The sequence below is a fragment of the Myxocyprinus asiaticus genome, chromosome 45 (assembly GCF_019703515.2).
Source record: "Myxocyprinus asiaticus isolate MX2 ecotype Aquarium Trade chromosome 45, UBuf_Myxa_2, whole genome shotgun sequence".
Classification (NCBI taxonomy): Eukaryota; Metazoa; Chordata; class Actinopteri; order Cypriniformes; family Catostomidae; genus Myxocyprinus; species Myxocyprinus asiaticus.
This window is the reverse complement of record NC_059388.1, coordinates 30915127-30987215: the sequence shown is the minus strand read 5'-3', so window position 1 is coordinate 30987215 and position 72089 is coordinate 30915127. Positions and strand designations below refer to the sequence as shown.

The 72089-nt window shown below is 38.5% G+C and overlaps 1 protein-coding gene across 1 annotated transcript; it reads left to right on the top strand.

The window, feature by feature from the left end:
- The first annotated feature begins 48826 nt into the window (after positions 1 to 48826).
- Positions 48827 to 69924, top strand: LOC127435227 (myotrophin). Its single transcript, XM_051688513.1, has 5 exons — positions 48827 to 48980; positions 49197 to 49273; positions 56302 to 56415; positions 60218 to 60301; positions 68927 to 69924. The coding sequence occupies exons 2-5, from the start codon at positions 49202 to 49204 to the stop codon at positions 69011 to 69013; spliced, it is 357 nt and encodes a 118-aa protein (XP_051544473.1). The 5' UTR covers positions 48827 to 48980; positions 49197 to 49201; the 3' UTR covers positions 69014 to 69924.
- Positions 69925 to 72089: the final 2165 nt, after the last annotated feature.

Here is a 72089-nt window from a genome sequence, read left to right as displayed (position 1 = left end):
ATTTTTTTTACTATTGTACATTTCCAAAAAACAATAAACATGGTATTACCAATGTACATGACCAAAAACATGATATTACTATGGTAATGTCCAAAAAAACAACAACATATTATTATGGTACTGAATAATCACTATATTCATTACCATGGTATTTAAATATTTTAGTACATGTCCAAAAAAAAAAAAAGAACATGCCAATACATGCCCAAAATAAACATGACTACTATGGTAATGTCCAAATACCAAATAAAAACATGGTAATGCCATGAATAATCTCTATATTCATATATATATATATACATATATATATATATATATATATATACATATATATATAATGCTACATTATTGCCATGGCACACATCCCAAAAACATATTACTATGGTACTTTACATTTATGCATTTGGCAGACACTTTTATCCAAAGTGACTTACAGTGCACTTATTACAGGGACAGTCCCCCTGGAGCAACCTGGAGTTAAGTGCCTTGCTCAAGGACACAATGGTGGTGGCTGTGGGGATCAAACTGGCAGCCTTCTGATTACCAGTTATGTGCTTTAGTCCACTACGCCACCACCACGCCTGGTACTATGTCCAAAAACCAAAAAAACTGGGAATACCATGTTACACGGACATACACTGACATTATATAACTTGGTGGTACTATGTCCAAAATCATAGTAGTATCACAATACTGAATTATTACCATATTCATATAGCATGGTGTTCACATGATACTCTAAGGTATTTCAAAGAATACCAAGGTATTACCATGGCACATGTACAAAATCATGGTATCATTATGGTTCAAAATCTATGATAATACCTTGGTACTTTTTGTACCTTACAGTACCATATAAATACAGTGGTACATGAATATGGTAATCATTCAGTATAGTACCATGGTATATATCAGTGGTTCTCAACCAGGGGGTCAGGACCCACTAGGGGGCCTCAGCACACTTCCAGGGGGGCCTCAAGTTCTCGTAAAATTATTTAAAATATGATAGATTGTTATAATTTTTATATAATTATGATAATTCAACTTGCTGAAAATGCTAAACATTTTATAACTCCCTTCAGCAGCTTGCTTTTTATGAAGAATATACAATTCTAGACATTTCTGGAAGCACAAGTCTTATAATAGATATATCTTATAATATAAAAATCTAATAGCCTACATGAGGGAGCCTTCGAATATTTTCTCTGACAATGGGGGCCTTGGAGTCAAAAAGGTTGAGAACCACTGGTATATATAAAACTACAATGTGATTCCATCAACCATGGAATAACCACCGCATTTTTAGGTGTGTGTTGTGTGTTCTGTGTATGTATTTAAGTGTTTTTCAAGCATGAGCACAGAAATATGTATTGTAGAGCATTTCAGGATCTGAAGATTATACTGACATCTACTGACATAAACACTCTGCCATTCTCTTTCTGTGTGTGAGGAACCAAAGGATATATACAGTTGTGCTCAAAAGTTTGCATACCCTTGGAGAATTGGTAATATATGTACCATTTTTAAAGCAAACATGAGTGAGCAGGCAAAACACATTTCTTTTATTTCTTATGGGATTCATATTCAACTGTAGGTTATAACAGAATGGCACAATCATTAAACAAAACATGGCAACAAAGAAAAAATGAAATGACCCCTGTTCAAAAGTCTGCATACTCTTAGTTCTTAATACTGTGTATTGCCCCCTTTAGCATCAATGACAGCATGCAGTCTTTTGTAATAGTTGTCTAGGAGGCCCCAAATTCTTGCAGGTGGTATAGCTGCCCATTCGTCTTGGCAAAAAGCCTCCAGGTCATGCAAAATCTTTGGTCGTATTGCATGAACCGCACATTTGAGATCTCTCCAGAGTGGCTTGATGATATTAAGGTCAGGAGACTGTGATGGCCACTCCAGAACCTTCACCTTTTTCTGCTGTAACCACTGGAGGGTCAACTTGGCCTTGTGCTTAGGGTCATTGTCATGCTGGAAAGTCCAAGTGCGTCCCATGCGCAGCTTTCGTGCAGAAGAATGCAAATTGTCTGCCAGTATTTTATGATAACATGCTGCATTCATCTTGCCATCAATTTTCACAAGATTCCCCATGCCTTTAGAGCTCACACACCCCCAAAACATCAGTGAGCCACCACCATGCTACACAGTGGGGATGGTATTCTTTTCACTATAGGCCTTGTTGACCCCTCTCCAAACATAGCACTTATGGTTGTGACCATAAAGCTCTATTTTGGTCTCGTCACTCCAAATTACAGTGTGCCAGAAGCTTTGAGGCATGTCAAGGTGTTGTCAGGCATATTGTAACCGGGCTTTTTTGTGTCATTGGTGCAGTAAAGGCTTCATTCTGGCAACTCGACCATGCAGCTCAATTTTGTTCAAGTATTGTTGTATTGTGCTCCTTGAAACAACTACACCGTCTTTTTCCAGAGCCACCTGTATTTCTCCTGAGGTTACCTGTGGGTTTTTCTTTGTATCCCGAACAATTCTTCTGGCAGTTGTGGCTATAATCTTTCTTGGTCTGCCTGACCTTGTCTTGGTATCAAGAGATCCCCGAATTTTCCACTTCTTAATAAGTGATTGAACAGTACTGACTGGCATTTTCAAGGCTTTGGGTATCTTTTTATATCCTTTTCAATCTTTGTAAAGTTCCATTACCTTGTTACGCAGGTCTTTTGACAGTTCTTTTCTGCTCCTCATGGCTCAGTATCAAGCCTGCTCAGTGCATCCACGTGAGAGCTAACAAACTCATTGACTATTTATACACAGACACTAACTGCAATTTAAAAAGCCACAGGTGTGGGAAATTAACCTTTAATTGTCATTTAAACCTGTTTGTGTCACCTTGTGTGTCTGTAACAAGGCCAAACATTCAAGGGTATGTAAACTTTTGATCAGGGCCATTTGGGTGATTTCTGTTATCATTATGACTTTAAAAGGAGCCAAACAACTATGTGATGATAAATGGCTTCATATGATCACTATCCTTAAAATTTCTGCCAGGGTATGCAAACTTTTGAGCACAACCATATATATATATATATATATATATATATATATATATATATATATATATATATATATATATTTTTTTTTTTTTTTTTTTTTTTTTTTTTTTTTTTTTTCATTATCCCTTTTCTCCCCAATTTGGAATGCCCAATTCCCACTACTTAGTAGGTCCTTGTGGTGGCTTGGTTACTCACCTCAATCCGGGTGGTAGAGGACAAGTCTCAGTTGCCTCTGCTTCTGAGACAGCCAATCAGTGCATCTTATCACATGGCTCATTGTGCATGACACCGCGGAGACTCCCAGCATGTGGAGACTCATGCTACTCTCTGCAACCACACACAATTTACCAACCACCACATTGAGAGTGAGAACCACTAATCGCGATGACGAGGAGGTTTCCTCATGTGACTGTACCCTCCCTAGCAACCGGGCCAATTTCGTTGCTTAGGAGACCTGGCTTGAGTCATTCAGCACACCCTGGATTTGAACTCACAACTCCAGGGGTGGTAGACAGCGTCAATGCTCACTGAGCTACCCAGGCCCACCTTTTGATTGTTTATTATCCATTGTTGTCCTCTTGGATTCACCCTTCATTCTCAACATATCAATAACATCTCTGTGTTTTAGCACATAGATTGTCTTTTAAATGCAGCACATGTTCACACATGCACAGTGTAGAACAGTGTAGAGGGACACAGGCTATGCACACCCTACCAACAGCACAGAACACTCTAGCAACCGCATAGCAAAAGCCCTAACAACCACCCAGGACACCCTAGCAACCATACAGCAATGGCCAAACAAGCACCTAGAACACCATAGTGACGGCATAGCAACGATATAGCAATGCACTAAATACCACTTAGAACACCTTAGCAACCACATAGCAATGCCCCACTAACCACCAAAACACCCTAGCAACTACATAGCAGTGCCCTAGCAATCACCCAGAACACTCTAGCAACTGCATAGCAATGCCCTAACAACCACCCAGCATACCCTAGCAACCATATAGCAATGCCGAACAACCACCCAGAACTCCATAGCAATGGCATAGCAATGTACTAAATACCACATAGAACACCATAGCAGCCACATAGTAACACCCCAGCAACCACCCAGAACATTCTAACAACCATATAGCAATGCCCTAACAACCACCTCGGACAACTTAGCAACCATACAGTATAGCAAAGCCTAAACAACCACCCAGAACACCATAGCAACGGCATAGCAACTGTATAGCAAGGCACTAAATACCACTTAGAACACCATAGCAACACCCCAGCAACTACCCAGAGCACCCCAGCAACTACATAGCAATGCCCTAGCAACCACCCAGAATACCATAGAAACCCCACAGCAAATCCCTAACAACCACAAGCAACTGCACAGCAATTCCCTAACAACCACCCAGAACACCATAGCAACTGCACAGCAAGTCCCTAACAACCACCCAGAACACCAGAGCAATGGCACAGCAATTCACTAACAACCACCCAGATCACCATAGCAACCGCACAGCAATTCCCTAAAAACCACCTAGAACGCCATAGCAACCACACAGTAATTCCCTAACAACCATCCAGAACACTATAGCAACAGCACAGCAATTCCCTTACAACCACCCAGAACACCATAGCAACGGCATAGCAACTGTATAGCAAGGCACTAAATACCACTTAGAACACCATAGCAACACCCCAGCAACTACCCAGAGCACCCCAGCAACTACATAGCAATGCCCTAGAACCACCCAGAATACCATAGAAACCCCACAGCAAATCCCTAACAACCACAAGCAACTGCACAGCAATTCCCTAACAACCACCCAGAACACCATAGCAACGGCACAGCAAATCCCTAACAACCACCCAGAACACCAGAGCAATGGCACAGCAATTCACTAACAACCACCCAGATCACCATAGCAACCGCACAGCAATTCCCTAAAAACCACCTAGAACGCCATAGCAACCACACAGTAATTCCCTAACAACCATCCAGAACACCATAGCAACAGCACAGCAATTCCCTTACAACCACCCAGAACACCATAGCAACCGCACAGCAATTCCTTAACAACCACCTAGAACACCAGAGCAACTGCACAGCAATGCTTTAGCAACCACCCAGAACATCATAGCAACTGCATAGCAATTACTTAACAACCACTCAGTACACCATAGCAACTGCATAGCAATTACATAACAACCATCCAGAACACTGTAGCAACCACATAGCAATTACCTAACAACCAGAACACCATAGCAATCACATAGCAATTACCTAACAACCACCCAGAACACCATAGCAACTGCACAGCAATTACCTAACAACCACCCAGAACACCACAGCAACCGCATAGCAATTACCTAACAACCACCCAGAACACTGTAGCAACAGCATCGCAATTACCTAACAACCAGAACACCATAGCAACTGCATAATAATTACCTAACAACCAGAACACTGTAGTAACCACATAGCAATTACCTAACAACCACCCAGAATACCATAGCAACCGCACAGCAATTCTCTAACAACCACCCTTAGCAACCCAATTGCAATTATCTAACAACCAGAACACTGTAGCAACAGCATCGCAATTACCTAGCAACCAGAACACTGTAGTAACCACATAACAATTACCTAACAACCACACAGAACACCATAGCAACCACACAGCAATTCCCTAACAACCACCCAGAACACCATAGCAACCACTTAGCAATTACCTAACAACCAGAACACCATAGTAGCCACATAGTAATTACATAACAACCAGAAAACCATAGTAACCACATAGAAATTACCTAACAACCACCCAGAACACCATAGCAACCCCACAGCAATTCCCTAACAACCAACCAGAACACCATAAAAACTGCATAGCAATTACCTAAAAACCAGAATACCATAGTAACCACATAGTGATTACATAACAACCACCGAGAACACCATAGCAACCGCACAGCAATTCCCTAACAACCACCCAGAACACCATAGCAACTGCAACATTGCTCAGACTTAATGAAAATTCTGTTGTCACTACCTGATCTTTTCAGGAGTGAATTTGGTTGTAGAATTAGTTTGTCACTACCGTAAATAACAAACTCTGTGTATACAGAATAGGATTGAGCTCTCAGAAGAGGAATGACAACAGTATTTAGTTTCAGTGTGTACATACAGTAGCAAATATTACTCAAATATTACTTTCCATTAGAAACCTCCTTAACGATCTTGTGTTGTATTTGTTTAATGAGAGAGGAAAGCAAGTACTTGAGAGTATGATTAGTATGAGACAATGCTGATAGTTTGATGTCTGTGTTTAATTAGCGTCTGTGCGCTGTATATCTGCATTATTTCACACACCAGTTTATCCCATGCTGTCGAGCCTAACGTCGTCTGTTTGGAAAATATGTACATCTATACCACCACAGTCCCATCGAAGGGCTTTAATTGACAGCTGCTATTAGAAGAGTGCACATTTCTGCAGCCAAACACTCTCGCAGCTCTCATCTAGTAAATGAAGCAGCACACAATACCACCGTGCAATCAGCACAGCAGCACTCGATGCGATAGCTTTGTCTACCCCGCGAGAAAAGAGAAATATGGAGTGAAGGGATGGGAGACAGGGAGGGAGAGAAAGAGAGAGACAGGCAGTGTGATTGTGTAATTGTCTCAGTTTAAATGAACTGTCTATCAGCCGCCTGTCATTCTCAGTGGGGTCTAAGGGACCAGCCAGAGATCAGGACAAATAGAAATCAATGAGAGGAATTTGGGAACTGTTATGACACACGTGCTGGTGTGCTATTTTGTTTCATTCTGTTAAATGCAGGACAATCTTGCAAAATACACAGCTCTGTGACAATAGGTATTTTTGCGCTTTAAACCACTCAAAAACCCTAACAACCACAGAGCAATGCCCTGGTGATCACTTAAAACATCCTAACAACCATATAGCAGTGGGCTAAAAACTACTTTGAACACCCTAGCAAACTCATAGCAATGCCCTAACAACTACCTAAAACACCCTAGTAATCGCATATTAACGCACTTAAAAACACTTAGAACACCCTAGCAACCACATAAAAATGCCCGAACAACCACCCAATATACCCTACAACTGCTTAGTAGTTCTCTATAAAACACTCAGAACACTCTAGTAACCACATAGCAATACCCTAAACACCAACAAGAACACCATTTTAACCGCACAACAATGCCCTGGCAACCACTTGAAACACCCTAACAACCGTATAGCAGTGGGCTAAAACCCACTCAGAACACTATAGCAACTGCATAGTAATGAGTTAAAAACACTCAGCATACCCTATAGCAACCACTTAGCAATATCCTAACAAGCACTCAGAACACCATAGTAACCGTATTGTGATGCCCTGGCAGAACACCTGACAGCCACCTGGAACACCCTAGCAACACCATAGCAACCTCCCAGAACACCCTAGTAAGAACACCTTAACAGCTGCATAACAAAACCCTAGCAACAATCACAACACCCTAGCAACTGTATAGCAATGTGTTTAAAACCATTCAGAACACTCTAGTGACTGCATAGCAATGGCCTAACAGCTACCTACAACACCATAGCAACTGCATAGCAATGCTCTTGCAGAACACCTGGCAGCCACCCAGAACAACCTATCAACATCATAGCCAGCTCCCAGAACACATAAACAACTGTATAAAAAAACCCTGGCAACCACACCCTAACAACTGAAAAGCAATGCGCTAAAATGCTCAGAACTCCCTAGCAACCACCTAGCAATGCTCTAACAACCACCCAGAACACCATAGCAACCACATAGCAATGCCCTGGCAAACACCCACCCAGAATACCATAGCAACGTCCCAGAATATCTTAAGAACTGCGTAACAAAACCATGGCATCCATTCACAAGACCCTAGCAAACATATAGCAATGAGCTAAAAAATGCTAACAACATCCTAGCAACCACATAGCAATGCCCTAGCAACCAACCAGAATTCCATAGCAACCTCCCAGAATACCTAAACAACTGTATAACAAAACCCTGGCAACCATCCACAACACCCTAACAACTGAATAGCAATGCGCTAAAATGCTCAGAACACCCTAGCAACCACCTAGCAAAGTCCTAGCAACCAACTCGAACACCATAGCAACATCCCAGAACACCTAAACAACTGCATAACAAAACCCTGGCAACCTAGTTTATTACAGTGTTTATTATATAAATATATGTTTGATAATATTTACTGCTTTCTCGCTCTGTGTGTGTGTGTGTGTGTGTGTGTGTGTGTGTGTGCGCGCGTGCGTGTAGTGTGTGTGCGTGTGTGTGTGTGTGTTAGGTCTTATGAGTTGGCTGCTTACAGTATTGTCTTTCATACACTCACTAATGTCTCTCTCTGTGTGTGAACGGACCCCTGAAGAGAAGACGTGCAAACTGTGGACAATCCGTTCGGTCCATCAATGTGTCACTGGAGACATGTTCAAGTGCAGGTTAAATCCTGTATTTTAGCATCAGTAAACAGTGCTGTGGATTAGAGGACAGACATTGATCTGTGCACTATAAGAGAGAGGATGTGTCAATACACACACACACACACATTCACTGAGAGAGACAGAGACTCTGGCTAAACTGCTTTGAAATCCTCCATTTAGACGTTATAACAAACCTCACTTTCAAATGTGTCCAAACACAAGCACCTGTTCACATTCCTCCAAATCTCTTCATCCACTTTGTGTTTGACTGAAAAATTAACAACATCAGGTTTGAAACAATATGAGGATGAGTAAATAAGCAAGTCCACATTCAATATCTGTTATATGTGTAAATGTATGTAAAAGGTGAATTCGATTTATTAAACTTTATTAAATTTTGTCTGAGACACTGTGGATGAATTTTTTGATGACACACACAGAAGGGCAGTGTGTCATTGCTCTACTTTTCGCTGTCAAGTGATTCTACTCTTCATAACCTCCAGCGGTGTGTCCATTTGTTAGGTGACTGCTGAATAATGTCAGTGTTATAATGCGTATGTGTGTTTTATTATGACACAGGCCTCCAGCTTGTCTCTGACCTACAATCCTCTGGGTGTCACAGTGATAATATGCAAATGAGGAAACGCTGGAACACAGAAATCAGACGAGAGAGAAACAGAAATTTCAGAACTTTCAAAATGCCTTTTTAAAATATGTGACTCTTTCATGAGACTCGTGACCGAGTCGACCGTTGGCGATGGCCTGCACTGCGATCTGAGACTTCTAGTCGCAGACTCAAAACATCAGTGGCAATGAGTCGTGTAGTGTGCACTAGGCTTTAACACAGGAGTGGACTGGGAAGAGAAATCGCCCCTGGATTTTACATAGAAACTGGTCTAAAAGTTATTGAGCGTGGGTAGGGAGGTGTCTCTGTCCTTTTCTGCATATCACGGCCCGCTTCGGCATATCGCGGTGCAGTTTTGTGGCCCTCTTCAGCCTGTCAAGTTATTTTTCTTTGTATAGTGCTTTCCACAACACACATCGTTTCAAAGCAGCTTCACAGAAAATCATGCATTAACAAAAACAAAAAATGAAACTGTAATATCTATAAAGTCCTACAGTGATCATTGTGTAGTTTGATTAAATATGGTTGTAAAATGTGTATAGAAATAAAATAATAAAATAATAATTGTATTTAGAACCCCTGTGAGCAAGCTGAAGGCGACTGTCGCGGCTCATTTCAGCTTATCGCGGCCCGTTCGGGAAAAAGTCCCGGTTCTCCCTATGGCCAGTCTGCCCCTGCTTTAACAGCACAGTAATGTTAACACGTTAAACGCCGTTTCATTTCCGTCTAAACTTTATGATTGGACTTCTTACGTTAGGGCATCCTGACCTCATACATACTCAAACCGTTAATCTTAACCTTGTGTAACCCTGCATACACATGCATGGATGTTATATTTTGGCTTCACTATAGGATATGCATAATTTCATTTTCATTTAAACCGACTGATCTCAGTTCAGGAGACTCTGGGCTGTCAGTAAAGGGTTAAACTTTTGATGCATCGAGTCATGTGACAAAACAACATGGCGCTGACCACAGCGGAGTTTGTCTTTGGGAGAAACGTCAACATAACTACATCTGGTACAAAACCTAATTAAGTTTTTACATTGAAACCTGTTTGAGTCAAAAGATTAGAGTCTCTAGATTCATCCGATATGCCATTTTTAAAATTTCATAGATTTATCGCGAAACAGCATGCTGTTAAACACAATGACCACATATGTGGACTATAGGCTAATTTTATTTAAAATATCCTATATTCAATGTGCATTATCACACCACATCCAAAAGCTGAAAAATTTTGCTTTCAGAGTCTTTATATGGAGTTAGGATGAAAATAAATTGCATTTCGAACTGTTCTGAGACCAGTGCAGACAGACAGCACACTGGAGGTTAAGTCATTCACTAAATAGGAAGCAAGGGAGTATCCTATAGCTCTCTATGCAGTTAAGTGCATTCACTCCTAAAATCTGATCAAAAGTTCAGTTTCAGGCTGCAGATGATGTTTGGATCACTCAACATGTTTGACAGACATGAGACAATGATAATCAGTACATAGATTCAGAATTTATAATGTATCATTTTATTTTAACATGGTTGGCAGTGATTGGATGATGCTGGACATTACTTTAAATCTGAATTATTTATGCAAATTTCTGATTAACATCTCAAAATCATGAATAACCAACACTCCTGGAAACATAATAAACAATTTGATGAAAAAAATTTCTATAGCTTGGTATTATTTAAAATTTCACAACTTAGTCCCGCTGTCCACATATATGGACATCAATTTTTAGGAAAACTACTTGGTCTAAAAATATTTTTTGTCTGTGTGCTTGTTTATTAGGTGCTACTTGTTACAAATCAAAAAGGGGAATGAAAATGCACACAGCAGTCACGCTCGGGTCTCAGGAGGTTCAAGCTTGGTTCACACATACACTTTGGCAAATACTTTTCTTATTGTTAGAGTTTTGTCTTGTTTTCCAGTAAACATATCGAGACATTCTTAAAACAAGATAAATTTACTTGAGAAGCAGAATGACATGACATAAGCTTTGTCTTGTTTGGTAAAATTTATGTTAAAAAAAAAAAAAAAAAAAAAAAACTTGATTCAAAGGGAAACATCATGGTTATTTTCGTAACCTCTGTTCCCTGATGGAGGGAACGAGACGTTGTGTCAATGTAGTGACACTAGGGGTCACTCTTGGGAGCCCCAAACACCTCCGATCTTTTTTTAAAAGGCCAATGAGAATTGGCGGGTGGAATTTGCATGCCACTCCCCCGGACATACGGGTATAAAAGGAGCTGGTATGCAACCACTCATTCAGATTTTTTGCTGAGGAGCCGAGATAAGGTCCCGGCCATTTCAGCAGGTAGTTCAGCATTGTGGCAAGAGATACACAACGTCTCGTTCCCTCCATCAGGGAACGGAGGTTACGAAAGTAATCATGAGTTTCCCTGTCTGTCACACACTCGACATTGTGTTGATGTAGTGACACTAGGGGTCCCTATACAAAACGCCACAACTAACTGAACTGTGTTACGTGAAGTGGTGGTGTGTGACGGACAGACTGCTGTGTGCCTCGTAGCCAGCGCACGAGGCCGTCGCATAACCTCCCCCAACGTTCTTTATGAGCGTCGAGCAGTCCTTCAGGAACGAGTCGACTGCCCAACAAATAGGTGGACAGGCTAGCCCAGCCGAGGCCTCTTTTCTCCCCAAAAAGAGTGGAATTTGTTAACTGACTGGGAGCCGTAAGTGTCTACGTCGGGGGGGATGTCACTCCCAAAGGGAAGACACCACAGAGATCACAGCCGCCCCCGAGCCCAGGAACCAATCAACGAGCCACGAGGGTTCTGGGGAGAGTGGAGGGTTCCACTCTAGCCCGACACTCGCGGTCGCTTAGGAAAGGATGTCCGTCATTTCCGCGTCAGCCTGGGACTGGGCGACCATTCCCAAAGGAGGAAGCCCAGTCGAAGCCTCTGCGTCTGACTGGACGAGCCCGCTCTCCAATGCTGCGCTCGATAACTCATCCTCTTCCCGGGCTCTGAACGAGGGGTCGAACTCGCCCTGAAACGAGCCGGCGATCTCATCCGAGCGCGCAACCGGGGCAAGCGAGCGTGCTGGGGAATGGGAGGTCCGTGGGGGGATACCCGGCGGAGGTGGTCCCATTGAGGTCCCCAAATCGCCCCCAGTGCTAACCGGCACGGTCTCATACCCGTGGGTAGAAGGACCGAGGCGGGGAGCCGCTGAGGTGGCTTGCTTTCTTACGAATGCAAGCCATGACCGCAACATTGCCAAGGTCATGTTCTCACAATGAGGACATGATCCATCCATGAACGATGTCTCCACGTGGGCAGTGCCCAGACACGTAAGACAGTGATTGTGGCCGTCGGAAGTGGAGAGATAACGACCGCAACCAGGAATAACACACAAACAGAAAGGCATCTTTAAAAAGACGTTCCGTGTGTGCTGCTCTTTCAGAAATAAAATATACTCTTTTAGAATATACTCTTTTAAATGTTCTGCCAAAGCACCCAGGGGCATTTTCTGCAAACCACAGATGCAGAGGGGGAGAATCCACTGAAATGCACCGTAAGATCCAGCAGAGAGAGGTGAATGAACTTGGCGGATGAATTCAGCTCAATGAATAGAACTACTCGGCTCCGAAGAGAAAATCTGAATGAGTGGTTGCATACCAGCTCCTTTTATACCCGTATGTCTGGGGGAGTGGCATGCAAATTCCACTCGCCAATTCTCATTGGCCTTTTAAAAAAAAAGATCAGAGGTGTTTGAGGCAAGTTTTGAGTCAAAAACGAAACACCACAACTAGCTGAACCGTGTTACGTGGACTGCTGGTGCAGGTGCAAACAAGCTGCTGCGTGCGTCGGTCTGCACGTAGCCTCCCCCAACGCCCCAAAAAACGTTGTATAGTTCCCCAAATGGGGGGGGGGGGGGGAGAGACGTATCTAGTATGGAAGCAGGCTGCGCCAGCTGCGGCCTTTTCTCTCTATGTTTTCTGGGGCCATTTTAACGCTCAATGTATGCACCGGGGAAGGTGTTCTTTTCCTATCCTATTCTTTCAGGGGGAAAAGACCCCGCGGAGACCACATCCTGTCCGGAGGGGAGGTAACATGTGGCAAGCACGTCATGTGGGCTCAGAGCCGCACATGGAAGAGGTGCGGTGGTAGGTCCTGCCTGAAATGTGAGGAGCTCTACAAACATGACGACCGGGACAGAGAGGGAAACAAAATTAATTGTTGCCACAAATACTGTTGATTGAGTTTAACTTGTATTGAACCCAGAACATTCCTTTAAGTCTTGTTTCATTCTGCTTCTCAAGGAATTTTATTTATCTTGTTTTATGGATGTTTAGATATTTTACCGCAAAATAAGACAATAATACTCTTCTGGTCTCTAAAGAAAAAAAATCTCTTCAAAAAAAAATAAATCTAATTGAGTATTTTTTGTCTTATCTTACAATTAAAATGTTTAAATATCCTTAAAACAAGAACACATTTAAATAAAAGAAATTACTGTACATTTAAAAAAGAAAAAAGGGTGAATATAATTTACAAATCATTCCTTTTTGTTTTTATTAGCATTTTTCATACTGTCCCAACTTTTTTGGAGTTGGGATTATATTTTTCATCCACTTCTTACCATCAAATCAGTTTCCCAGGAATAAAATCAAATCCCACCCAAAAACAAGTTTCTCGTTCAGATCCTGTTTCACTCAAAAAATCAAATGGGTGGCGAATGCCATTTCATGTTGACATTAACTAGTGAATAATGACTTAATGACTGGAATCAATTATTATATGATTGATTAATCTGAGATTTGGTTGGCAAGGTTTTTCAATCACACTGTGATTTCAGTGACCATTACTTAAAAATGTTTCTGCTCAAATTGGTCTATGCCACTGCAAAAAATCATTTTCCTGCTGAGTATTTTTGTCATATTATTTGTTAAAAATATCTAAACGTCCGTAAAACAAGAAAACAAATTTTTTTTGGGAAGCAGAATGACAAGATAATAAAGGATTAGTTCACCCAAAAATGAAAATTCAGTCATTGTTTACTCACCCCTGTGTTGTTATAACTCTATATGACTTTCTTTCTTTTTCTGAACACAAAGGGAGAAATTGTGAATAAATGTTGTGCTCAGTGATGTCATACAATGGCAGTTTATGGTGACCACCTCTTCAAGCTTCAAAAGAACACAAAAGTATAATTCAGAAGTCTAATAAATTATTCCATGAGACTCATGATTGTTATGAAAGCATACGATAAGATTTGATGAGAAATAAACTGAAATCTAATGTATTATTTAGTGAAAATGTTCACTGACCGTTGATCTCCTGTGTGTGTTCATGATAGGGCATGAGAGCAAAATAAGGCTGGGCACAGAAATGCATCAATTCTTCAACTACAAACTCTTCAGACATGTTTAGTAAGTTCTGTTCTCTGTTTTGTGTGCATCTGTGTTGTGTTCTGTTTCTCCACTATTGCTGTGAAGGACCTGTTTTTAGATAAACAAAATGAGTTTTCGCTTGAACGCCCCAATGTCACGAGGGGGCTGCGTGAACTGTTGCTCTCGTACCCTAACATGAATTTCCATTTTTGGGTGAACTATCCCTGTAAGTCTTGTTTTCAGAGAAATCTAACAAAATTATGTGAGGTTTATGCTTAAAACAGGAAACGACTCTTTTTACCCCTTTTAATCAAATTTAATTCCTCTTACCCCTAAACCTAAAAGTTCCTACATTTTGTGAGATTTTTCTGAAAGCTAGACAAAGTATCTATGTCATTCTGCTTCTCAAGTAAATGTATGTTGTTTAAGAATCTTTATGTAATTTTACTGGAAAACAAGATAAATATACTCCGTCATAAAATTATTTTTTGCTTTAAGAAATTCGAATCAGTGCCTCCAGTGGATGAAGCTGGAAGTGTTGTTGAACGTATGGGTGAAATGTCCACAGGGGGGCGCCAAAAGCAAGTTGTTGTTTTATTGTTGTAAATGCACATTTTATTAACCATACCGCCAAACCCAAAACTCAGCCCTAAACCTAACCGTCAGTGGAGTAGAAATATAATCTGAAAGTGAAAATGCAACCTCCGAATCAAGCTATCCATTGTTTATGTGAATGCAGGAAAATGTTCACGCTTGAATTGATGCAAAAATGTCTGATGGGACCTGCTGTTTGTCATTTGGCAGAATGGGGTTGATTTCAGGGTACATGAACTTTCAGAAACAATATATCGATTTCCTGTGTGATCATGTGTGTGTGTGTGTGTGTGTGTGTGTGTGTGTGTTATGAGCTGTTTATCCTGAAGCTAGATAGCAAGAGGTGAGTCTTTAGTTACACACTTGTCTCTTAACATAAATCTTTTTCTCTACACATAAACACACACCGCAGCGGCTCATGTTTGCCCTTCTGCAGGGCAGGGTTGCTCATTTTTCACTCACTAATTTCTCATGTTTAACTGCAGTTAGAGATGACAGGTGAGACATATTCAGGGTCCAAACAGCACTGTGTGTGTATGTGTGTGAGTGTAAAGTGCCCTTTGTTTCAGTCCCTCTCATGTTCCATTAGTGTAGTCATTGTTTCTGATACATGAAAGCTGTTCATACATCAGGGACACACACACACACACACACACACACACACACACACACACACTGGTCTTGTATTGTTAAAGGGATAGTTCACCCAAAAATAAAAATTCTCTCATCATTTACTCACCCTCAGGCCATCACAGATGTGACTTTTTTTTTCTTTTTTTCTGTTGAACACAAACAAAGATTTTTAGTAGAAGATTTCAGCTCTGTAGGTCCTAATGCAAGTGAATGGTGACCAGAACTTTGAAGATCCAAAAAGCAGATAAAAGTAATCCATAAGAATCCAGTGGTTAAATCCAAATCTTCAAAAGTGATATGATAGGTGTGGGTTGAGAAAAAGATCAATATTTAAGTCCTTTTTTACTATAAATCTCCACTTTTACTATTACATCTGAAAGTGAAAGTGAAAGGAGTGAAAGTGGAGATTTATGGTAAAAATGGACTTAAATATTGATCTGTTTTTCACCCACACTTATCATATTGCTTCTGAAGATATAGATTTAACCACTGGAGTCTTATGGATTACTTTTATGATTACTTTATGTGATTGTTGGAGCTTCAAAGTTCTGGTCACCATTCACTTGCATTTTATGGACCTACAGAGCTGAGATTTTCTTCTAAAAATCTTTGTTTGTGTTCAGCAGAAGAAAGAAAGTCATACACATCTGGGATGGCATGAGGGTGAGTAAATGATGAGAGAATTTACATTTTTGGGTGAACTATCCCCTTAAATTATGTCATCATTTACTCACCCACAAGTGGTTCTAAACCTGTATGACTTGCTTTTGCAGAACACAGAAGGAGATGTGAGGCTGACTGTTAGTCTCAGACACCAGTCTTTTTCATTGTATTTTATCAGATTGTGTATTCCCTGTTATTGGCTTCATGCTGTACAAATTCACCAGACGAGGCCATGAAAATCACCTGTGTTAAAATTGTCGTAATACTGCAAACGTGAGAGGTGGTTCCTTTCTTTTTAAGAGAAGCACTAAAATAAGCACACTGTATATACCTCACTACAGTATGTGTTGAAAAATGTATATTTAGTATAAAATTAATTTAAAGCTCTTTTAAAAGTGTACAAATGAATTATGCAACAACTAGGTTATGTTCGTTGATTAAAATGAGATAGATCTTGTATAGAGCGCAATAGTGCCCGCCCACTTTTTTAACCTTCTTGGTTCCAGAAGTATTTTTCCATTAGGATTTCCTAAAATCCTTAATAAAAGAGTTGTAAGCCATGAACCAAACCTACCAGCTCTGAGGTGAATCACAACATTACAAACTTTGATTTGAAGCAAAAAAAAGGATTTGAAAATCGGACATAAAAACGTCTTTAACCCTCCTATTGCATTTGGGTCATTTTTGACCTGGGAGAGGTAGATAATAATTATTAAATACCATATTGTTTTTCGTACAGGAATCAAACTTTGGGACTTTGTCAAGACTATCAAAATACACATAATATATTTTTTTCAGATTTTTTAATAAATTAGTTTAAGAGATTTAACCATTTAAACAAATTGTCACATCTTTTGCGTTCCCGGGTCAACTGTGACCCGGGCTTTAATTGTGGCTTTACACATGCTATAATGTTGATTTTTTTGTACATCTATGAATTTGATTTTTACTTATAAACACTTCACTTACATTTTTCCTCTTTCCCAAACTCTCTCACACACTTTTTGTCTCTTACTGGGACTGCACACACACATACACATACAGTAACAAACAGACACACACACACACACATTCCTGTACAAAACAGACATGACAAATGTAACAAACATAACAAATAAACTAAATCACAGAGAGCAAAAGTTCATGCACACATTAGTCTAAATAGTGCATGAAAGAGGAAATTGTTCACATATGCTTACAGCAAACTCACACATCAATATTCAACACTTCATGAGAGTAAATAAAATAGATTTATCTTAAAAACATAGTGAAGAAGTATTAATGTTGTACACTTGAGTTGTAAACTTGTTTTGATGAAGTTTAGTTGAAAAAGAATACGTTGCTTTCATCACTTTTGACCACCAAGTTGTTTCAAATTCATTTTAAATTTATTCAAATTACTATTAATTCTCATATTAGATGTTAATATAAATTGTATATTATGTTATATTTAGATCAAATTACACAGAAATGTTGATAAAAAAGATGTCTTCACATGTATCACACTGGTTTTGCTGTAAAGTAAATTCTAAAATGTCAAAGAATTTCTACATTTTATTATTTAAAAAAATGGCATATTAATTAATACAGTAACTTTTATATTTGGTCAGTTAACATGCCAAAAATATCAATCTTTTTACTTGTATGAACAGTTAAGAACTTATTAATGACTTACAATATAGTTTTAAATGAAAGCCATCAGGTTATGAATGATTTATAAGCTTGAATTCCACCGGGTCAAAATTGACCCATGAATGCAAAAGGTGTCTGCAGATTCTGAATGCATTAGGAGAGTTAATGAGGGAATGAACTACAATCCCATGATACATTGCACATGACGTAATCAAAATTATTGATTCAAAGTATATAAGCAATGCATTTACAGTACAAAAATATAGATTGCGTCATTCACAGCACGTCACAGGAGTAGGCGGAGCTGCAGAGCTCTTTTGGCGCACTTTGTTTGCCGTGACTGTCTGATTGGTGGATCTTTCTCTTCAGGAATATGGGTAGTGTAGTTCTTGACCAGGAACTGAACACAATTTTTAAACAAAGAAGTTGAAATGACGCAGTTTGATGGCTTCAAGGCTACAAGTTACAAATAAACATGTATTACTCTCTTAAAGTCGTATGGAGTTTTATTTGGGCTATTATGATGTTTGTTTGTTTTTCCTCATTTTGTGTTCAATGGAAAAAGCAACTGCATATGGGTTTGGAACAACATGAGGGTGAGTAAATGATGACTTAATTTTCATTTTGTGGTGAACTGTTCCTTTCAAAGAAACATAACTAAGTACTCCATTAAGTCTCCTGAGCTATGACAGAATAAGATCGTTTTCCATGGCACAAGAAGCACAATTTCAGCTCCTGCAAAAGTTTTCACTCGACACTCAGTAATAGGAACTTGTTTAAACTCTTATTTAAGCTGACAGACCAGAAAGAGAGAGAGAGAGAGAGAGAGAGAGAGAGAGAGAGAGAGAGAGAGAAGCAGAACTTGTTACATTATTGTCTCAATGACGTGTTCATTGGTTAATTAAAGTCTAGAAACATTTCACTGAATTGTAGCCCAGCAGAGTCGACTGTGTGTGTGTGTTATTGTTAAGATTAGCTGTCAGAAATCAGTGAAGCCAGGAATCTTCATCTAACCTCCATACATGCACATCTTAATTAACTGAACAAACGTCTCCTGAATATGTCAAGATTTGTGATTCTACACTCGTTAAATTAATTACTTTCTCATTTATCTGGCGCCCTCCCTCTGGAGTAACCTGGGGTTAAATGTCTTCGCTTCAAATCTGCCGTCTTCTCTTGTTAATATTGTAAAGCTTGCACTGATCACGATAGCTTAACCAAACCCAGTGAGCTGCCCATTTTAAGGCTACATAGGTGACACTTTTTTTTACAAAAACTAGGCAGAAACTGCCATGCTAGCGACATGTTACCATAAAACTCTGTTGGAATCAGTTCTGAGTTGAGTGTCCTGCCCTCATTTGAATTTTGTTTTTATTTGTTTATTTATTTATTTTGTACAGCCTGACTGCAGTTCACAACCCTCTGCTTAATTAGACAATATTTTACCAGCTACATGTAGACAAACAATGACAATTACTGGGGCCTGGGTATCTCAGCGAGTATTGACGCTGACTACCACCCCTGGAGTCTCGAGTTTGAATCCAGGGTGTGCTGAGTGACTCCAGCCAGGTCTCCAAAGCAACCAAATTGAGTCACATGGGGTAATCTCCTCGTGGTCGCAATTAGTGGTTCTCGCTCTCAATGGGGCGCGTGGTAAGTTGTGTGTGGATCACGGAGAGTAGCATGAGTCTCCACATGCTGTGAGTCTCCGCGGTGTCATGCACAACGAGTCACGTGATAAGATGCACGGATTGATGGTCTCAGAAACGCAGGCAACTGAGACTTGTCCTCCGCCACCCAGACTGAGGTGAATAACCGCACCACCATGAGGACCTACTAAGCAGTGGGAATTGGGCATTCCAAATTGGGAGAAAAGGGGATAAAAAAACAAAACAAAAAAAACAATGACAATTTCTGCTAATCCTGCATTATACATTCAAATTCAGTTTTTTGACAAATGTCTTTGCTCTAGTAGAGAGGAAAGGAAATGAAACAACAGGAAAGAAGGGAAGGAGAGGAAATAAATAGGTGCACTGTGCTCTTGGGAACCTTCAATGCAGCCAAAAAATGTTTGTAGCCTTCCCCAGATCTGTGTCTCGACACAATCCTGTCTCTGAGCTCTGCAGGCAGTTCCTTTGACCTCATGGCTTGGATTTTGCTCTGATATGCATTTTCAGCTGTGAGACCTTATATAGACAGGTGTGTGCCTTTCCAAATCAATTGAATTTGCCACAGGTGGATTCCAGTCAAAGTGTAGAAACATCTCAAAGATGATCCAGAGAAACAGGATGCACCTGAACTGAATATCAAGTGTCATAGCAAAGGGTCTGAATACTTATGTCAATGTGATATTTCAGTTTTTTCATTTTAATAAATTCACAGAGTTATAAAAAAATCAGTTTTTTGCTTTGTCATTATGGGGTATGGAGTGTAGATTGATGTGAAAAAATAAATAATTTAAAGCATTTTAGCATAAGGCTGCAACATAACAAAATGTGAAAAAAATGAAGGACTCTGAATACTTTCTGAATAAACTGTATATGAAATGAGGACAGGAAAGAAGGATAGTAAATGAAAGAAAATGAAAGGAAACAAGAGTAAAAGGAAACAAAAAAATGAGAGTATGAAAGAAATTAAGGGAAGTAAAGGAAATAAAATGAGGAAAGGAAAGGAGAGAAGGAAAGAAAGAAAGAAAAAACTAAATGAAATGATGAAAGGAAAGGAAAGGAAAGGAAAGGAAAGGAAATGAGTTTGGTGTGATGGACATTAGAAAACTGAAAATTATTCCTGTGCGGATGCTGCAGTCTAAGAGACAGACTCATCAGAGAGCAGAGCTGATCTCCACGGGAGCCAATCACAGCTCGGACGTGTGTGTGTGTGTGTGTGTGTGTGTGTGTGTGTGTGTGTTTGTGTGTTTGAGCGGTCCCAGCCTGAATCTCCTCCTGTCCATGTTTGAGAGTTCAGATGTGAACTCATGTAAGGTTGCATGATAATGAATAGAACTCAGTGCAGCTCTGGTGATTCATGCATCTATGAGCGCCTCTTAATTGCAGCATATATCAGCAATTCAGAAAGATGACATTAGGCATCAGGTTTTACAGCTAAAGGAAAATTAGGGTCTGTTATTAACATGAGCGTGGGAAGCTGCGGTAACTGTGTCTTACATTTACACCGCCTGAAGGTAAAGCTGCTTCAGCAATCACCCTCTCTCTCTCCCTCTCTCTCTCTCTCTCTCTCTCTCTCTCTCTCTCTCTGTCTGTCTCTTGGGGTTATAGTAAGTGGTTTCTTTTAAATGGTAGTTGCAGGTGAAATTTAATCCTTCATGAAAATTCAACCTTGAGAAAAAATGTCAAACTGAGCTTATGTTACCCAGCATACTGAGTAGATTACCTGCTGGTCTCGTTTGAAAGACTTTTGACTACCAGCATGAAGTCTGGTCCACATTGCAGACGTATGTGATCAAAAGATGGCAAACATACAATTTTGAATGATACCTGCTAAGAAAAGATGAATCGAGATCATTTTTTTGAAAGTTTTTGGACCGTTCACAGTGGACGGAGTTACCCGCACAATGCCGAAAATAGAAAACAAGCGATTGATAGAATGTACTGTCGCTCGTCACTGCTGGTTAGGACAAAAACTCTGATTACCATAGAAAATATACCTTTTATCTCATATCGTTTGCCATCAGGTTAGGACACGGTGTGACTTTGGCGTCCTGTATCCTCCTCTATGTTTCTGTTTTATTTCCGTGTACTCCGTTAAAAAAATAAAAAAATAAGGCTGGGCATAGAAATGCATCAATTCTTCAACTACAAACTCTTAAGACATGTTTAGTAAGTTCTGTTCTCTGTTTTGTGTGCACCTGTGTTGTGTTCACTGTGGAGGACCTGTTTTTAGATAAACTAGTTTTCACTTGAACGCCCCAATGTCGCGAAGGCGCTGCATGAACTGTTGCTCTCATGACCTATCATGAACGCGCACAGGTAAAAAAAAAAAGATTGGTAAAATCACATGAAGTGACCAAGCATTATAACCCTTAAGAGAAGCATTTCTTGGTTTCTTGGCTTTAGACTTGAACACAATGCTCCAGAAATGTCTTTAAACACTGAAAGACATCAGGACGAGGTGACATCAGTAAAACTGTGTGAGAATCTTGTTATCTTGTAAGCTCTTCCCAGATCTCACACACGGATAACACACACATTCAGATTCATAAGAGAAAACTGGTGTTCCGTACAGAGTGTGAATTGTAAATCAGATGCGAATGGCTTGTTGCTCTTTTGTGTGTTAATGCATTTGTGTCTCTCTTGTGATCATGTGATCAGCGCTGTCCTCCTGCTCTCTGGAGCTCTCCTGTCTCTCTCTCTCTCTCTCTCTGTCTGTCTGTCTCTCCTCCTGAGTGCTTTTTAAATAACATCAGCTCAATTATGGCACACAGACGGGCCACTCTAAAAGCCTTGAGACCCAGTCAATCACTGCACACACACACACACACACACACACACACACACACATGATTCCTGTTATTAAAATATACAACACTTTGTACACTAGTCTCGTCACAGAGCCTTTAGCTCTCTCTGTCTGTCTGTCTCTGCTAGACACAGTTCCAAATGAATCAACATGTGAATGTGAGAGAATGACACAAATTTGTGTATCAATGCCTGAATTCAGTCAGTTCAAGAATCAATAACCAATCAAGCGTGACTGTGTAATCAATAAACTGTGTAACAGTCTCAGTTTGTGTCTCCTGCATCTTTCCTATTTATGTTTTCTTTCCTAATAACTGATGTATGGTTAGACGTGACTAACTAGCTGATTATAAGATCATAATCATTAGCATGTGGTAATGTGAGTGCTTCAGATATCTCCTGCGATGTGTATAGATGGTGTGCTGGGAAGTGAATTGTTTTGTGTCGGTTTGTGTTGTAGTGAACGCTACTCAGTCGGCACATTGATTGGTCAGTGTTTTACGACACCAGCAGTCAATTCAGTTTTAATTTGTGTGCTTTATTGGCATGTCTGCAACTGTGCATCTGTAAAAGCCATACAAAATGAGTAAAAGTAAAATAACAACAGGTTGAATAGAGTAAACAAGAAATATTTATAATAGTATGTCATATTTTTAATACTGTAGCATACTACTCTTTGAACTGTTTATAATGTGCACTGTTTCATATAACTTTTTTTAATGCACACACACATACAGACAAATATATATATTAAAGCTGCCTAAATTAACGTGTTAACGCATGCGATTAATTAAAAATGTTTAACACGTTTAATGTTAATTTTTCTTAATTGAGATTAATGCATTTACCATTAATACAGCATAAACCAGTATAAACACCTGTTGGAAGGGCAGAACCTTTGTAATGTGTCCATTTTAATTACCACAAAAGCACGTCATATCTTAACTATCACCAAAATGCAGAATAAGACGTTTTTGTCTTCAAGCGCTTTTCATGTGGAGTTCAAAGCGGCGCTAAACCCCTGACGCAAATCATGAACGCGGCTTCATGACTGCTGTAACAAAGTGGATAGCCACAGTCTACCGGCAGATTAATATTTTGGCAGATGAGAGTTTGAGGGATTTAATGCCCAATGCAATGATAAATACGCAACCTATGTGGGGACTAGTTCTTAGTCAAACTCCCACTTAGAGTTTGGGAAACGTTTAATGTTACTTGAATTGGTGCTATTTTAGTGTATTTCCATCTTTATACTGCAGAAGGCTTTGTTTGGAAAATATTAATAAAGCATTATATTGTTACACATTGTTTTGTTTTGTTTCCTAAGATGGAAATAAATGCATTTTCATCAGGACTGTTTTAATGACAAAAAATTATGCAATTAAAAAATGATTTAAAAAATGTATCGACTTACAGCACTAATATATATATAGACCACTATTACGAATATTGGGGGGACATGTCCCCCTCAATGTCTATGTTGGTTATGGCCCTGTGTCTTATTAATTATTCAAAAATACATTACAAATGCAATTTACACATTACAGTTTCTTAAATACACCTCTTCTATGATGAACATGTTTTCAGTTACTTAGTTCAAAGTCATTTTGATATTTTTTTCTGGGGATTAAAATAAATAGTCATGTCGTGCAACAAAAAAAATTAAAGTCTCATTAAAAGCTGAAATTCTTGAAAAAATTAATGTTGACACAAGTAGTGCAGAATAATGTATTATTATTAGTTCTTTAAAAAATGAGCAGTAAACAATTTTATTTTAAAGATGACTAGTACTTCTGTAACTGCTGATCTCCTGGGATTTTCACACAAAACAGTCTCTAGAATTTACGAATGGTGCCAAGAATGGTGCCAAAAACAAGAAACAACCAGTGAGCATCAGTTCTGCGGATGGAAATGCCTTGTTGATGAGAGAGGTCATATCTTCTCTGTGTGTGTGTGTGTGTGTGTGTGTGTGTGTGTGTGTGTGTGTGTGTGTGTGTGTGTGTGATTTTATCGTAGGAGAGTGTGGAGCCAGAAAACAAAGCTTGACATTAATTTAAAATACTTCAGAATAATATATTTCTACCCCCAATAGAGGGGTTTCGTCTGTGTGAGATAAAAGCCCAGAGATTATTCACACACACACACACACACACACACACACATTGGAGTCATTTATCACAAGTCAAGCAGCAGCAGTGCGATTCAGTCCAGAGCGACTGTGAGTGTGTCCTAGCGAGGGAATATCAGCGATTGAAGACGCTTCCTTCATCCACATGAATTTCCTTTATCTGTTCCAAACAGAGTGAGAGTCGTAGCTGGAATAAAGTGTGTGAGAGACGAGCTGAAGCATTTGGAATCACAACAGCACTGTGAGGATTTAACCCACTTAAAAACAATATCTAGAAATGTAGAAAAATCCATGAAATAGGCAAAGCTCTCAGAGCTGAAAACATGAACTCAGCAGTATTTGTGCGTAAAGTGTAGTTCTAGTCAGGGCCGTATAATTTGAAAATTAGTGAGTGGCAAGAATTGTACCAAAATTACAGTTGTGTTTTTACCAATGATGTTGTGAAATTTAGCTACTAAAATGAATGAAATAGCATGCCTTCTTCATGGCCAGTGTTCACATATTTCATACTGTAATCTGGTGTACTAGTGTAGTTTGTTACTGTTTTTGAACATTTAAGATAATGTCCTGAGGATCATCAGTGCTGGACCTCTGGACAGTAATTTATAGCTGATTAATGATATTAAAACTTTTTGAATAAATATTGAATTAAAGATTCTATTGGCCGCACTTTTTCGTGAACTTGTCAGATATGGACTGACCTAAGGCAATTAAAAAATAGGAGTCGCTTGTTGTTCAGTTGTATTGCTTCAAATTTAATTTTTTAATATAACAAATTTACCACAGTGACCTCATAGCTGGTTACGGCCATGGTTCTAGCACACATACAGGTGCATCTCAATAAATTAGAATGTCGTGGAAAAGTTCATTTATTTCAGTAATTCAACTCAAATTGTGAAACTCGTGTATTAAATAAATTCAATGCATACAGACTGAAGTAGTTTAAGTCTTTGGTTCTTTTAATTGTCATGATTTTGCTCACATTTAACAAAAACCCACCAATTCACTCTCTCAAAAAATTAGAATACATCATAAGACCAATAAAAAAAAAAACATTTTTAGTGAATTGTTGGCCTTCTGGAAAGTATGTTCATTTACTGTATATGTACTCAATACTTGGTAGGGGCTCCTTTTGCTTTAATTACTGCCTCAGTTCGGCGTGGCATGGAGGTGATCAGTTTGTGGCACTGCTGAGGTGGTATGGAAGCCCAGGTTTCTTTGACAGTGGCCTTCAGCTCATCTGCATTTTTTGGTCTCTTGTTTCTCATTTTCCTCTTGACAATACCCCATAGATTCTCTATGGGGTTCAGGTCTGGTGAGTTTGCTGGCCAGTCAAGCACACCAACACCATGGTCATTTAACCAACTTTTGGTGCTTTTGGCAGTGTGGGCAGGTGCCAAATCCTGCTGGAAAATGAAATCAGCATCTTTAAAAAGCTGGTCAGCAGAAGGAAGCATGAAGTGCTCCAAAATTTCTTGGTAAATGGTTGCAGTAACTTTGGTTTTCAAAAAACACAATGGACCAACACCAGCAGATGACATTGCACCCCAAATCATCACAGATTGTGGAAACTTAACACTGGACTTCAAGCAACTTGGGCTATGAACTTCTCCACCCTTCCTCCAGACTATAGGACCTTGGTTTCCAAATGAAATACAAAACTTGCTCTCATCTGAAAAGAGGACTTTGGGCCACTGGGCAACAGTCCAGTTCTTCTTCTCCTTAGCCCAGGTAAGATGCCTCTGACGTTGTCTGTGGTTCAGGAGTGGCTTAACAAGAGGAATACGACAACTGTAGCCAAATTCCTTGACATGTCTGTGTGTGGTGGCTCTTGATGCCTTGACCCCAGCCTCAGTCCATTCCTTGTGAAGTTCACCCAAATTCTTGAATCGATTTTGCTTGACAATCATAAGGCTGCGGTTCTCTCGGTTGGTTGTGCATCTTTTTCTTCCACACTTTTTCCTTCCACTCAACTTTCTGTTAACATGCTTGGATACAGCACTCTGTGAACAGCCAGCTTCTTTGGCAATGAATGTTTGTGGCTTACCCTCCTTGTGAAGGGTGTCAGTGATTGTCTTCTGGACAACTGTCAGATCAGCAGTCTTCCCCATGATTGTGTAGCCTAGTGAACTAAACTGAGAGACCATTTTGAAGGCTCAGGAAACCTTTGCAGGTGTTTTGAGTTGATTAGCTGATTGGCATGTCACCATATTCTAATTTTTTGAGATAGTGAATTGGTGGGTTTTTGTTAAATGTGAGCCAAAATCATCACAATTAAAAGAACCAAAGACTTAAACTACTTCAGTCTGTGTGCATTGAATTTATTTAATACACGAGTTTCACAATTTGAGTTGAATTACTGAAATAAATGAACTTTTCCATGACATTCTAATTTATTGAGATGCACCTGTATATTTTTGTACTTTTGGACAAACATTTTTATCTGTAAGAACCTAAAAGTCGTAATGAATTGTAAGGTATGTTTCAGCAACTGTTACTCAAAAGACATCATCAAAAAAGTCACAAAAGAAAAATAATAATAATCTAAAAGGATTATTTTCCAAATGTAAGGGGCAGGTTCTTTTTCATGAACAAAAGCATCTCTGTAGGGCTCTATGAAATCCGTTTAATTCCGTTTCCGTTGTACTATTTCTGAATTTCATATTTGAGAGTTTAATTCAATTTAACTTAACCCCACACAAGTAGATCACTACAGAGCAGTCTCTCTCATCCCATTCATGGCAAAAACACTTTAAAGGGCAGTTTTCAATCAGATCTCTGCCTGTCTCTCACAGAACAAGCTGCTGGATGACAATCGGTCAGGCTTCATAAGTGGACACTCCACCGAGACTGCCCTGCTGTCTGTCACCGAGTCACTGAGACAGACGAGAGCTGGATCCAGATCATCTGTTCTGATTCTACTGGACCTTTCTGCAGCCTTTGACACAGTCAACCATCAGATCCTACTCTCCACCCTCTCTACTCTGGGCATCACAGGAATTGCGCTTGACTTGTTTAATTCCTATCTCTCAGGTAGGTCCTTCAAAGTAGCCCAGAGAGGTGAGGTGTCCATGTCACATCAGCTACTTACTGGGGTACCTCAGGGCTCAGTGCTTGGGCCACTTCTCTTCTCTATATACACAACATCACTGGGACCCATCATTCAGGCGCATGGGTTCTCTTACCACTGTTACGCCGATGACACACAGCTCCCAGCGAAGACTGAGCTCCTCATCTTTCCAGCTAACCCTGCTGTTGAACACATCATCACCATTCAGCTGGGTTCGACTACAGTTAGGCCTTGCAAAACGGTCAGAAATCTAGGGGTAACCATCGATAACCAACTCAATTTCACAGACCACATCTCAAAGACAGCACGATCATGTAGATTTACACTCTACAATATCAGCAAGATAAGACCCTTCTTCTCTGAACATGCCACACAACTGCTTGTCCAGTCACTTGTCATAACTAGACTGGACTACTGTAACGCTCTCATTGCAGGCCTCTCTGCATGCACAATTAGGCCCCTGCAAATGATCCAGAATGCAGCAGCATGTTACACCACTCGTTGTCTCTCTTCACTGGCTGCTGGCTGATGCACGTATCAAATTCAAGGCTTTGATGCTGGCATACAGAACAGTTACTGGGTCTGCTCCAGCATACCTAAAATCATTTCTGCAGAGCTACGCGCCCACCAGAATCCTGAGGTCGGCTAATGAGTGGCATCTTGTTGTACCAACACAGAGGCACAAAACACTTTCCCAGACTTTCGGTTTCACTGTACCATATTGGTGGAACGACCTTCCGAACTCCATCCGTGATGGAGACTCACTCTCTGTCTTCAAAAAATGGCTAAAGACACATCTTTTCCATGAGCACTTAACCGTTCACTCATAAAAAAATTAAAATAGTTATATATATTCTTGTTGCACTCTAATCTGTCTTGGATACCACTATTCTGATGCTAGTGAAAATAATACAGCTTATGATGTATTATTCCTCTTTTGTAAATCGCTTTGGATAAAAGCGTCTTCCAAATGAATAAATGTAATATACTGTAAAGGTAAATGTAATTTTATCATAAAAAGGGTGTCTAAATAAATGAATGCATTACAACTTTTATCAAATGAAAATATAACAATTAATTTTCAAGTTATTTGGTCAAATAAAGTGTTGCACAACAGAGCATCACAGATGTGAGATATTAATAAAATATAATAATACAATTATTATTGATTATTATTAGTAGTAGTAATAGTAGTAGTAGTACTTTAACAGTAAATATTACATAAATGTACAATAGTGATATATTTTGTTGTATTTTTTATTTTTTGCATTTAAATTGAGCTTTCATTTTGACGGAAAACCGAGTGAAGCCCTTTCAGTTGTGTGTTTTTGATGACAGCGTCACATCTCCAGAAAAAGCAGATCGCTACATGATCCAGTGTGATTATTAAACTGCAAAAGGCTACAACTGAATTATATAAACATGTAGTCTGTATTTGATCCACGCTTCAAAGTAAATGAGCGATCTGCTGTCTGCCATCTACTAAACACAGAGTGTGCGTGATGTTCATGATGTGGCGTTATCATTGTATGAGCGGCCAACTTCACACATCCACTTTGAAGTGCTCAGCACATGCAGACTGTATATTTACTTCATAAATCACAGCGTTTAATCACACAAGGAAATGTATATATATATATATATATATATATATATATATATATATATATATATATATATTTTTTTTTTTAAGATTAACTTGCTCTGGATTCAAGGGAGTTTGTTAAGCTCCACACTAAGGATGTGCCCAAAGCCGAATACCTTATTCAGAAAGGCACGAATAACGACTTCAAAACGAATAAAGGATTCATCCAAATAATATAAAAAATATTTGTATGACTGATTATCCAAGAGGCACAAGGATAAAGCGACATTTTAAATAAACATATACAAAATTACAAAGAATATATGAATCTGTGCAGCCAATATTTCTCAAGTGTAAACCTTTAAAAAAAAGGCGCGGTCTTAACTCCGTTTGCTGTCTCTGTTAATTGTTCGCATCTGGAGCTTGTCAAGTGTAGCATTTATTAAGATACAACATCACATACATGTTCCACTTCTTGAAATGCCTGTTAGTGTATCACACGATTCACACGTATTGATTCCCACTTTTGTTTATAGCCTAAACCTGTGCGCGATGTTAAATTTCTGACCTGAAGTGATTTCACGGCGGAGCTCGTCTATCCGTTGACCACATTTATATCCACATCAGTGATTAAGGTAATTAACTGGTTAAGACTTTATTCCAAAAAAAGTTAAAATGTTCCATAAAGGTTTAAATGCTCCATAGAGTATTCATCTATTAGGAATATTCCTCCTTATGCAAAACCAAGAAACTGAAACTCCGTCTTTTTTCTTCTTCTTCTTCTTCTTCTTCTTCTTTAAACTGTGCTAAATTTGAAAATGTTAAGTGTTCTTGAACTCTGGTAAGGCTCAGTATAAATGTAACATTATTATTATAATTATTATTATTATTTAACTAAATAATGGTGTCCTATCGTAAAAATTCCTGATAGACGTATGGGACTTTCACCTGTTTGTAGGCTATATTGATTTTATTTTAATTTCTTTTAATGTTTTAATTTGTATTTATTATTCACTGCAAAATGTGTGCTTGACTTTTCACATTTTGCTTGACACATGCTGCCTTCAGAATAATGTTGTTATACATGAACAGACGAATGAAAATTCTGTTTCATGCAGATATTAATATCAGAAATACCAGGAGAAGCCAAAGTTAACAACATATCCGCAGTTAATGTAGCCTGCCAATTCAGCTTCATCTGGTAAGAAAAAAATAAACTGTATAACTGTATAATAATAATAATAATTATTATTATTATAATTACTATTATTATTATGATGATGATTAGGATATAATCATGAAAAGGCATATACAAGGCATGTTTTATTAATAGAATCTTTAAATGTAAGAGTAACACTTAAAAATGGGCGTTTCATTTAGTTTTGACGCACTTCCGGTTTAAGCCCCGCCCACACCCGGTTCTATCCAAATACAGAGACAGATACAGATCATTTTGTCATATGAACAGATACAGATACACAGATAATGGCTTCGCTGCACACACCTAAAAGCACAAAACCATTGTTACATGCTCGCCTGTTCTTGGTTTAGCTTGAGTGTTGGTGGTGGAGCTCGAGGCCTGATCAACCTCCAGTTACTCTAGACACACCCACTTTTAACCAATCAGACTGATTGATGATTGTCAGCAGCTGTGCTGCTGAATAGGCAGCGTATAAAGCTTGTCATTTTGAGCATAGAAAGTTGGGGTTTAGATGGTGTGGTGGTAGCAGCTCCCGGCAGGCTGTTCCCCACTTGGTTTTTGCTCTCCTCATTTCTCTATCCTTTTTCAGTTTCATTAATATTTCTTGTCTTCCCATTCCGTTGTTGTGACCCATTAAGAGTGACCAAACCACGGGTCGTAACAGTCATGTTATGAGTAATTTTATATGGTATATTTGACACTATAGATAAAATGGTTTTATGTTAAATAATGATGTGCTAATGGCTTCATCTCATTTTTATTCATTTTATTGGAAAGTTGGATGCAAACAAAAAAATGATTCATTTCATAGAATGAATAGTTCCTATTTAAAATTCTGATTGGATGAGCCACATTTGAAGCACACATCAGGGGAATTCAGTATTAATGCAGCAAGTTCCTTGGCAACTCTAAACCGCAGTATAAAAAGTTAGCAAAAAAGTGGAGGGGCTTAAGCCCCTGATCTTGTTCAGCAGCCATTTCAGACTGGCGGCGAGACAACCAAGGGGGACACTAATGCATGAGCCACATGATTTCCTCTATATATGTCTTTATTGAAAGAGCGTCCTCTGTATCACCCTTACACTCTCTCAAACACACAAACACTCATAGACATGAGGGGAAAATATTCACAGTGCATTGCAGATAAAGCAGCACAATGTTATCAGACAGAAATGAGTCCTAATTGGGTCAAGGTCATCACACACACACACTCACACACACACACACACACCTTTCCCAAGGTGAGAGACTTTAGAAAGACTCAAGAATCCTTCTGCAATGAACATTACAGACAGTACATGCATTATAATGTAAGTACAAACTATTGCATGTACACCTCCTGCAGTTTACAATTCAGTTTTTGCACTGTAGACAACATTTCTGACACTGTATACTGATCTGTACTAGATTTTATTGACTGTGTACTGTTATTTACCAGACTTTATTTATTGTATGCCGATATTTACATAATGTATTTACTGTACACGACTTTATTTATTGTACGCCGATATTTACCAGACTTTATTTACTGTATACTGATATTTACCAGACTTTATTGACTGTATACTGATATTTACCAGACTTTATTTACTCTATACTGATATTTACACGACTTTATTTATTGTACGCCGATATTTACCAGACTTTATTTACTGTATACTGATATTTACACGACTTTATTTACTGTATACTGATATTTACCAGACTTTATTTACTCTATACTGATATTTACACGACTTTATTGACTGTATACTGATATTTACTAGACTTTATTTACTGTATACCGATATTTACACGACTTTATTGATTGTATACTGACATTTACCAGACTTTATTGACTGTATACTGATATTTAGCAGAATTTATTTACTGTATACTGATATTTAGCAGACTTTATTGACTGTATACTGATATTTACTAGACTTTATTTACTGTATACCGATATTTACAAGACTTTATTGATTGTATACTGACATTTACCAGACTTTATTGACTGTATACTGATATTTAGCAGACTTTATTGACTGTATACTGATATTTACCAGAATTTATTTACTGTATACTGATTTGCCAGATTTTATTTACTCTATATTGATATTTACACGACTTTATTTATTGTACGCCGATATTTAGCAGAATTTATTTACTGTATACTGATATTTAGCAGACTTTATTGACTGTAGACCGATATTTACACGACTTTATTTATTGTACGCCGATATTTAACAGACTTTATTGACTGTATACTGATATTTACCAGAATTTATTGACTGTATACTGATATTTAGCAGAATTTATTGACTGTATACCGATATTTACCAGACTTTATTTACTGTATACCGATATTTACTAGACTTTATTTACTCTATACTGATATTTTGCAGATTTTATTGACTGTATACTGACATTTAGTAGAATTTATTTACTGTATACCGATATTTACAAGACTTTATTTACTCTATACCGATATTTATCAGACTTTATTTACTCTATACTGACATTTAGCAGAATTTATTGACTGTATACTGATATTTACAAGACTTTATTTACTGTATACTGATATTTACAAGACTTTATTTACTCTATACTGATATTTAGCAGATTGTATTGACTGTATACCGATATTTACCAGACTTTATTTACTCTTTACTGATATTTAGCAGGTTGTATTGACTGTATACCAATATTTACAAGACTTTATTTACTCTATACTGATATTTTGCAGATTTTATTGACTGTATACTGACATTTAGTAGAATTTATTTACTGTATACCGATATTTACAAGACTTTATTTACTCTATACCGATATTTATCAGACTTTATTTACTCTATACTGATATTTAGCAGATTGTATTGACTGTATACCGATATTTACCAGACTTTATTTACTCTTTACTGATATTTAGCAGGTTGTATTGACTGTATACCAATATTTACAAGACTTTATTTATTGTATACCGATATTTATCGGACTTTATTTACTCTATACCGATATTTAGCAGAATTTATTTACTGTATACTGACATTTAGCAGACTTTATTGACTGTATACTGATATTTAGCAGAATTTATTGACCATATACCGATATTTATCAGACTTTATTTACTGTATACTGATATTTAGCAGACTTTATTGACTGTATACCGATATTTACACGACTTTATTTATTGTACGCCGATATTTACCAGACTTTATTTACTGTATACTGATATTTAGCAGAATTTATTGACTGTATACCGATATTTACAAGACTTTATTGACTGTATACGATATTTACAAGACTTTATTTACTCTATACCGATATTTATCAGACTTTATTTACTGTATACCGATATTTACAAGAATGTATTTACTGTATACTGATTTACCAGATTGTATTGACTGTATGCTAACATTTACCAGACTTTATTTACTGTATACCGATATTTACAAGACTTTATTTACTCTATACTGATATTTAGCAGATTGTATTGACTGTATACCGATATTTACACGACTTTATTTACTGTATACCGATATTTACAAGACTTTATTTACTCTATACTGATATTTACCAGACTTTATTTACTGTATACCGATATTTACCAGACTTTATTTACTGTATACCGATATTTACCAGACTTTGTTTACTCTATACTGATATTTAGCAGATTGTATTGACTGTATACCGATATTTACAAGACTTTATTTACTGTATACCGATATTTACCAGACTTTATTTACTGTATACTGATATTTATCAGACTTTATTTACTCTATACTGATATTTAGCAGATTGTATTGGCTGTATACCGATATTTACAAGAATTTATTTACTGTATACTGATTTGCCAGATTTTATTTACTGTATACTGATATTTACCAGATTTTATTTACTGTATACCGATATTTACACGACTTTATTTACTGTATACTGATATTTACCAGACTTTATTGACTGTATACCGATATTTAGCAGATTTCATTGACTGTATACGATATTTACCAGACTTAATTGACCATATACCGATATTTACCAGACTTTATTTACAGTATACTGATATTTAGCAGAATTTATTTGAGCATGGAGAAATGTCTTTATGTGAAAGCATGGTATAAGCAGATTAATTGACTTCTGTACGTTGAATTTTTGAAAATCTACTGTAACTACCACCTCTGGGTGTGCATTCATTTTTAATAATTCACCAGTCTGGTGTCAATTATTTCTTATTTATTGTATAGTGATAAATGCTATGCCAGACTTATTTTTATACTCTAATATTGTCTATTCTGTATTCTGATAATATTTTTTATGTACTGTAGACTTATATTTACTAGATTTAATGCACTTTATACAGATATTTACTCGACTTTATTTGCTGTGTTATGCTCACAGATAAATAGGTAATATGAGATGCTCTCTTATGAATCACTTATTGGTATTCTGTGTTTGCATTATTACTCAGTTGTGTCTCATGTCTCTTACTTAATTCACCTTGATTTATTCTCCAACTAATCATACCATACTGCACCTTGTGGAGTTTACACAGATGAATTTCCCTGTATTGAAATGACTGGAAAGGAATCAAATTAATCTGAAATGAGAAATGAGGGGCCTTTACAAGTATCAATATCTACAGTTTCACAGACTACAGAATCTCTCTCTCTCTGTCTCTCTCACTCTCTCTCTCTCTCTCTCTCTCTCTCTCTCTCTCTCTCTCTGTACTGTCGGTTCATTTCTCTTTCACTCTGTCACACTGGAGAGAATATAATCATTCCTCCCTATTTTTCAAAGAGGCACTGCATACACACACACACACACATTTTTGTGTAATTCACCAATGGCAAACTGTAGTAGGAATCCTATTATAAAAATGCATGGGTGTGCATGAACCGTGCATTTGAGAGATACAGTGACTGATATTGTGTGTTTGTGTTTGCAACAGCAGAAAAAGACGGTGACAGCAGAAAATAAGGCTCTCAGCTTTCAACCTTGCTCCGATTTACAACCAAAGATAAAGAGAGAGAGATGAAGAAATGAAGGAGTGTGAAATGAACCACCATGGCCAGCAGGTCTTTCAGAGTCATGTTCAAGTCTCGTCTTTTTGTTTTCATCATCAAAGTCAACATGAAACGTCAATCGCAAGCTATTTTACTTCCGTTATGTGGTAAAATCGTGAAAAACTTTATAGAATGGGGCCAATCTTTAAACGTTAAAATGCTCACTGTTTCAAAAGTATAGGTTTCTAGCTTCGCACTGCCTCACAAGTGCACAAACTTTGCCTTCCGTCACATAAAACACTCGTTTTTTGAAATTGTTCAGATGTGCCGACTCGAGGGACTGTCGACTCTTGACATTGAGAGACTGAGTGGTTCTGTAGAGATCTTTGTCTAGACTGTATTCATACATTTCTCACTGGGTCGGTCGTTGTAGTGCGTCTCCTCAACAGACACCAGTTCTTGTGGTTTGTAGTCTGTGAAAGCTGAAATACCACTGCTGCTCAGTGGATTGAGGGCTGATGGAAGAATGGCTGAATGCTGGAATGTCTTTTCTCTTGAATACTAATATTGTCAACACACTTTCATTCTTTCACTTTCAAAATAGGCAGACTTCTGGTTATTGTCTAAGAACAAACATGACTGACTTTATATGTCACATTTGATCTCCAGTGTTTCTTTGTCTTCAGAAACACTCATTGTAGCAGCCTTGTGAATGGTGTCTGATGCTAGTTAATTAATTTTCTAACTGATACAGATGGTGCTGTTTAAAAGCAGACAGCTGCACGTGTCTCCTCTCGGCTCCCTTACGGCTCCTGTGGTCTCACACTGACCCATAATCTGTTCTCACACCCCTCATGTCATTTTTGTGTTCCTAACATGTTGATGCAGCAGATTTTAGCTGTTGGGGGACATCATTAGGAAACAGTTTTCATAATTTCTGGACTTAGTACAAAGCATCAGTGTGTCCTGCTGACGGTCCAATCACAACATCTGCAGCTTTGATTCATCATCTGATCTTTAACGTTCTCCAATGAATGCCGAATGCTTTCACTGTCAGAGAATGTCTCTTTAATACAGCCCATTTGTCACATATCTCATGCTTAGTTTATTTGAGAGGGCTGTGCGGGTCAGAGGCCGTCGTCTCTCTTGGTTTCAGCTCAAAGCTTCAGTGTTTATGTACTACACACCTCATGAATAATTTTTCAGTGTAATCTGTTGAGCATATAGAGTGACAGCATACTGAGCTCAAAGGGGATAGTTCACCCAAAAATGAAAATTCTCTCATCATTTACTCACCTCATGCCATGTAAGATGTGTTTGACTTTCTTTCTTCTGCTGAACACAAATGAAGATTTTAAGAAGAATATCTCAGCTCTGAAGGTCCTCACAATGCAAGTGATTACAAAAATGGAAAATTGAAAAGTGATTCACTTTTTTCTTATTTGACATTATAGATCTCTGGGTGTAAATAAGGAGGCTCCTGTAAATGTTTGCAGGAACGAAGATCTATGTGCAGGCTTTATAATAAAAACTCAGAAAAATAAACAAAGAACTCAAAACACAACCACAGAACAAACCATTACATCCATGAATTAAAAGAACTGACAAAGGTAACATGCGGGCATTATATACACAAGACTTAAGGGTAACAAGACACATCTGGGATTAATCACGGGGAACACAGAACCAAGACAAAAACAAACTTCAAACTAAAAGTCTTAGTCCTCCTAGCGACCTCTAAGGCAAATGTTCCAAGTGTTACAGAGCACCCCATCTAAGGAGTGGCTCCTGATGCTCCTTAATGCAAAACAAAACAAAAAAATAGTTAATAGGAAGAACAGGAGGCGGAAGCTCAGGGGGCGGAGTTGAAGGAGGCGAAGACTCTGGTGAAGAATCTACGGGAGGCAAGTGCTCAGGGGACAGATCCACAGGAGGTGGAGGCTCCAGAGATGGAGCCACAGGAGGCAAAGTTTCAGGGTACGGAGCCGCAGGAGGGTCAAAAGGCAGAGCAGCAGGAAGTTCAAGCAAGGCGGCGACCACTTGGAACAGGATAGCGGCTGCTGGGCCGGGGTCATACTGGAAGTGGGCGGTCGCTGGGTACTGAACAGACTGGTGACTGACAGGTGCTGGCAATTGGACTGAGCAAAGGGCTGGTCGACGGCTGCTATGGACTGGAAAGTATAATCGATGGTGATAGGGGACTCAACAGACTTGTCGACAGCCTCTGGGAACTTGACAGGCTCGTCGACAGCCTCGGGGAACTGGACAGCCTCGGGGAACTGGACAGGCATGTCGACAGCCTCGGGGAACTGGACAGGCTCAGGGAACTGATAGATTCAGGGAACTCTATAGGCTCGTTGACTGGGGCAGGTGTGAGCGCTGGCAGCGTCATTGGATTACTGCCATACCCCACAGTGTAGAGGGAGAATGTGAGCTTCAAAGCATAGTCAATGAAGTCCACCAAGGAAAGGTCACATCTGCCTCCTGGCAGACGGGATTTCACAAGCTCATTAAGTCCGAACCGATAGCAGTCCTTGAGTTCAATACCTTCCCAATTGAGAAGTTGGGCGAGACCGCAGAACTGCTCTCGATGGTCCCCTCTCGTTGTTTGAGAGCAAACAGTTGAAAAGCCGCTAGATCCATAGTCTTGGTCAGTTCTTCTGTAACGTTTGCAGGAACGAGGATCTATGTGCAGGCTTTTTAATAAAAACTCAGAGAAATAAACAAAGAACTCAAAACATGACCACAGAACAAACCGTTACATCCATGAAGGTAAAGAACTGACCAAGACAAAGGTAACATGAGGGCATTATATACACAAGACTTAACAAGGGTAACAAGACACAGCTGGGATTAATCACAGGGAACACAGACAGAGAACAGAGACACAACCAAAAACCAAACTTCAAACTAAAAGTCTTAGTCCTCCTAGCGACCTCTAGTGGCCACTAGGGCAAATGTCCCAAGTGTTACAGCTCCGAAAAACTGCTTTTGTTTTTTTCCAATCATGTCAACTGTATCTGAAAAAAATGTTGTGTTGATATGAAAAGAACTAATTGCACATGCAAACACAACAATGACTAAAGGTTTGCATAGCATGCAGACATGATTTTAGTAATGAGATTTCACAGAATGAGTTTCATTCTGTGCCATTTAAGTCATCACTGAGTCTGTGTCATGTACTTGTCGACATCCGATTACCTTGTGTGTGGGCTCGTTTGAAAGATAATTACCTCCTCTAAGTAAAGGTATGTGATATTTTGTTCATGCAACACCAACATAATTGTCAAAGACATATATTTAGCTATTACTCGCTATATTTTTGTCTGTGAGTAAAACAAATAGGCTGGTTGTATTCAACTCTTTGAGAGCTTTCCAGCAACATATGACACATGACTATTTGATGAGTTTGATGTTTTTACTGATTACAATAATATGTATGGTGCAATTTTTTTTAATAAATTATCAAAACAAGACACTTTTGATTTTTGTGCAAATTTCAAAGCACTTGTTCAGTTTTGGTAATATGCTGGTCTGATGCTGCATTTCATTTACACAGAACCAAAGCAGCATCAAAACTGCCTTTGATACTACAGGAGGAGCTGAGGTGGATCAGAGCAGGCTTAATATCAGAATCAGAATCAGCTTTATTGCCAAGTATGCTAACACATACAAGGAATTTGTCTTGGTGACAGAAACTTCCAGTGCACAAACAATACAACAACAAGACAGAGATAATAAAGCGAATAGAAAATATAAGTATATATAGAAATACACAATTAGACAAAAAATATAGATACACATTTGTACAAATACAAATCTGTTATATACAGATAGTGCAAGGGAATGTAATGGCAGAAGAGGTAGGATATGTTGGATATATATAAATAGACTAAGCTGTGTATTGCACATAATTATTGCTCAGTGGGGCAGTTTCAGCTGTTCATGAGATGGATAGCCTGGTGCTCAGTGCTTAGTCTGGCATTTATGTGGCTTTGCATCTTTACACAGAATTTCGAGCAGGCACAAAGCAGGCTGTTTAAAGGCGCCTTAAGTGAATAAAAGGGATGGTTGCAGGTCAGCGGGTTTGTGTTTGTTTGTGTCTCACAGGCGATAGAGCAATACAGATAAGTTTTTGATTAGTTCAGTATGAAAGTACTATATGTTCCCTCCTTAAAACCTGATGGTGAAAAACTCATATTTACCCGAGGCAAGAGATAGTAAGTGTGTGTCTTAGTGTGTTAGTGCCTATTCCATCTTGTGTAAGATCTTTACTGTTGTTGTTTGTTTGTGTGTGTAACTTTTACATTCAATAATAGAATGTTTTGTTTTGTCTCCTGCTGTGAAATTCATTAAATCTCCAGACACTTTTGTTTTCATTCTGTTTGTTGTTTGTTGTGTATTCTCCTAGTTGTGTTGTGTCTGTGCTCTATAATCTGAACTCTATTCATTACAGTTTTAAAAGTTTAATAACTGGAGAATTATTGGCATTAGTGTGTGTGTGTGTGTGTGTGTGTGTGTGTGTGTTGTCTGCCCATAGAAAAGCCCAGATATTAGTCCAGGGTTTATATTTAGAGTGTGTGTGGGCAGACTGAGTCAGCTTCACTCCCACACACACACACACACACACACACACACACAATTGCCAATAATTCTCCAGTTATTAAACCTTTAAAACTGTAACGAATAGAGTTCAGATTATAGAGCACAGACACGACACAACCAGGAGAACAAACAGAATGAAAACAAAAGTGTCTGGAGATTGAATGAATATCACATACACGCACACACACACACACACACACACACACACACACACACACACACACACACACACACACTGGGTTCGGTGAACTTACTGAAATTTCTCTTAGCTGCTGAGAACAATGACCGTAATTTGTCATTATGTAACATCAGTAATTATGTAATTAGTAACATAATACAGATTCTTATTAATCTCACAGCAGACAACAATTGAGTTAATGAAATATAATTGATATAATGTATATAATGATATTGTCCCTTCTTTGGTGATGATATAATCATGCTATATAATGCTATAGAGTGCAACTGTGCCTGAAAATATTCATATATATCGAATATATCAGTAGATTGAGAGTGTAGGGAGAGCGACTCGATTGTGTCATGGAAGTGGGTGGTCGCTTCAAAGCTCTTTTGGCGCACTTTGTTCACTGCTACACTCTGATTGTTGGATCGGTTCTCTTCAGGATCATGGTGTAACAAAGTTCACAGTTAGGGGAAAGGAGGAAGCGGGAGACGGCAAATCCAGCTCAAATGGTATGTTTATTTTAAACTCAAAATCACGCTTTTCACAGAAACAGTTTACCACAGTCTCTGGGTGTGTGTGGTAACTCTCTCTTTCCTCACTGGCGTCTGGCTCACTTAAACGGCTTAAAACCCGTCTCCACTCTCACTGCAATGATAAACAGCTGTTAGAGACAGTCATTGCCAGGTGACGACCCTTACCGTTCTCATCTCCTGATCTCGCTCTCCATTCACAAGCTGACGATAAACCACGCCCCCACTACCACACATGGATATTGTAGTTCTTAACCAGAAATTCCACTACTAAACACAATTTCTTTTTAAATGTAGATGAAATTGCATGGATCTTTATCCTCGTGCAACCCCTCGTACACAAGCGTGCATGTTTTATCTTGGCTTTGCTATACCCAACGCATAATTTAAATTAATTTAAACCAGCTGAATACTGTTCACAAGACTGTCATTAAAGGGTTGAACTTCTGGTGCACCGAGTCACGTGACTCCCTCCCGGGTTTCGGCACCACTGTAACAGGTAAAGGTTGGGCAGGGAGGAGGCGGGAACCGACTGAACAGTCAACATAAAGTTTAATGGACAACATAAACTTAAACCAACATAAAACATAAGGATACACACACAACGCAGCCACATGCATCTCTCTTTCTCGAACCGGCACCTCCGGCTGCCCCTTATCTCGCTCTCCTGCTGATCAGCTGATTCAGCGCCAGCGTGCTCCATCACGGCCCGGCTATGCCCTTCTCCTCACCACACAGCGGCTTTATATGGAGTTAGGATGAAAATAAGGTGCATTTCAAACTGTTCTTAGACCAGTGCAGACAGACAGCACACTGGAGGTTAAGCCATTCACTAAATAGGGAGCAAGGGAGCATCCTATAGCTCTCTATGCAGTTAAGTGCATTCACTCCTAAAATCTGATTAAAAGTTCAGTTTCAGGCTGCAGATGATGTTTGGATCACTCAACATGTTTGACAGACATGTGACAATGATAATCAGTACATAGATTCAGAATTTATAATGTATCATTTTATTTTAACATGATTGACAGTGATTGGATGATGCTGGACATTACTTTGAATCAGAATTAATTATGCTAATTTATGATGTAATGTCAGTAACATCTCAAAAACTCCTGCAAACTTAACAAACCATTTGTTTTTTAGGTGCTTCTAGTTACAAATGAAAACGGGAAATGGAAAATGGAAAATGCACACAGCAGTCACGCTCGAGTCTCAGGATGTTAAAATGTTCCTACTACCTGATATCACTGAAACAGGCCTCTTGAGAAATCACTCTTGTCTCTGTGGCATTCCGCATTTTTCATCCAATCAGATTTAAACACTAAACTGAATCTTTACCTTGACTTGACCAGGGTCAGTTAAGGGACTCAACGTCATTAGCTGAGACAGTGAACGGTCTGTTTACTCGCAGTGAATGTGATCAGTGCTGTTAGATCAGACAGACGGATCAGATAATGAAGATGAGGGAATAACAGATGTAACGTATCGCTCATGCATCAGTCTCATGTTGAAAGCAGGCTCATAATGAAGTTGTCAGACGCAATCAGAGAGCACATCTACAACTCCCCTGCGGCTGCCATGCCGGACATGACAGCGGTGATGGATGACGGGAGAGAACATGGCATTACGGCAGCCCTGGAGGTCAACAGTTCCGTCTGATGCGACAGAATCTCTTCTGAATAACATGCACTGAGGTTCATAAGCTCAGAACGTTAAATGGTCATAATAAATATATGAACCAGCACTTACAACCCGTTTTATTTCCGTAATGTGATGTATTTCCAAATGAAATATGCAGGACGAGGCTTGATTTTATCCATCGGCAATTGATTAATGGTGAAAAGTGGGCTGGACTTTCCAACATTTGCCAGGTTAGTTTGTTTAACAGGAAGCAAAGGGGAGTGGCTTGATAAACAGGGGGTGTGTCCTGTGGCTGTTTGTTATCTCTGAGTAATGAACATAATGACAGGAAGACACGCCTGAATTTCCTCCAAAATAGCAGCAATCGTGCCTCTGCACGCATCATAGTTTAGAGCGGATGAAAAGCGTTGAACTTATATTTATGTTCCAATTTGCTATTTTAATGTTCCCTGTGTAATAAAATGGATCTTTATTCAGACAACTGTAAAAAGAAAATCAATGATAAAGATTTGAAGTGCATAAATAATGATTTATTTCTCAGCAGATTTGATTCATGAGGGGAGTAACTGTGTTTTAACACAGCTATTGTGGGTATATTAATGATACAAGCAGAAGTAAGTTGAATTTTTTTTATTACAGGAAGTATCCAACCACCAGATTTCACTTGAGACCCATCAGGAGAGCTGCAGCAGGCCCGACACGAGAGCTGTGGGTTGGATGCTTCCTTTTGGATACTGCTGCTCAAAACCACACAATCCACAAACCTCAAACACACACATACATGTGCAACAGCACATTTGACATTAAACACACGGGTTGATTTTCAAACCTTTTCTGTGTAAAGTTATTTCCAATTTTACAACTGATGACATAGCCTTGTGAACCCTAAAACAATCGTAAAATCGCAGATTTAAACAACTTTACAGCTCAAATATATATTTATATGTCCCTCCCCCTGAACATCCCCCCCCCCCCCCCCCCACACACACACACACACACACACACACACACTACAAACATCCAATGGTCCACACATACAAATAATTTATTTTATTTTTTTAAACAGACAAGAGGAAACATTTAAGAATATATATAACAAATGTAATTCAACAAATATATACCCAAACAAAATGTCTCTCTCCACTGCCCGTCACTGAGCACCCTCTAAAAAGGCCAAATACCTGCCCCATTTCTTGGCACATGCATCCGAACTGCCAAGCCGTCTATACGACATCCCTTCAAATGATGCTACCTTACCCATTTCGGTGCACCATTCATAAAAAGGGAGCGTCCGCTGATTTCCATCCCCTCAGAATTATCTGTCTCCTGATTATCACGCTGGTGAGGACCCACCTTTTTACATATTTATCGGTTATATCAATAACCGCCCCATCACCCAACACACAAAGTCTGGGACAGAACAGAATTTGAGTGCCCAGGACCTCACAAACAAAATTCTGGACTCTCAACCAAAACTCCTGAATCCTAGGACAAGGCCAGAAAGCATGGGTTATATCTCCATCCTCCAACTGGCATCGCCAGCAGGTGGGTGTATCTTTTAGACCAAATCTAAATAATCTGGAGGGAGTCCAGCAGAAACGGTGTAATATCTTAAATTGCATAAGGTGAACCCTTGCATCTCTGGACATGACCTTAACATTTTTCAAAATCCTTCCCCACACCCCATCTTCCAATATCAAATTCAAATATTTTCACCATGAATTCTTAAAGCTCTGAAGGTGTTTTTAAAGATTTCCTGTTTCAGTGGCATACCCAAAATTAAAGACTTGACCAAAAAAATAAAAACAACAACAACAACAAAAAAACAAGGAGCGTCAAGTGTTTGGTATCATCGTAAAGAAAAGTTTTCACATTTTTTAATGATATAGATTATGATACATTCTGAGACTCTCAGCCTAAAAAACTGCTGAAAAATCACAACAACAAAAAAACGAGCCAAAATTGTACTTTTTCTTATTTTTGTTATTTGACATTTATATATCTCTGGGTGTAAATAAGGTGGCTCTGAAAAAACTGCTTTTGTTTTGATCGCAATCATGTCAACTGTATCTGAGAAAAAATGTGTGTTTATACGACAAAGCAATCAAAAGTAATAGCATTACAAAAATAATTTATCATTGTTTCCAAAAATGTCTCCAAGTGTCCAAAAGCCTCTCGAAACAAATAAAACATAATAATTGTACATAAGAACTAATTACACATGCAAACACAACAATGACTAAAGGTTTGCATAGCATGCAGACATGATTTTAGTAATGAGATTTCACAGAATGAGTTTCATTCTGTGTCATTTGAGTCATCATTGAGTCTGTGTCATGTATTTGGCGCCATCTCCTGGTGGTCATATGTAACATTGTGCTTTATGTGGATTATCTAATGATCTATGCATCTGATTACCTTGAGTGTGGGCTTGTTTGAAAGATAATCACCTTCTCTGAGTAATGGTATGTGATATTTTATGTTCTGTTTATTTTTCGTGAAGTTATAAGCAACACCAACATAATAGTCAAAGACATATACTTCGCTATATTTTTGTCTGTGAGTAAAACAAATAGACTCTTTGTATTCTACTCTTTGAGAGCTTTCGGAAATAAATATGACAAATGGCTATTTGATCAATCTGATCTTTTTACTGACTGCAATAATATATATATATATATATATATACAGTGATACATTATTTATAAATTATCAAAACAGAACACTTATGATTTGTCTGCAATTTTTATCAATCAAGCTGTAATTTTGCCAAATTATGCACAAAAGAGTGGAAATATTATTTAACGGTGTGTGCATTTAGGATAAATAAAATGTTAGCTAGGAAATTAACCTTATCAAGACAAAGGATTCTGTCATTTTATTTTTTTAAATGTTGAAATGTCATTTACATCAGTGTCATTTCCAGCACAGAATTCTATTAAACACAATACAGAATTTGAGATGTGCTGGAAATGACAAAAATAACATGAATCTCTTGAGATGCATGAATACACACTGTTGGACATTGTTAGTAGACAAATTAAATAAACTAGTGAGAGTTTGAAAAATGTTTTAACCAGACTTTACTTTCTAGAAGTCCACAGTGCTAAAGGTTCATGAAGTTCTTCATTCAACACACATATCTCACACATGTGACGAGCACACTTTGCTGTCATCATCCCTTGAGTGTTTTCAGTAATTTGCGACACTGCATTATCATGAGCAGCCCGCAGCGGCCACACGAGACCATCATACATTTGTAATGCTGCATTTCATTACCGCAGCATGCAGCCATAACGCTGCTAATGGGCTGTGCACAGGATCTCTCCTGGGCTTTAAATGCGATATCGCATCACTCGCACCTGCATTCTAGCTGCGCGCTTCTACTGGATTTTCTTCATGTGCTGGTTTTATAACCCCCCTGACAAACACAGTGCACACTAAAACACTAGATGCACACTCTGTTTTATAGTTCCTTTTGTCCTCTGGCTGAATTGGTTTTCTTCTGAGAGCTTATTTCATGCAATAATAGTGTCGCACAAGCCTGTCAGCCTCTATATTTCACAAAGAGAGAGGGTGGAAGAGAAGGTGAAGGACTTTGGTGGTGTACTTTACCCAAAAATGAACATTCTGTCTTCATGTACTCGTGCTCAAGGAGAATTTTTGAGGAATCTCCACACAGGTTGTTTTTCTGTACACCGATTGGCTATTTAAAAACAAACGGGACAAGATCTGTTACAGGAAAGAAGACTGCGCTCATCAAGCCATTTCATGAGGTCTTTAAGTGTTAAACACCCCATTGATGATGCATAAGTGATTGACATTAATGATTTACACAACTATCGCTGTCATGAATAAAGGGTTTAAACTTCATTTTGAATGATGGTTGTAATTAAGCATCTTTGGACCATTGGTAATCACTGATTGAAAATAACACTGACTTAAAGGGAATACACAGAAAAGCTAAATATAGGTTAATAAGTATATATATATACAGGTGCATCTCAATAAATTAGAATGTCATGGAAAAGTTCATTTATTTCAGTAATTCAACTCAAATTGTGAAACTCGTGTATTAAATAAATTCAGTGCACACAGACTGAAGTAGTTTAAGTCTTTGTTCTTTTAATTGTGATGATTTTGGCTCACATTTAACAAAAATCCACCAATTCACTATCTCAAAAAATTAGAATACATCATAAGACCAATAAAAAAAACATTTTTAGTGAATTGTTGGCCTTCTGGAAAGTATGTTAATTTACTGTATATGTACTCAATACTTGGTAGGGGCTCATTTTGCTTTAATTACTGCCTCAATTCGGCGTGGCATGGAGGTGATCAGTTTGTGGCATTGCTGAGGTGGTATGGAAGCCCAGGTTTCTTTGACAGTGGCCTTCAGCTCATCTGCATTTTTTGGTCTCTTGTTTCTCATTTTCCTCTTGACAATACCCCATAGATTCTCTATGGAGTTCAGGTCTGGAGAGTTTGCTGGCCATTCAAGCACACCAACACCATGGTCATTTAACCAACTTTTGGTGCTTTTGGCAGTGTGGGCAGGTGCCAAATCCTGCTGGAAAATGAAATCAGCATCTTTAAAAAGCTGGTCAGCAGAAGGAAGCATGAAGTGCTCCAGAATGTCTTGGTAAACGGGTGCAGTGACTTTGGTTTTCAAAAAACACAATGGACCAACACCAGCAGATGACATTGCACCCCAAATCATCACAGACTGTGGAAACTTAACACTGGACTTCAAGCAACTTGAGCTATGAGCTTCTCCACCCTTCCTCCAGACTCTAGGACCTTGGTTTCCAAATGAAATACAAAACTTGCTCTCATCTGAAAAGAGGACTTTGGACCACTGGGCAACAGTCCAGTTCTTCTTCTCCTTAGCCCAGGTAAGATGCCTCTGACGTTGTCTGTGGTTCAGGAGTGGCTTAACAAGAGGAATACGACAACTGTAGCCAAATTCCTTGACATGTCTGTGTGTGGTGGCTCTTGATGCCTTGACCCCAGCTTCAGTCCATTCCTTGTGAAGTTCACCCAAATTCTTGAATCGATTTTGCTTGACAGTCATAAGGCTGCGGTTCTCTCGGTTGGTCGTGCATCTTTTTCTTCCACACTTTTTCCTTCCACTCAACTTTCTGTTAACATGCTTGGATACAGCACTCTGTGAACAGCCAGCTTCTTTGGCAATGAATGTTTGTGGCTTACCCTCCTTGTGAAGGGTGTCAATGATTGTCTTCTGGACAACTGTCAGATCAGCAGTCTTCCCCATGATTGTGTAGCCTAGTGAACCAAACTGAGAGACCATTTTGAAGGCTCAGGAAACCTTTGCAGGTGTTTTGAGTTGATTAGCTGATTGGCATGTCACCATATTCTAATTTTTTGAGATAGTGAATTGGTGGGTTTTTGTTAAATGTGAGCCAAAATCATCACAATTAAAAGAACCAAAGACTTAAACTACTTCAGTCTGTGTGCATTGAATTTATTTAATACACAAGTTTCACAATTTGAGTTGAATTACTGAAATAAATGAACTTTTCCATGACATTCTAATTTATTGAGATGCACCTGTATATGTGTGTGTGTGTGTGTGTGTGTGTGTGTGTGTGTGTGTGTGTGTGTGTGTGTGTGTGTATGTATATATGAAAATATTAAATTGCATATCAATTTGCATACATATGTATTTAAATCTGTATACTGAAACTGAACAGAACATCATGTATTGGAATAAAAACAGCTGTTAAATGTAAAAATTAAATAGCAATACATGATACTCATTTGAAAGACTCGCAGCTGTAGCATTTGTCAAAATATACACGGATTTTATTCACAGGGAGAATTTTGCTTTTCTGTGTATGCATTTCTGTATTTATTTACAGTAAAACTTATGGATGGGGACTCTTATTTTGAAGTGCTTGTACTCGATAGAGATCAGAGTAAAAGGGGGTTTTAAAACCTTTTTTGGATATAACAAATATTGTATATATCTATATTTAATGTGTTGCATTTAATACTTTTTATATACTGTAGTTTAAGCATTTGAAGAGACGTTATGATAGTTTATGAGTGATCTGTCTTGGTGTCACACTGAATTTTTTCTTCAGTATTACTACTTTTGACACATTTTTCGGTTTTATATTCTTATTTTTCGTTTTATAGTCTTTTATTGCCTTTCCTTTAACCTTCTTTATTATTCTTGTTATTCTAGTATTTTTTATTTTATTTGTTAATGTTACTAGTAGTGATACTAATATAACTCTTTTTGCACTATTATCATTATATTATTAATATTTAACTTTTTTGAGCTACAATGGCTTAAATCAAAAAACAAAACAAAAAAAACAAAAATTAGATTCACTGATTTTAATTTCATAATAAAATTCCATCAAATTAAACGGAGTAATTTTGAATTAAATAGTGGGTGTGGATGGGGACTCTTATTTTAAAGTGTATGCAGGCGGCAGTCTGATAGCGGAAGTTCGTGCCGTTAGTACTGCAGTCCAGGCGGATCCCGTCCGTGTCTGATCTCAAACTTTGTGTCAAAACAGAAAAACACTCGGAACCCGGTGAGTAACCCGCCTACCGACAAATACACAAGATAAACACCTGGATACACGAAAATACAGCCGATACTGAGGGGCGAGAGAATTTAACAGCACAGGCCTTTGATACTCTCTCTCTCTCTCTCTCTCTCTCTCTCTCTCTCTCTCTCTCTCTCTCTCTCTCTCTCTCTGTCTGTCTCTCTCTCTCTTTCTCTCTTTCTCTCTGTGTGTGTGTTTCAGGTGATATGGGGGATAAGGAGTTGATGTGGGCTCTGAAGAACGGAGATCTTGATGAGGTTAAGACTCTGCTAGTGAAGGTGAGACACACACAAAGTTATAAACACGTCTGAAGGCTCGTGTGCGCTTATAGACCCTTTATAAACGCTACTGATAGTAATACCGCGGTATTTTGATATATACCATGATACTGAATGATTATCATGTTCATATGTGATTTACATGTTAATTCAAAGATACTGCCATGGTATGCTCATAATACATGATAGTGCCATGGTATCTTTTCCATGTAATCATGGTAATAACATGGTGCATTGTGGTAAAAGTACCAGGTGGATGTTTGTAATGATCTTCAAATATCTGAAATAGTTTCTGATCCATTACAACAACATCAACAGGTTATTTGATGTTTTTACCTGTTGTTATTGTGATTTACTTATCAGTATGTGCCACTGTTATACCATGTTTTTGGTCATGATTTACCATGGTAAAACACCATGGTGTTTTAAGTACCCTGGTGTACAATGTAAATGTCATGGTGTATGAGTCATTCAGTAACATGGTTTACTGTATATCAAAATACCAAGGTAATATCATTGTTTATTGGACATGTACTTTGATAATACCTTGTTTTTGGTCATGTATTATAGTATTATTTGAAGTACCTTGGAGTACCATGTGAATACCATGGTATTAACATTGTATTTAAAGAATACTATGGTATTACCATGATATACAGTTGAAGTTATTAGTTTACATACACTTAGGTTGAAGTCATTAAAACAAATTTTTTAACCACTCCACAGATTTCATATTAGCAAACTATAGTTTTGGCAAGTCGTTTAAGACATCTACTTTGTGCATGACACGAGTAATTTATCCAACAATTGTTTACAGACAGATTGTTTCACTTTTAATTGACTCTATCACAATTCCAGTGGGTCAGAAGTTTACATACACTAAGTTAACTGTGCCTTTAAGCAGCTTGGAAAATTCCAGAAAATTATGTCAAGCCTTTAGCCAATTAGCCTCTGATAGGAGGTGTACTGAATTGGAGGTGTACCTGTGGATGTATTTCAAGGCCTACCTTCAAACTCAGTACCTCTTTGCTTGACATCATGGGAAAATCAAAAGAAATCAGCGAAGAGCTCAGAAAAACAAATTGTGGACCTCCACAAGTCTGGTTCATCCTTGAGAGCAATTTCCAAATGCTTGAAGGTACCACGTTCATCTGTACAAACAATAGTACGCAAGTATAAACACCATGGGACCACACAGCCATCATACCGCTCAGGAAGGAGATGCATTCTGTCTCCTAGAGATGAACGTAGTTTGGTGCGAAAAGTGCAAATCAATCCCAGAACAACAGCAAAGGACCTTGTGAAGATGCTGGAGGAAACAGGTAGACAGGTATCTATATCCACAGTAAAACGAGTCCTATCTCAACATAACCTGAAAGGCTGCTCAGCAAGGAAGAAGCCACTGCTCCAAAACCGCCATAAAAAAGCCAGACTACAGTTTGCAAGTGCACATGGGGACAAAGATCTTACTTTTGGAGAAATGTCCTCTGGTCTGATGAAACAAGAATTGAACTGTTTGTCCATAATGACCATCGTTATGTTTGGAGGAAAAAGGGTGAGGCTTGCAAGCCGAAGAACACCATCCCAACCGTGAAGCATGGGGGTGGCAGCATCATGTTGTGGGGGTGTTTTGCTGCAGGAGTGACTGGTGCACTTCACAAAATAGATGGCATTATGAGGAAGGAAAATTATGTGGATATATCGAAGCAACATCTCAAGACATCAGCCAGGAAGTTAAAACTCGGTCGCAAATGGGTCTTCCAAATGAACAATGACTCCAAGCATACCTCCAAAGTTGTGGCAAAAAGGTATTTGAGTGGGCATCACAAAGCCCTGACCTCAGTCCGATAGAAAATTTGTGGGCAGAACTGAAAAAGCGTGTGTGAGCAAGGAGGCCTACAAACCTGTCTCAGTTACACCAGTTCTGTCTGGAGGAATGGGACAAAATTCCAGCAACTTATCGTGAGAAGCTTGTGGAAGGATACCCAAAACATTTGACCCAAGTTAAACAATTTAAAGGCAATGCTACCAAATACTAACAAAGTGTATGTAAACTTCTGACCCTCTGGGAATGTGATGAAAGAAATAAAAGCTGAAAGAAATAATTCTCTCTACTATTATTCTGACATTTCACATTCTTAAAATAAAGTAGTGATCCTAACTGACCTAAAACAGGGAATGTTTTCTACGATTAAATGTCAGGAATTGTGAAAAACTGAGTTTAAATGTATTTGACTAATGTGTATGTAAATGTCTGACTTCAACTGTATATCCAAATAAAAACAAGGTATTATCATAACACCGGTCCAATAAACAATGATATAACTATGGTATTTTGATATACAGTATACCATGGTACTGAATGATTGCCATATTCATATACATTTCATTTACATTGTGCTTTGAATGTTACTATGGTATTACTTTGGTGTTTTGGTGATGGTACACTTGGTTTCCCATGTTTTTTGGACATGGTTTCATAGTGTTCTTTAAAATTCCTTACATTACCATGTATATACCATAATACATGAATATTGTAATAATTCAGTACCATCTTATATTCATCTAAGTACCATAGTGTTACCATCTGATCCCATCACTGTACCATGATAACACCACAGTACTTTTTGGAGGACTGGGTATTGATAAAGATTCAATTCATATATTGATTCATATGGGTATATATGTTGTAATGTCAAATTTTGTTACATATGAAAGAAATTCTCTCTCAGCTTATGCTGTTAATAGGTACATTACCAAAATATAAATTGTACAAATGATATTTTACCATTAGTTTTTCATCTTTTTGGTCACATGTATTCCATCAAAAAATATGAAGTCTTGAAATTACATATTATATTACATATATATATATACTGTTACAGGTTTCTTGTTTACATGCATAATTCATAGTATTTACAATCATTTCCATTGATATGTATAACAAGTGCTAAATCGGTACTGTCTCTTTAAGAATAGCGGCAATTGAGCGAGCCTCTCACAGAAGTGTTTTAGTTGAGCGCATATGAATGAAAGTGGAGTCGCGCGGCTTCTTTAGCGCATCCATGTAATGTATGATTAGAATTAAAGATTTCTATTTTTGTTGTTTTGGTCAACAATTAACTCTAAATAACAGAAAGGATATTAAAAGAGATATTATTCAATGACAAATGGATTGTCATGGCCGATAATTCCGATATTCATCATTTTTCGAATTATCGAAATCGTTAGTTTGTCTGATCTGATTGCCGATAAATTTTAAAATGCGCTCCGTTGGCTTGGATGCCACCGCCTCTCTCTGAAGTCTGGCTCAGTGTCCCAGCCACAATATTTTCGGACTGGTTATATGTCACGAGTAAATGGCCAATCAGCACTGTACTCCGTATTCATGGGGGAGGGGTGGGAAAGCGGCCAGAGATGCATCACTGAGAGGACGAGCTGTTTTCAAAGGTAAGAGTTCAGATACTGAAGTCCGGACCCCGGATTTGTTCCATCTGAACCACGAGACATCATGACAACGGTTGCCCCATCTCAACGTTTCTACACTTAGCAGCGCGACAAAACAATGAAGCTGTGTAAACCACAAGCGCTCCGGGGCGTAGATAGCACTACTCTTTCAGTGCTATGTCCTTGATTATTTTTCTCTGGCACTTAACACACTTTATTAATGCTACATTTTTGTGTGATTTTTCAGCAGTTTCTTAGGCTGAGAGTCTCAGAATGTATCATAATCTATATCATTAAAAAACATAGTTTTCTTTACAATGATACTAAACACTTGACCCTCCTTGTTTTTGTTTATTTTTGTTTTTTGTCGAGTTATAAGCCTTTAATTTTGGGTATGCCACTGAAACAGGAAATCTTTACAAAAAAAGATCTTAAAGGGTTAAGGTGCATGTGTGCTTCATACACCTTAAGAAGTCATTTTTACAAATTTAACTTCAAATATTTAAAACAAATAATAAAATAGAGATATATTATTTCCTTGTAAGGCTTTAAAACACTTATCAATGACATGAAAAATAATGTTTTAAATATCAAAATATTTCTAAATACATTTGTCTAATTGTCTATTTTTTGTCAATTTTACATTTACGCTGTTGTTTTTGGAACTCGTATAAAAAAATATTTTTATTTTAACTAATTGTTTCACTTTCCTACGTTATTTTAATGCTCTTAGATTAAACCCACGAGTACTTATTTCTCACGAAGCAAAACCTTTGAGATATCGTTTCATCGTTTTATCATATTTTTTGCGAAAGTTGAGCCGAGCCTCTGGTAACAGTGGTAACAGCGGGCACATCAGAGCGCTACACACAGACTTCCTGACAGGAGCTGCTGTGGTTGACATCCGCGGTGTGGCTCGGTGATGCTCAGAGTTCAACTGAATAACACACAAACATGAATGACACAGTTAATTGCAATTATATATTCGCTTAATATAAAGTAATTTAATGTGTTTGTATGTTTGGGTTAAAGTTCTTTGTATTGAGTTTAAAGTCTTTAAAGAGCTCAACTAAAGCCACACACACATTGGTTGTAGTTCATCTGTTAAGTGTATATCCTGTGTCACAATATCACATAACCTCCTTGTGTAATTGTATACACTCTTCACACACAAACACAGAAACGACTTGCATAGGAATGGATGAACATGAGGAGTGTGTGTGTGTTGAATAATGGCATGTGTTCTGGAGTTCTGCTTTCTTTCTGTGGTTCAGAGAGAGACCAATATAAAGTGTGTTTGGGTGTGTGGGTGTTTGTAGGAGTGTTGGTGTGGGTGGATGTGTCTGTGTGGGTGGATGTGTCTGTGTGGGTGGGGGTGTCTGTGTGGGTGGGTGTGTCTGTGGGTGTGTTGGTGTCTGTGTGTGTTATGCTTGTGTTTGTGTGTTTATGTTTGTGTGTGTCTGTGTATTTGTGGGTGTGTGTGTTTATGGGTGTGGCTGTGGGCTGGAGACCTCAGCCTCTTTAAACTCCAGCACCTGTATGGAGAAGTGTGTGGTTTACCGCTCAGTTTCAAAGGTTATTTACTTTAAAATACTTGAAGCATATATTAGATTCAAGTCATTAAAACGGGTCAGAAGTCATGCAGAAAAATCTGGGTTTAATTATAAAATGCTTGACCTTCTTTTATCAGTTATATGTAATGTCATCATGTTATATTTACACCAGTGGTTTTACAAGTTCACAAGCGTCATGATGATATGTTGTCAGTGAATCTTTCAAGAACGTATCCAGGTCACATTTCCACCCAAAATAAAAAAAAAAAAAAAAAGAAATTATATTTTGTATAAAGAATTTTAAGGGCCATTAAAGGGACAGTCCACCCAAAAATACAAATTTTGATGTACTTCTGTGGAACACAAAAGGAGATGTTTAGCAGAATGTTAGCCTCAGTCACCATCCACTTTCACTGAATGGTAAAAAGATGCTATTAGAGTAAATGGTGACTGAGGCAATCAGTCCCACATTCAGCCTGAAATCTCATTTTGTGTTTCAAAGAAAGTCATACAGGTTTGGAACAACATGAGGGTGAGTAAATGACAGAATTTTTTTTTTGTTTGTTTTTTTGCCATTATTTGGCCCCTGAATTCGCACTGTAAGAGTGTAAACATTTTAATTCTTAAATGTTCTTCCTAATATTCTCAATAGTGATTCTTATTAATATTCTATAATACTGAAATAATGCAGTTATATAAAATTCTTTGCGTTATTTAAAGGCAGTACAACAAATGCTACATAGATACTTTATGCAATTTATATAATATATTATTTTTATATTTATGTTATTACACGGTGGAACTCGCTACAGAATGATAATGGAGAGGGAACGTCTTGGAATATTTAAATCCAATTTAAACTAATTTCAGAAAAGCTTTTACTTAATTGCTTTAGTTTTGTCATCTGTTTTATTTCTGATAATCGGTTGTGGTACATATTTATATTCTGTACATCTTATTCTTTATCTTTCATATTTTTATATCTTGTTTTCCCCTATGTAGATCGCCTTAAGAAGCTAACCTTTAAGCTATAAGGGTATTTTTAAAAAAATGTCTGTTTCAGTGGCATACCCAAAATTAAAGGCTTGTAACTCGACAAAACACAAGGAGGGTCAAGTGTTTGGTATCATTATATATATATTGATATATTACGATATATTCGGAAATTTCAGCCTAAGAAATGTCTGGAAAAATCACAAAACAAATTGAGCCAAAGGTTTGCTTTTTTCCTTATTTTTCTGATTTGACATTATATATTTCTGGGTGTAAATAAGGTGGTGCTGAAAAACTGCTTTTGTTTTGTTCCCAATCATGACAACTGTATCTGAGAACATTTTTGTTCTGATACGTCAAAGCAATCAAAAGTTATAACATTACAAACATGATTTATACTAGTGTCCAAACGCCTCTCCAAACAAATAAAACATAATAATTGTACATTAGAACTAATTACACATGCAAACACAACAATGACTAAAGGTTTGCATAGAATGCAGACATGATTTTTGGAATGAGATTTCACAGAATGAGTTTCATTCTGTGCCATTTGAGTCATCATTGAGTCTGTGTCATGTACTTGGCGCCATCTCCTGGTGGCCATATGTAACATTTGTGCTTCGTGTGGATTATCTAATGGCCTGTTTGGTCAAGACTGTAGTTATTAATATTTTGACAATTCTTTTTTTTCTTTTTTTGTCTCGCGGGCCCGCCGGCGGCCCATCCGAGCTTAAAGGTTTAAAGGTGCTATTTAAAAATAATTGTTTATTATTATTATTATTATTATCAGTGTAATATATAATTATTATTATAATTACACACTGCAAAAGTGTAAATCTTAATTGTTTAAAAAAAAATAGGCTTAAAACGGTTATTAATATTTGAGAATAAATGCAAGACTTTGATAATAAATCAGTTTTAAAAGAAGTGAGTTTAATCTAAAGCACGAACAGATAACAGACTGACTTGGAAGAGTTCAGATTTAGTGGAGTGCTCATTAATATAATGTGATAATGTTTGTGTTTTGTTCAGGCTGAGGATGTGAACAGGACTCTGGAGGGAGGCAGGAAGCCTCTTCATTACGCTGTAGACTGCGGTCAGGCTGAGATACTGGAGTTTCTGCTGTCTAAAGGAGCCGATGTCAATGTAATTGTCCTTCTACTGTTCAACATATACACACACCTCAGATCAGCTCTGTGTAGATTCAAATCTGCTCTTGTATGTAAATGTTTAACCTGTCAAGTCACAAGAGCAGATATTAGTCCTGCATGGATGCTATCATTAAAAACCATCAGCCCAAAAACACAATTTGACTGTAATATGAGCTTAGTTAGTATATTAACTTCAGCTGGTTGACATTGTTTGAAGGCCTGTTCACACCAAGAACAATATGAAAAAGTGAAGTATAAATATAATGTATGTGGAACATAAAAGAAGGTACTTTGAAGAATATTCACATTTAACTTTTTCCTTATAACACAAGCAGACAGTGCCCAGTGGCATTGACAAATAGGGTTGTTATAATGAGAAATCTTTTAACAAATATAGTTTAAAACACGTTTGTTAAGTTAATATGAATGTAATCGTTGTGTCCATGTTGGTTTCATTTTTATAGATTTTTAATTTTTTTTTTGCTACAAAAACAAAGATTATTTAATGTTTAAAAATGTCAAGTGGTGTTACCCCTGAACTTAATAATGAATTTCAAAAAAGTAATATAAAAATAAAAAAAATTCACATTTTTCAAAGCAAAAATTTTTGTGAATTAAGTCACAAATATATATATATAAAACATTCTTAGGGTAACTCCATTTGACCCAAACAACATTCTGAAAAATATCAGATAAAAACAAAAAACGGTGGTCTAATGGGGTCTTTTGTTTTATGTGTGCGTTTTGGTCACATGACATCAGAATGTCTACCCCTATAACCAATGGGCTTTCAAACTGGGGTCTGGGGGCCGCAAGGGGGTGCCAGGGTGTCTGCGGAAAAAAAAAAGATTGACATTACTGTTGTTACTGTTTCATTCTGGTTGGAAATCATGAGATTAATTATAATTATTTTATTCAATTGACAGCACTAGTATTTAACTTAGAGTTAGACCAGTATATCGGTTTTGCCTATTAATCTGTGCCGATAGTTGCTTTTTGGAAGTATCAGTTTATGCCGATAGTTTTTATTCCTCAGTGTTTCTCTGTGGCCGACGCTATTTTGATTGCATAATCAAGTAATCTAAATTGAAGTGAGGGCATGCAATACAAGCCACAAAAATACGACTATTTGTAAACATGCCCTATCAGCACATACAGTATCTTGTGAGTAATAATAAAACTTATTCCTCATCAAACCTCATCTAGTGAAATACATGTACAAACTCTTCATTTGGTGAATGTATATATATATATATATATATATTTAGGGTATAAAAAGCTACATTTGGTAAATATAGAGCATTTTAATGGAGCCAAGTCGCTGTCATTTCAAAATAAGAGTCCCTTGTGTGTTTACATTTAAAAGTCCCGCTTTAGGCACCAAATCTTTCTTTTATTTTTTGGGTTTTTATTGCGGTTTTGGTTAAACAATAAACTGAATCTGGGATTTTATTCATGTTGGACTCTTGTAGCCACTATGGCTGTGCCTGTTATAGTATAGCAATTTTTTAACATCCTCCAAATCGAATTTAAAAACTATCTGCCGATTCATCGGCCTTTTACACCACCTTAGTTATCGTTATTGGCTAAATCCACTATCGGTCAACCAATAGTAAGTGATTTTATCACACTAAAATCATGTTAACACATATTGTTTGTCTTATGGCTTTTGAAATAGTGAGTATTTTAATGTTTACAGATTGACCACATTCACTTACATTGTGTCTCACTTTAACACTTTTTTTTAGAAAAGGAGGGACGAGTTGAAATTATTTTTCATGGTATTAAACATTATGCCGCAAATGCTGTCGATTGAGCTTAACTTGTATTGAACCCCGAATAATCCTTTAAAGGGACGTCTCACCCAAAAATGAAAATCCTCTGATAATTTACTCTTTTGCAAAACACTTTTGACGATATGTAGAAAAAGATCCAGGCTCAGCAGGTCCTTAGAATGGGAGTGGATGGTGATTTAGATGTTTGTAGGTCCCAAAAGCACAGATAGTCAGCAAAAGAGTAATCCATCCTATCTCTAGCGGTGACATTAATGTCTTCTAAAGCGAATCAATCACTTTGTGTGAACGATATTCAAGCACTTTTATTTTTCTCTCCCCAATTTGGCATGCCCAATTCCCAATGCGCTCTAAGTCCTCGTGGTGGCGTAGTGACTCACCTCAATCCGGGTGGCGGAGGATGAATCTCAGTTGTCTCCGTGTCTGAGAACGTCAATCCGCGCATCTTATCACGTGGCTTGTTGAACGCGTTACCGTGGAGATGTAGCACATGTGGAGGCTTCACGCTATTCTCCGCGGCATCCACGCACAACTCACCACGTGCCCCACCGAGAGCAAGAACCACATTATAGCGACCACGAGGAGGTTACCCCATGTGACTCTACCCTCCCTAGCAACCGGGCCAATTTGGTTGCTTAGGAGACCTGGCTGGAGTCACTCAGCACGCCCTGGATTCAAACTCGCGACTTTACTTGCTGAGCTACCCAGGCCCCTCCCTCCAAGCACTTTTTAACTATAAAAGATCGCTTCCAGTCAGACATTGACGAATGGCCGAATTTACCCGAGTGCTCCCGTGACGTAAGTGCGATGGCACGTGAACTGACATGTGACAGACACACAACCAATGAGTCAAAGGAACGTGTGAACATGCTTGCGTCACCGGAGCACTCGGGTAAATTTGGCCATTTATCAACACCTGACTGGAAGTGATCTTTTATAGCTAAAAAGTGCGTAAATATCGTTCTTTTTCGCACACAAAGTGATCGAGTCGCTTTAGATGACATTAACGTCACCGCTGGAGATAGGATATTTGCCAACATTTTCTTTTGAAAAGAATATACAGTAAGCTTTAAATGAGACTTATTTATTTAGTTTTACTGTCTCTGGACAGTTACACCACTGCGACTTTTTTTTAAACATTTTTTATTTAAAAATGTAACAATTTAAAGAAAAACATATCCAAATGACTTCGAACTCAGAACTTGAAAACATGTTCATCATAGTAGAGGTGTATTCAAGTAATTTTGAATCATAAAAAAAATTTGCATCACATCATTGACCCTGATGTCAAGCTTGAAAAAGGACAAAAAGCCCCATAGAAGTAGAATTTTCTAAATAATAATAATAATAATTTGCTAAAAAGACAGTCTTGTTGGCAGACTTCAAAGCAATCGCTCTGGGTGTGAATAGGCCTTATCACTTATTCTGTTCACCAATTTGTGTGAACTAATCTTCCAAACACTGGAAAAAAAAAGATGAGAAATAACACTGTAAAACTGGCTGCTTTCAGTCGACTTACACTAATATGCAGTGTAGTGCTGATCTTGTGCCTCAAGGGCTGAAATATCCTTCACACTGTGACTGAGGCGAGGCGTGAAGCTTTCTTCTCACAAACACACTGTTTCCCAAACAATGAATAATTATATTTAGTTTTGAGTAACAGTAAACACAGGCTGTCTGTGTGAAGGATTTTCAAGCTGAAATGACACTTACAAAAAAAGTGCAGAAAATCTTATTTCTCGCATAGATCTGTCACAATCATTACGGCTCAGTTGATCTTTTCATGAGTGTTCAGGAAACTTTCGTTCATGTTTTTAGTGTTTGTCAAGACAAACTTTTATGGCAAACTAAAACAAGCTTATACGTATGATTAATATAATTTCACTGTAGAGAGTTTTACATGGGCACATTCTCACTGCATGCATCTTTCTCTCTCTCTTTCTAATTCATATAGTGATTCAGAGAACGGTGTAGAACGTTTTTCTCATGATCTTTGTCTCACAGGCTCCAGATAAACATGGCATCACTCCACTGCTGTCCGCTACTTATGAAGGTCACGTGGCATGCGTCAAGATACTTCTAGAAAAGGTACTGGTACATTCACACACACTCATGCTTTTCAATAGGTCAGTGAGCTGTGTGTGTGTTAGCACAAGGGGTGTAACGGTTCTCTTAAAAACCGAACCGTAGTTCACCTCTAGTTTAATGACGCACCTGGAGCACAAGGTTTGGCGAAGAAAACATAGCGTCAAATAGACCAGCACAGTAAGAACTTCAGCTAATGCACCCGAATGGCTCTGTAGATGGATACGCTCCGCCCGTGTGGGGTAATCTGTGTTTCCCTTTTCGTTTTTTTAGACAGACATGAAGCAATAACTAAAGCGATTGAAAAGTTCATTGCCAACGATATGTTGCCCTACTCCGTTGATGAAGATTTGAGAAGTCCTCGTGGTGGCGTAGTGATTTGCCTCAATCCGGGTGGCGGAGGACGAATCTCAGTTGCCTCCACGTCTGAGACCGTCAATCCGCGCATCTTATCACATGGCTTGTTGAGCGCGTTGCCTCGGAGACATAGCGCGTGTGGAGGCGTCACGCCATCCACCGCGTCATCCACGCACAACTCACCACGCGCCCCACCGAGAGCGAGAACCACATTATAGCGACCACGATGTGGTTACCCCATGTGACTCTACCCACCCTAGCAACCGGGCCAATTTGGTTGCTTAGGAGACCTGGCTGGAGTCACTCAGCACGCCCTTGGATTCGCTAGCAAACTAGCCAGCTCCAGGGTGATATCAGCGTGTGATTAAACCTAGTGGTGCACCGATCAGAAAATTTGAGGCTGATACCGATCTCTAATTTTTATTTTTATTTTGTATTTTTTTTAACACTAAGATTGGCCGATACCAATTTTTTAAAAAGTGCCTGTGGCAGGTAGGAGGGCGGGGCCGGATCGTGATGCTGTTCACCCGGCCCCTAATCAGGCTAATCAAGCCCTCGAGAGGCATAAAGGCCAATGTAACACAGTTCAATGGAAAGGAGGAAGCGAGAACTGGCTTGACAATATAAATAATAATTAAAAAATAAACTTAAACAAAAAGACAAATATAAACACATGCCGGCCAGCTGCCCGTAACACTCTCTCTCTGGAACTGCCACCTCCGGTTGCCTTTAATCCTCTCGAGGGCTTGATTAGCCTGATTAGAGGCCGGTTGTGCAGCATCATAACCCGGCCCCGCCCTCCTCCCTGCCACAGTGCCCTTTGCCACACTTTTACAAGATATATGCTGCAGTTGTTTATGCCCCACACAGTAAAGTTATAGTAACACTTTACAAAAACGTTCCAGTTGTTAACATTAGTTAACAACATTAGTTAACAAACTTAATGTTAGTTACAACATAAACTAGTACATTTTTAAAATCAAAAGTTGTATTAGTTAATGCACTATGAACTAACAATGAACAATTGTATTTTTATTAACTAAATAAAAATGACTCGCCTCAATCCGGGTGGCGGAGGACGAATCTCAGTTGCCTCCGCGTCTGAGACCGTCAATCCGCGCATCTTATCATGTGGCTTGTTGAGCGCGTTACCGCGGAGACGTAGCGCGTGTGGAGGCTTCAACGCTATTCTCAGTGGCATCCACGCACAACTCACCACGCGCCCCACCGAGAGCGAGAACCACATTATAGCGACCACGAGGAGGTTACCCCAACATGACTCTACCCACCCTAGCAACCGGGCCAATTTGGTTGCTTAGGAGACCTGGCTGGAGTCACTCAGCACGCCCTGGATTTAAACTCGTGACTCCAGGTGTTGTAGTCAGCATCTTTACTCGCCGAGATACCCAGGCCTCCTGAAAGCGAGCATACTGAAGGGAGTTAAGCTGTCTTTTGACTGCATCCGACAGACGATAGACCGGAAGTCATTCATTTCCAATGGAGAGTCACATGGGGACTGCGTGAGGTTCCGACCATCTCCGGATGCGAAATTTTCCGATCCGATTTGAGCCTCGGCTGAGTTAAAATATTCCAACTCGTGCGACTAGACCGTATGCGACTGCCCGCCCAGAAGTGATATATTCCTGCAAAACTATCAGTGTGAAGTGACAAATATCAATAGATTCTGTCCTAAACTTTTTACTAAATGCCTGCTACTTCTGTATTTTACACAATTATTAATGTAGAAGTCAGAAATGATTGTTTACGTTGCAAATATCACAAAACGTTTTTGGAATTACAGTAAATGTGATTAAATGTGTACATGTGACATTTATTTCTGCACATGCAAAACCTACATATTTAAAATCACATCTGTGAATTTCTGATTCATATTTGCTGCTGAGCATAGCAAATACCGAACCGTACCAAAACCGTGAGAAATTTGAAATGTTACACCTCTAGATAGCACTGGGCAGTGTGAACAAAAGCTAATATCACAATGTGAGGAGTTTTATATCCCTAACGGTGTATATCATAAATCTTTTTTTTTTTTTTTTTTTTGCTGGAAGGGACGAGTCAATTATTTTTCGTGCTAGTCAACACAATGCAACAAATGCTGTCGATTGAGCTTAACTTGTATCCTTTTAAAAGCTTGAAACTATATTTAGATAATACAAAAACAAATGAAAGGTATTTCGTCTTGTTTGATTATTTTCTCTTTATGTAGATTTTGATGGATGCAAACCAAAAGGTAATGTAATATATAAATGAACAGTCAAAATCTGTAGTGACTGACACATTTGTACCGTTGCAGTATATATGGTCATTTGTGTTGTGTGTGGTGGAGCGTTGAGAGGCGGCAGAGAAAGGGCTTTTTGTTTGTGCTTAAAAGCGTATTCTGCTGAATAGAGGCTGTAAACAGGGGTTGTATAATGCAGTTATGTCAGAGGGGGGTCATTACTGCCTCTATGCACAGCACATTCTTTAGTGTGAGATCCCCCTGAGATTACACAACAACACACACACACACACACACACACTGACGGTGTCCCTCAGGAGCCCCGTCTCTCTGCTCACTCCAGGGGTCCTTCATATACGTGCTGGTGACATGTTGATGACACACACACACTGTGGTTCTGTGGCCGCTGGGCAGCTTTGATGTTTTAGTTGGGACTGACCAAACTTTTGTGGCTTATCTAAAGGAATATTCCCATGGTTCCTACATGTCCTGGAAAACCTGGGATTTTGCAATGTAGTTTTCCATTCATGGAAAAGTCATGGAAAATGAAAAAAATTCCTAGATGTCCTGGAATATAATTATTTGTCCTGGAAAATATTTTAGTATAATAACACTGTTTGAGTAACATGGTAACGATTGGGATTTGGGATAGGTGTCAAAAACACACATTCATGGGGCCTGGGTATCTCAGCGAGTATTGACGCTGACTATCACCCCTGGAGTCGCGAGATTGAATCTAGGGCGTGCTGAGTGACTCCAGTCAGGTCTCCTAAGCAACCAAATTGGCCCGGATGGTAGGGAGGGTAGAGTCACATGGGGTAACCTCCTCGTGGTCGCGATTAGGGGTTCTCGCTCTCAGTGGGGCATGTGGTAAGTTGTGTGTGAATCGTGGAGAGTAGCATGAGCCTCCACATGCTGTGAGTCTCCGCGGTGTCATGCACAACGAGTCACGTGATAAGATGCGCGGATTGACGGTCTCAGAAGCGGAGGCAACTGAGACTTGTCCTCCGCCACCCGGATTGAGGTGAGTAACCGCGCCACCACGAGGACCTAGTAAGTAGTGGGAATTGGGCATTCTGAATTGGGAGAAAAGGGGATAAAAAATATATAAAAATAAAATAAATAAATAAATTTATCAGGGGTGGTAGTCCGCGTCAGTACTCGCTGAGCTACCCAGACCCCCTTATTCATTTATTTTTATTTATATTTTATTTCTTTTTTTATAACAACTGAAAGTCATAATTAGTCCCCAACCCTAAAAAAGACAGCCCATTTTAAATGTTTATCACTCATTTAGCTAAATGTGCTCACTCCCACAACTTTCTCTTGTTTATGTGGCCAATGTAACAGCAACTCTGACCACACAACACAGAGAACAAACAATACGTTCATTAAAAAGACACTTATGTTCAGAGAGATGTGAAACTACAGAATGAACAAGGCCAGATAGTTCGCGTGTCTGTGATGCCCACTGGCATTTTCAGAACTCTTTGGATGGGGTGAACACACAAAATCAATTCTGCTTAAAATGTCTGTTGGATTGTCAATGCGGTCTGTTCTCAGGTGAAGCTCACAGTTACAGACGAGTGTGTGTTTGAATGTGAGCGGGTCATGAACAGCTGCAGGACAAAACAACAGAGAGAGGCCTTCAAATTTAGCACTTTGAGCTCTGCATACTCTAAACTGAAGAAGTTTATTGGATTCAGAACAGAGCCATTGACTTGATACATTATTAGCTGAAACTCTAACCTGTGTGTAAAGCGGAATATTCAGTCGGCATCCACTGTAATGATCAGTACACTGCATTGATCCAAATAGAGGATGCATTGTAAAATATTTCTGTATGAGGCGATGGGCCGGTCGATTACCCTGTTCACCTCATGTTAGAGAGGCCCATGTAGATTATGCATCAAATCCTCAGTGTTACTCAATAATGGCATAATAAGGTCTTATTGGTCAGCTGTGAAGGGTAATCTTGTGTTGAACAGTGTTGTATAGCATTGCTCATTGGTTATAGTGTTGGGTTGTGTATAATGGTGTTTAATTATCAGTGCTTAACAATAAGGAACTGTTCTGCTGGGCACACAAAACAAATACAAAGATTCTGGTTTCTTAACCATTATTTTAATACCTTTGAGGAAGAAATATTTGGAAATAACCAATAAAGTTCTCATTGAATTTACTGCCCTAAGCAGTCTTTTACCAAATGATGAGATCATTTCGGATTTTCACTGAACAGATTCTTGCATATGGTGTGTTTAAAAAGAACCAGCTAAAGAGTCATTCATTCAGGAACCGGTCTACACCGGTCTCCCTGTATGTTTCATGCTGTAGATTCGTAAGAACGGCTCATAAGAGTCATTCATTCAGGAACCGGACTACACCGGTCTCCCTGTATGTTTCATTCATAAGAACGGCTCATAAGAGTCATTCATTCAGGAACCGGACTACACCGGTCTCCCTGTATGTTTCATTCATAAGAACGGCTCATAAGAGTCATTCATTCAGGAACCGGTCTACACCGGTCTCCCTGTATGTTTCATTCATAAGAACGGCTCATCAGAGTCATTCATTCAGGAACCGGTCTACACCGGTCTCCCTGTATGTTTCATGCTGTAGATTCATAAGAACGGCTCATAAGAGTCATTCATTCAGGAACCGGTCTACACCGGTCTCCCTGTATGTTTCATACTGTAGATTCATAAGAACGGCTCATAAGAGTCATTCATTCAGGAACCGGTCTACACCGGTCTCCCTGTATGTTTCATTCATAAGAACGGCTCATCAGAGTCATTCATTCAGGAACCGGTCTACACCGGTCTCCCTGTATGTTTCATGCTGTAGATTCATAAGAACGGCTTATAAGAGTCATTCATTCAGGAACCGGTCTACACCGGTCTCCCTGTATGTTTCATGCTGTAGATTCATAAGAACGGCTCATAAGAGTCATTCATTCAGGAACCGGTCTACACCGGTCTCCCTGTATGTTTCATGCTGTAGATTCATATGAACGGCTCATAAGAGTCATTCATTCAGGAACCGGTCTACACCGGTCTCCCTGTATGTTTCATGCTGTAGATTCATAAGAACGGCTCATAAGAGTCATTCATTCAGGAACCGGTCTACACCGGTCTCCCTGTATGTTTCATGCTGTAGATTCATAAGAACGGCTCATAAGAGTCATTCATTCAGGAACCGGTCTACACCGGTCTCCCTGTATGTTTCATGCTGTAGATTCATAAGAACGGCTCATAAGAGTCATTCATTCAGGAACCGGTCTACACCGGTCTCCCTGTATGTTTCATGCTGTAGATTCATAAGAACGGCTCATAAGAGTCATTCATTCAGGAACCGGTCTACACCGGTCTCCCTGTATGTTTCATGCTGTAGATTCATAAGAACGGCTCATAAGAGTCATTCATTCAGGAACCGGTCTACACCGGTCTCCCTGTATGTTTCATGCTGTAGATTCATAAGAACGGCTCATAAGAGTCATTCATTCAGGAACCGGTCTACACCGGTCTCCCTGTATGTTTCATGCTGTAGATTCATAAGAACGGCTCATAAGAGTCATTCATTCAGGAACCGGTCTACACCGGTCTCCCTGTATGTTTCATGCTGTAGATTCATAAGAACGGCTCATAAGAGTCATTCATTCAGGAACCGGTCTACACCGGTCTCCCTGTATGTTTCATGCTGTAGATTCATAAGAACGGCTCATAGAGTCATTCATTCAGAACCGGTCACACCGTCTCCTGTATGTTTCATGGTAGACATAGACGGCTACAGAGTCATTCATTCAGGAACCGGTCTACACCGTCCTGTATGTTTCATGCTGTAGATTCATAAGAACGGCTCATAAGAGTCATTCATTCAGGAACCGGTCTACACCGGTCTCCCTGTATGTTTCATGCTGTAGATTCATAAGAACGGCTCATAAGAGTCATTCATTCAGGAACCGGTCTACACCGGTCTCCCTGTATGTTTCATGCTGTAGATTCATAAGAACGGCTCATCAGAGTCATTCATTCAGGAACCGGTCTACACCGGTCTCCCTGTATGTTTCATGCTGTAGATTCATAAGAACGGCTCATAAGAGTCATTCATTCAGGAACCGGTCTACACCGGTCTCCCTGTATGTTTCATGCTGTAGATTCATAAGAACGGCTCATAAGAGTCATTCATTCAGGAACCGGTCTACACCGGTCTCCCTGTATGTTTCATGCTGTAGATTCATAAGAACGGCTCATAAGAGTCATTCATTCAGGAACCGGACTACACCGGTCTCCCTGTATGTTTCATGCTGTAGATTCATAAGAACGGCTCATAAGAGTCATTCATTCAGGAACCGGACTACACCGGTCTCCCTGTATGTTTCATGCTGTAGATTCATAAGAACGGCTCATAAGAGTCATTCATTCAGGAACCGGACTACACCGGTCTCCCTGTATGTTTCATGCTGTAGATTCATATGAACGGCTCATAAGAGTCATTCATTCAGGAACCGGACTACACCGGTCTCCCTGTATGTTTCATGCTGTAGATTCATAAGAACGGCTCATAAGAGTCATTCATTCAGGAACCGGTCTACACCGGTCTCCCTGTATGTTTCATGCTGTAGATTCATAAGAACGGCTCATAAGAGTCATTCATTCAGGAACCGGTCTACACCGGTCTCCCTGTATGTTTCATGCTGTAGATTCATAAGAACGGCTCATAAGAGTCATTCATTCAGGAACCGGACTACACCGGTCTCCCTGTATGTTTCATGCTGTAGATTCATAAGAACGGCTCATAAGAGTCATTCATTCAGGAACCGGACTACACCGGTCTCCCTGTATGTTTCATGCTGTAGATTCATAAGAACGGCTCATAAGAGTCATTCATTCAGGAACCGGACTACACCGGTCTCCCTGTATGTTTCATGCTGTAGATTCATATGAACGGCTCATAAGAGTCATTCATTCAGGAACCGGACTACACCGGTCTCCCTGTATGTTTCATGCTGTAGATTCATAAGAACGGCTCATAAGAGTCATTCATTCAGGAACCGGTCTACACCGGTCTCCCTGTATGTTTCATGCTGTAGATTCATAAGAACGGCTCATAAGAGTCATTCATTCAGGAACCGGTCTACACCGGTCTCCCTGTATGTTTCATGCTGTAGATTCATAAGAACGGCTCATAAGAGTCATTCATTCAGGAACCGGTCTACACCGGTCTCCCTGTATGTTTCATGCTGTAGATTCATAAGAACGGCTCATCAGAGTCATTCATTCAGGAACCGGTCTACACCGGTCTCCCTGTATGTTTCATGCTGTAGATTCATAAGAACGGCTCATAAGAGTCATTCATTCAGGAACCGGTCTACACCGGTCTCCCTGTATGTTTCATGCTGTAGATTCATAAGAACGGCTCATAAGAGTCATTCATTCAGGAACCGGTCTACACCGGTCTCCCTGTATGTTTCATGCTGTAGATTCATAAGAACGGCTCATAAGAGTCATTCATTCAGGAACCGGACTACACCGGTCTCCCTGTATGTTTCATGCTGTAGATTCATAAGAACGGCTCATAAGAGTCATTCATTCAGGAACCGGACTACACCGGTCTCCCTGTATGTTTCATGCTGTAGATTCATAAGAACGGCTCATAAGAGTCATTCATTCCATTCATATGAAAACCACACGGTTCCAGTATTATTATTTTTTTTAAACCGAACCAGTTTTTGATGCTTAACCGTAATATAAATAATGTCAGAAAATAATAACATTAACTTTTCTTCAGAAAACCAACTTACTACTAATAAGTGTATTTTTTTTTTTCATTTGTAATAGCTTAAAATTAGACAAATATAGTGTAACTATTTACAACTGTTCTCACAATTTCTTGAAAAACCTGGTCTGTAGTAGTGTTGAGTCTCGTAATCACAAGTTCATTTCTAACTGGATCAGCAGTTTTGCCGAGATCTTGTCTCACTGTGTGTGTGTGTGTGTGTGTGTGTGTGTGTGTGTGTGTGTGTGTTTCTCCAGGGTGCTGATAAGGAACGGAAAGGTCCCGATGGTCTCAGCGCGTTCGAGGCGGCCGAGAGCGATGCCATCAAAGCTCTACTGAAGTGAGTCACGCTGTCGGCAACAGAGAGGGTTCGACCGCAGCCACTGGATCCAACACACACACCTCTCTGTCCCTGCCCACGGGCTGCATACGGCTCTAGGTTTCCTTTTGTTTTTCTTTTCGTTTTCTCCATGATCTTTTTTTATTCTGTGAGATGGGTGGGTCTCTAGTGTATCAGAATCAGCCATTGGTTGATGGACCTGTCACTCATGTCATGCCTCCCATATGGACCAATGGGAAAGCGGTCAGACTACGCCTATAAAACACCACTAAACACGGACTTTAGAGTTCAGACTACAGCGCAAAGAGTCGAGTATAGAAAATGATGATGTGTACATTTATTTTTTTAGACTGTAAGGCCACCAGAAAACGTGATTGTAATGTAGAAACTGATGGTTATGTAGTTGAAAGGGCTTTTGAAAACATTTGAACAATGAACTTACCTGCGCTCCAATCCTACTTATTCTCTTATTCAAAACAGAGAACAAAATAATGAATTGCTTCAAACATTTCGCTGGCCTGAACATTTGCTTTTGTGCCCCTTTAAAACTGTGTTGTTGTTAAAAAAAATAAATAAATAAAAAAAAAGATTAATTCTCAGCTGCTGTGCGCTTTTTAGAGTGTTAAACCGGTTAGCCAGATGAGCAGATACCTGTCTCTCTCTCTCTCTCTCTCTCTCTCTCTCTCTCTCTCTCTCTCTCTCTCTCTCTCTCTCGTCTTTAGAGGTTGACATGTCTTACTCTTCAGATGTCGCCCTCTCTAGAGTTTTGCTCATCTAACTCTAATAGGCCGTCTCTTCTCTTTCTGCATGAAACAAACCTTCACATTGATCAGCAAATGAACATATTGAAGATCCATATCTGGCATTGTTGTGAAAAGTCCATTTGAAAACAAATAAAACGAATTCAAACAATTATTTGTATTTTGTCGCCTTTTTAAAAGGAATCACGTGTGTGGGATGTTTCGAAGCGGGATGTTTCTTTAACTTCGCACAGTTTCATGTCCCAGGGGTTAATTTGTATTAAAATGACTTTCCTTTTTATATATGAAACTGAACACATTAAAAAATTGGTCACATTAAAACTGAATTTATTTTATATGAAAATCCTATAAAAACACATTTTATTACACGTTTAAATCCATGATCAGCTTTACAAAGAGTGAAATAAACTCAAACCATTTCAATATTTATTGTGTCAGAAGCAGAATGTTTTTTTTATATTTCCAATCAAGCTGAAATGTTTGCTAAATAAAAAAAACTAAAAAGTGTGAAAATACTATTTAAATGTGTGTATTTAAGATACATCATGTTAGCTATGAAATCAGACTAATTTATTAAAATTTGTATTATTATTATTATTATTCAAAAATAAATAAATGTCATTTCCACCACAAAATTCTGTTAAACGTTTTGAAAATTTTACTCTATATTAAACTATAAAAATACAAGTTATTAATGGTTAAAAATTAAATAAACATAAACCATTTTTATTTTGTGAAAATTATTACTATACATTTTTCAAAAATTACGACTGTCCCACAGTTGTCGCTTACGACGCAGTATGTTTTTAACTTCTTTTTGATATATGAACATTCAAATTTGACAGTTTTAGCCTGATCCCAGACTTTCAATATTAAACTATGAAAATACATGTTTAAATCCATGATCATCTAAACAAAGAGTGAAGTAAACAAACCATTTCAATATTTACTGTGTCAAAATTAAAAATAAATATTACATGTGAGCAGAATTCTTTTATATAAGGGCGTCATTTCCAATCAAGCTGTAATTTTGCCAAATAAAAAAACAAAAAAGTGTGAAAAATACTATTTAACCCTATAACGCCTTTGACGGCTCCTGTTTCACTCTCTGTTCAAGCTGATGATCTAAACATGTTTATGGCACCATCTAGTGGTTATTTATGGAAAAAAGTGGTTTCAGTGTTTATATCGATCTATTTAATATGGTGGCGAACTACACAAAAATGAATTTCTGGGCCTCAGGAGGATAATGCCGTTTAAAGTCTAATGTATCAAATATGATACATAAAAAAGAAAACGTGCACATTTTTTATTATTAATTATAAATGATTGCCAAAAATGTGGACATGTAATTTAATTGTGTATATTTAGGATACATAAAATGTTTGCTATGAAATTAGCTTTAGCAAGACAAATGAGTTGGTCATTATTTTTTTTTTTAAGAAGTTAAAACTAATTTCCATCAGAGGAGAGTAACCGCGCCACCACGAGGACCTACTATGTAATGGGAATTGGGCGTTCCAGATTGGGGAGAAAAGGGGGTAAAATTAAACATAAATTACTACTTTTTTAGTAAAAGTTGCTGATATACAGATATATATATATATAGGCCAAAATTGTGGTCATTTTGAGATTATTGCAAAGGCAGATAATCGCACTCGCTTGGCTGATAAACAGAAGTGATGGTTCCTCCTTGTGTCAAGTCAAAAATCTACCGACACTGTTAATGATTAATCAGCATTTTCTGATTTCAGATATATTAGAGTGCATTTTCAGAATACACTGCTCATTTTTTAATACACAGCAAATTTGTGAACATCTTACTTGATATATAAAGTCTGTAGTAGAGGTAGACCGACATATCGGTTTTACCAATTAATCGGTGCCAATAATTGCTTTTTGGAACTTTCGGTCATTGGCAAAAATCTATGCCAATATTATTATTATTCCTCCATGCTCATTTGATAATAATGTTTTTTACATTTAAGCAAGGGCATGCAAAGGAAAATTTGACTTTGACCAGTGGAAACGTCCTTCGTAATCACATACATCATATCTCCAATATATTGTGAATAATAATAATAATAATAATAATATATAGGCTATAAAAAGTTTAATTTGGTAAATAATAGAGCATTATAACGGAGCCAAGTCTCCATTTCAAAATAAGAGTCCCCAGTGTGTATTTCAGGCTTGTTTAGTGTTTTTATGTACCCAATCTTCTTTTTTTCTGATTATTATTGGTTGAAAAATAAACGTCTGTGTCTGTGCCGACTAAGAAAATGTTGTAACATTATATGAATCGATTTTAAAAACTAT

Excerpts from the sequence above, each read along its gene's own strand:
- LOC127435227 (XM_051688513.1), top strand. The coding sequence starts at position 49,202 with ATGGGGGATAAGGAGTTGATGTGGGCTCTGAAGAACGGAGATCTTGAT. Across the intron at positions 49,274-56,301 it reads TTAAGACTCTGCTAGTGAAG|GCTGAGGATGTGAACAGGAC; the intron begins GTGAGACACACA and ends TGTTTTGTTCAG. Across the intron at positions 60,302-68,926 it reads TCAAGATACTTCTAGAAAAG|GGTGCTGATAAGGAACGGAA; the intron begins GTACTGGTACAT and ends GTGTTTCTCCAG.